General features: G+C 46.7%; 2 protein-coding genes across 2 annotated transcripts in view; both read right to left on the reverse strand.

Annotated features, from left to right (window-relative positions):
- LOC309551089 (perilipin-3-like) overlaps positions 1–6,151 on the reverse strand; it is an 18,791-nt gene extending 12,640 nt beyond the window's left edge. The window contains exons 1-2 of the mRNA XM_082251537.1: positions 6,065–6,151; positions 2,288–2,483 (exon numbers count right to left, since the gene is read on the reverse strand). Of these exons, the coding sequence (XP_082107663.1) occupies positions 2,288–2,483; positions 6,065–6,121 (253 nt within the window). The 5' untranslated portion in view covers positions 6,122–6,151. The remainder of the gene's footprint in view (positions 1–2,287; positions 2,484–6,064) is intronic.
- A 23,635-nt stretch (positions 6,152–29,786) lies between these two features.
- On the reverse strand, positions 29,787–53,777 carry LOC309551091 (perilipin-3-like). Its single transcript, XM_082251539.1, has 8 exons — positions 53,700–53,777; positions 48,053–48,248; positions 39,142–39,224; positions 37,209–37,506; positions 34,933–35,047; positions 32,874–32,958; positions 32,654–32,779; positions 29,787–30,154 (listed from the first exon to the last, which is right to left on the reverse strand). Exons 1-8 carry the CDS (start codon positions 53,754–53,756, stop codon positions 29,801–29,803), a joined length of 1,314 nt encoding a protein of 437 aa, XP_082107665.1. The 5' UTR covers positions 53,757–53,777; the 3' UTR covers positions 29,787–29,800.
- Positions 53,778–71,011: the final 17,234 nt, after the last annotated feature.

Consider the following 71,011-nt stretch of genomic DNA (forward strand, 5'->3'; position numbering starts at 1 on the left):
GAGTACCACTTTATCTCTGTACCACCAAATAAGGCAGACAGGACAGCGCCGCCAACGCAGACACTCTTGCAAGCAAAAGTAACAAACACCAGAAAGGCAACCTTCTGCAAGAAAGCAGAGAAATCTCCCAAGTATTCTAAAAGGGAGGCTTTTGAAGAACAGAAAAGGCAACGGGGATCTCCTCGGAGAAGCCAGATGACGAACCCCCTGAACAAAGGTGCGAATCAAGCCATTAGTAGCAGACAGATGTTGGAAGTGACTAGCCAAGGCCGACACTTGGCCCTTGATAGTGCCCAAAGCCAAATCGCTGCTCAATCCCTAGCTATAGCAAAGAAGCGAGGGTGCAGCTGCAGCGATTCACACCATGAAATGTACAATTTCCATGTAAGATGAAAGATCTTCCTGGCCTTCAAAAAAGTGTAGGAAAGGCCTCTATCCCTCAACAGCGATGCTGTTAAGCCAGCGACTGTAAAGCAGGATGGAAGATCGGTCTCTGAGACAGCAAGTCTGCATACCAAGACCGCTGGGGCCTGTCTGGTGCCACTGGAACGACCGGAATGCCTTCAGCCACTGTGCGAAGAAACTTCAGCAGGAGTATGAGCGAAGGGAAGGCATAGATAAGCCGATACTGGCTCCAAAGGAGCCACCAAAGCATCTGGAGTCAGCCAGAGGATCCCGAGGCCTGGCCACAAACCACTGAACTTTCCCGTTTAGGCGAGACGCAACAGATCCACCTCTGGAGTCCCCCACTGGACACAGGAAATTAAAATTCCGGATGAAAGGACCATTCCCCTTGATCCAACACCTGACTAAAGTAATCTGCCTGCCATCTCTCCACACCCAGAATGTGGACTGCGAAAAGAACCAGAACATAAACTTCCGCCCAAACCAGAATCTCAGCCACCTCTGTGGCCGCCAGGACACTTAGTGCCCCCTTGATTGATGTAAGCCATGGCATTGTCAATTGTATCTGAACCAGAGACGTGTAGCTAAATCGTCCAGTGAACAGGCAAGGCTTGATCGCTCAGCTCCAGAATATTGATTGGCAAGGAGACTGTCGACCAAGTCCCCTGGGCTCAGAGCTTCCCCAGCACCCCACCCCAGCCTGACACCTGGTGACCGTCCAGAACACTGGCAGGAAGGACTTGCCCCTGACACAAAGCTGGCGACTGGATCCACCAGGCTAGAGCAGACCTTGTAAGATGACTCAAATGATCTTCTGGATCAAATATTGTAGCTCTGCATTGAAATCCCTTACACTCAAGGACTTCTCTTGTGCTAATAGCTAGGATTGTTTTGGGAAGGAGGGCAATTTGATGGAATAGCAAAAACTATCCTATTTTCAAGATTTCTAACCAAATGCCTCTCCTGAAACATTTGTCCCCTTTTGCTGATTCTTACCCTTGCTAGTGTTTGGGGGATCATTAACAACCAAAAAAGGCTTGGCACAGCAGAGCCTGTAAAACCCTTTTCTGAGGGGGGTAGAACTGGCCCTCAGCTTTCCAGGGGGAGTTACAGGGACACAGAATCCAGGTCTGTTCGGACAACTCCAAGGTAGTCGTTTGTGTCAACTGACAAGGGGGAAAGAGGAGCAGTCCCCTGTGGGTGTTGGCAGAGAGGATCCTTCAGTGGGCCCAAGCCTAGGTTCTCTCCCTTTCAGCTGTTCACCTCTAAGAGTTGAACCAGTTGGCAGACTTCCTCAGCAGAACCGTAAGGGAGGGTGCCTGGACTCTAAATCAGTAGGTTTTCACTTGGATTACCCAAAAATGGGAATATAAATCATCACTCTTTGCCTCTCAGCAAAACAGTCGCCTCCATTCTTTTCCCTGAGCAGATGGGACGGAGCTCTTGTGGTAGACTCCCTCACACAAACAACGCTTTCTCCCATAAAAGAAAACCCTGCAATGATATATATCCAGGGTTACCTACAATAAAGGTTGTAGTACAGTTTGTTCGATGACCAGAAAAAAAATAAAAAAAAAAAGAAGTGCAGTCTGCCTGCACTGGATCACGTTACAAAAACCACCATGTTGATCCAGTTGCAGTACAGAGCCAAAAAAGGTGCATATACCTAAGAGCAAAGCAGTGTGATTTGAACCTATTCAGAATAAATGGGATCAAATTACACCACACTGATTACATGCGAGCTGCACAGAAATGCAATTCACATGAAGGTTACAGCAAGAACTGGGGTTTAATATTTAGACATTTTTCAATTCAGTTTTTTATGCTGGCTGTAAGTGTCCAGTAATGTTTACTTTGTATAACCAATGCAAATATCACTTACTTTGTGGCTCCAGCCTGCTTACAATGGGCTTTGATCCAGTGACTGCAGCCCCAGTTAAGGTCTTTGCTCCCATCTCAGCGACGTCGCACACGCTGCGGATGTAGGGATGACTGTCCTTGGTAGAGGTGTATACTCCACTGACCATACTGTAGGCTGAGCTCACTAGGGGTATATTGGCAACACGTTCCACCAAATTCTAGAGAGAAAAAAGTGACTACATGATCTATCCAAATCCAGCAACAAAACCCAAAGTCAAATCAGGTAAGTCTTAACAAAAAAAAAAAAAAAAAAAAGTGCTCAAGTAGGTGGTAACCCTTGAGTAAAATTTAAAGTTAAATACGCAGATTTACAGACACAAGCGAACTGTAGAAAACATTTTTGCAAACATAGTTCACACCAATGTTGCAGCATGGGAAAATTCTGCAGCTATCCCTTGCCAGCTCCAAGCCCAAGAACTGAGCAATTGCATGACTGCTGATCATTGAGTTCTCAGTCTGCTTGGAGAACAGCAGTGACTGTACTCACCCTGCCCCTCCAGTAATTACAGAGTGCCAGGAAGGGGAGCAGCTAGCTGCATGCTGAAAGGCAGAGCCAGCTGCTGATCAGGCATCTGGGTGGATCTGAACATGGTCAGGTTCCTTCCAGAGCCTAGAGTGGCTCCAACATAAGCTTGCTCTTTCAGGACCCAGAATCAGCTTAAGTGCATTCCTGTGATCCAGAAGGAGACATTTGACCACCCTTAAAATCAAATCCAGGCCTTCCACCTCCTGAGCTGCCAATGAGATTACAGAGAGTCATGGAGACTCTTTGACAAATAGACAAACTATTTGATAGTCATGGAGATAACGCTACAAATCATATTAAAAAAAGGGAACAAAATTGAGTTAATGGAGCCATCTGCATTTTTGTGATAGGTTCCACTAAAGGCAACCTCTGCCTAGGAATTCCTTCATTATGCTCACTTGCATTTAGGCATAACATGAAGGGCAGCCAATCAGCATGGGGCCAAGAAGCTAGTGGAGATCACTGAAGTAGCAGTGCAAATACAGTGAATCCAGACTCTAGATGGATCCCACAGGTATAGAGCATGCATAGATACACTGGTACAAGCTGGACTAATGTAAAAATATCCACACATGGAATACTTAGAGCGATTCTAAAGCCCAAACATTTACCTGAATGCATTTTGTGCATTAATGTAAAAGATTTAAGCATTTTGGCCTCTCGCCCCCTCTTATACTTACCTGAGCCCTCATTCAAACCTAGAGCTGTGCACGTCTGCAGCTCTTCTCCCCTCACTTCTGGGTCTCACTGGCTTAGCTGGGGCACCAGGACCATTGGCCAGGCCTGCCTACAATTATCAGATATCAGAGTTACTATTACCCCACCAGCCCTATAAAGTCAAACATGAAGGCCAAACCCGAGAGGATATGGTGAACCAAAGCAGCAGCTTGGACAAGCAGTGATGTCATCCCAACATAGAAGTTCAGTTGAATGTGACCAGCTACTAGCTATACCATGACCTGTATAAATGGGAACCTTCACACAATAGGAGGTGGAACACAAGGTGGAGGGGGAATAAATTACAGACAAGTCTCAGATTGTGACAGAGAAAACAGGGAAATAGTGCCCCATCAGTGGGAGGAATAGTACCTTAAATCATGGGGGGGGGGGGGGGGGGGGAATAGTGCCCAATCAGTGGGAGGAATAGTACCTTAAATCATGGGGGGGGGGGGGGGAATAGTGCCCAATCAGTGGGAGGAATAGTACCTTAAATCATGGGGGGGGGGGGGGGAATAGTGCCCAATCAGTGGGAGGAATAGTACCTTAAATCATGTGTGGGGGGGGGGGGGAATAGTGCCCCATCAGTGGGTGGAATAGTACCTTAAATCATGTGGAGGGGGGGGATAGTGCCCCATCAGTGGGTGGAATAGTACCTTAAATCATGGGGGGGGGGGGGAAATAGTGCCCCATCAGTGGGTGGAATAGTACCTTAAATCATGAGGGGGGGGGTAATAGTGCCCCATCAGTGGGAGGAATAGTACCTTAAATCATGAAGGGGGGTAATAGTGCCCCATCAGTGGGAGAAATAGTACCTTAAATCATGGGGGGGGGGGAATAGTGCCCCATCAGTTGGATGATTAGTACCCTAAATCATGGGGGGGGGGGGGATAGTGGCCCATCAGTGGGAGAAATAGTACCTTAAATCATGGAGGGGGGGGGGATAGTGCCCCATCAGTGGGAGAAATAGTACCTTAAATCATGGGAGGGGGGAATAGTGCCCCATCAGTTGGATGAATAGTACCCTAAATCAGGGGGGGGGGGGAATAGTGCCCCATCAGTGGGAGGAATAGTACCTTAAATCATGGAGGGGGGGGGGGGATAGTGGCCCATCAGTGGGAGAAATAGTACCTTAAATCATGGAGGGGGGGGGGGGGATAGTGCCCCATCAGTGGGAGAAATAGTACCTTAAATCATGGGAGGGGGGAATAGTGCCCCATCAGTTGGATGAATAGTACCCTAAATCAGGGGGGGGGGGGAATAGTGGCCCATCAGTGGGAGAAAAAGTACCTTAAATCATGGAGGGGGGGGGGAAATAGTGCCCCATCAGTGGGAGGAATAGTACCTTAAAACATGGGGGGGGGGGGAGGAGGAATAGTGCCCCATCATTGGGAGGAATAGTACCTTAAATGATGGAGGAGGGGGGTAGTACCCCATCAGTGGGAGGAATAGTACCTTAAATCATGGAGGGGGGGGGGTAGTACCCCATCAGTGGGAGGAATAGTACCTTAAATCATGGAGGGGGGGGGGGTAGTACCCCATCAGTGGGAGGAATAGTACCTTAAATCATGGAGGGGGGGGGGGGTAGTACCCCATCAGTGGGAGGAATAGTACCTTAAATCACGGGGGACCCACAAAGGCAGCATACATGCATATAAAGTGCCACAGTTGGAGGCCACTGCTCTAATATACAATAATGCAGTGGCGGCAGGTGCTCCATGGCCCAGGGGAGGGAGCAGCAGATGGACCACACCATACGACCGCCCCCCCCCCCCTTGTGGCCGGCTCACTCACCCTGGACATGAGGGCAGTCGGCAGCTTCCCCATCGGTCTCCTGTGTCTCCTCTCTCCTCGGCCAATGGCATGGCTTCTTTCGGCTAATTGGGAAACGAGTCTCAGGACCCACTTCCTGATTGGCCAGGAGGAGAATTCATGTGAAAATAAAAAATATTCATTCGCTATTGTCACACAACTGGGTGGGCTCAGGGCGCACTGCTCTGCTCCCGGAGCCCACCCTATTTTTTGAAGCCTAGTGGAGCCTCTGGCTCTAATCACGTGCTTCAAAAAGCAAAAAAAAAAACCCGACCATAGGAATCCATCCATGCATCCAGCACCCTGCATGGAGATTAGGGGGGGCCAGACGCAGGGATGGGGGGGGGGGGGGGGGGGAGGCAGCACCCCCAATGGACAGGTCACCCTGCAATAGAGGTGAATGGTTGCAATGTTACATACATTCATAGTTCCTGGGAACAGATCCTATTACTGTAATATAGAAATATCAGCTCCTGTGTAACATTGTAACAGTCATGTGTATTGAGGATCTGTCTATGGATGAACACATACATGATTCTTATCCCCAGGGGACAGATCCTGGAATACACAATACAGATGATTGGTTACAATGTTACACAGGATCGCTCCTGGAATGATAGAATACACAGCAGACAGTGGTGTCCGGGGGATACAATGTAACAGAGGGTTCCCCGGGCTCCTCACCTGTTGCTCGGGGCTCTGCTCGGTCAGATCGGAGGTGTCGGTACCGTTGGAAGCCATGTCGGAGTCTCCGGTGCAGAGTGATGACAGATATCCCGGTCGGTAGAGAGATCACACTACAAAGACAAGACAGCCAAAGGACATCAGCGCCACCTAAAAAGAAACTTCTCGCCCGCTAACAGCAGGTGTGATGACATCCCGCTGAGACTCCGCCCCCACCCTGAAAACTCACCAGCTCCTCCTTGCGATTCCTCTACCACCTCCCACACTCGCCTTATAAGAGTGGTGTGACGTCAGCGCTTGATTGGGTTCCTGCGAGTGAGGGGCGGGTCCTAGGAGAGAAGGGCGGGGAGTGTCCTGGCGGCTGTGATTGGGGTGGTCACGTGTCCCCTGTTGTACAAAGTGGGGCTGTCAGTGAGAAGTGAGAGAAAGTAATATTATATTATATGTAGCTGTATTCTCCTGTCTTCCTTTACCATAATCAGCCTCTGAAAGTTCGCTGTGTGGAGTCTCCGCCTATACAATGGTTGCTTTGACTTGCAGGAGCCACCCTCATAGTTGCCAACTGTCCCAATTTTCCCGGGACATTCACAGAATTCAGACCCATATCCCGGGAAGAATCGCGGAAAATTGGCTTTGTCCCTGGGCTGCCGCAGCTTCCATCAGTAACAACATGGCCGCGGGCCAACTTTCCAACTGCGCATGCGCTGCTCGGGCGGAGGGGGGCCATGCACAATGACATCATGCTGCCCAGGGGTCAAGTCATGGGAAAAAAGTGTGGGAACTCACCCAAGATCCCACCTCAAAAATAAAAAAAAGTGTGTATATATACCGTGTATATATACCGCCACTTTAGCGACTTGGTAACCAGTCATAAGCCATAATGAGTGGAGCGGGTAGATGACAGGTCAGCATATGCAGAGCAGACACAGAGACAGCCCACTCTACTCTTTGGGTCCTCCGATCCAATCTGCCCAGACAGGAGGGGACGGATCCTCTTCTGTTTTTTTAAGTGGATCCGATTGGAGATATGTCCGTTTACACCTACCACTCTATAGAGGTGAATGGAGGGTCTGATTGGGTCCACCTGAAACACAAACAGGCGGACCAGATCAGACCGATCGTGTGAAAGGGGCCTAAGGCTGCTTTCACATGGATGCACTGCGGTTTACCTGCACCTCAACTGACCTCAGTCTACACTTCTTCCTCAGGATTCCTAGAGGTATCTCTGGCTGATGTTGTCCCTCAGGCTGGTATGGCTGGTGGCTGCTGCTGGCTGTCTTCCAGGGCTGGTACTGCTGGATGATACTGCTGGTGGGTACAGCTGGCTGCTACTGCTGGCGGGTATTGCTGGTGTGTACTGCTGGCAGGTACTACTGGCTGGTACTACTAGTGGGTACTGCTGCCCTGAATAAGGGGGGCATGCCCTCCGAGACACTGGTGAATGGAACTACTGGGCTGTGAGCAGAGGAGTCCAGGGACTGACCTGACATGGCAGGACTGAAGATGATTATCACCCCATCTTCTCTGTACACCTCCTTATCTCTCTGTGCTATCAGCTGTGTCCTTAGTCTCTGACCGTCTCTTGTCCACAATCTCCAACCCCATCTCCTGTATCATGTCCAAACACTCTCTAACCATCTCATATGTCATGTCCAAACACTTTCTGACCATCTCCTGTATCATGTCCGCATACTCTCTGACCATCTCCTGATCATGTCCGCACACTCTCTGACCATCTCCTGTATCATGTCCGCACACTCTCTGACCATCTCCTGTATCATGTCCGCACACTCTCTGACCATCTCCTGTATCATGTCCGCACACTCTCTGATCATCTCCTGTATCATGTCCGCACACTCTCTGACCATCTCCTGTATCATGTCCGCACACTCTCTGACTATCTCCTGTATCATGTCCGCACACTCTCTGACCATCTCCTTTATCATGTCCGCACACTCTCTGACCATCTCCTGTATCATGTCCGCACACTCTCTGACCATCTCCTGTATCATGTCCCCACACTCTCTGACCATCTCCTGTATCATGTCCGCACACTCTCTGACCATCTCCTGTATCATGTCCGCACACTCTCTGACCATCTCCTGTATCATGTCCGCACACTCTCTGACTATCTCCTGTATCATGTCCGCACACTCTCTGACCATCTCCTGTATCATGTCCGCACATTCTCTAACCATCTCCACACACTCTCTGACCCTCTCCTGTATGATGTCCGCACACTCTCTAACCATCTCCTTTATCATGTCCGCACACTCTCTGACCATCTCCTTTATCATGTCCGCACACTCTCTGACCATCTCCTGTATGATGTCCGCACACTCTCTGACCATCTCCTTTATCATGTTCGAACACTCTCTGACCATCTCCTGTATCATGTCTGCACACTCTCTGACCATCTCCTGTATCATGTTCGCACACTTTCTGACCATTTCCTGTATCTTGTCCTCACACTCTCTGTTCATCTCCTGTAGCATGTCTGCACACTCTACACTGTTTCCACAGACAATCCTCCTCCGGCATTATGATGGGCCATGCAAAAATTTGACCAAACAGACCATTATGAGGAATCTGAAGACAAAGCTGTGGCAGAGATTCCACCACCGCACATCAGTGCAGGACCTGCAGTGCTCTTGAAGTGACATCAAAAGGCAAAGCCCACGAGCGCTGAAGAAGGCCATGGAGAGAATCTCGGATAAGTACTAATGGACGAACATCGGCCAGGGTGGTTAGCGAACGTTAGCCACAAAGTTTCTCAAATGTTCGCGAACCGCAAGTTCACATCGGGCCCCATTGACTTTAATGGGAGGCAAACTTTAAAAACCTTTAGGTCATATTTGCAGCCACAAAACACTTACTAGCTGTGCACAAATAGTCTCACCACATGGACAATGTCATAACAGAAGTATTGGTATTGGAAAAGTTGCCCTAAAAAAATTATTTTTACAGCAAAAAAATTTATTTTTTCCCAAATAAGCCAGAACTGACAGCAGTCGGTAAATACATGTCAAATACATATAGAGTCCATTCACACGTCTGTAAAATGGGTCCACATCCATTCCACAATTTGGCGGAACGTTTACAGACCTTTTGATTTTCAATTCCAAACTGAAAAATTAGGCATTCACAGGATACAGAAGTAAGTGTCGGCCAGTACAGGCCCCAAAAATCAGCCCACATGGGTTTACCTGACAGCTAAGAACGTTGTATTCTGTGGCTGAAGGTACATTAGGCATTCACAGGATACAGAAGTAAGTGTTGGCCAGTATAGGCCCCAAAAATTAGTCCACATGGGTTTAGCTGACAGCTAAGAACGTTGTATTCTGTGGATGCAGGTAAATTAGGCATTCACAGGATAAAAAAGTAAGTGTCGGCCAGTACAGGCCCCAAAAATTAGCCCACATGGGTTTACCTGACAGCTAAGAACGTTGTATTCTGTGGCTGGAGGTACATTAGGCAATCACAGGCTACAGAAGTAAGTGTCGGCCAGTATAGGCCCCAAAAATTAGTCCACATGGGTTTACCTGACAGCTAAGAATGTTGTATTCTGTGGCTGGAGGTACATTAGGCATTGACAGAAAAAATAATTGTGGGCCATGAAAGGCCCCAAAAATTAGGCATTCAATGGACATCAAATGCCTTTTATGCCGCTGTATTTACAGAAGAAAAGGACCATAAATTGTTGTGGGTGGATGGCGGTCTGGCGGATATTTGTGGCCTGTCATGAGGAATTGTAATCAAACATGGTCTACTGGTCACATGTGTTGAATTCCTCAGAGATCCATGCCTCATTCATTTTGGTATAAATGTGAGGTAGTCAACACTGTCATGAGCTAGGCGAGTGCGCTTATCGGTCACGATCCCCCCTGCTGCTCTGAACATCCTTTCAGACAGGATACTGGACGGGGGGCAAGCCAACAGTTCCATTGCAAATTGTGCAAGCTCTGGTCAGAGGTCAAGCCTTCCCACCCAGGAGTCCAGGGGTTCATCACTCCTCAGAGCGTCCACATCGGCCGTTAACCCGATGTAGTCGGACACCTGTCGGTCTAGGCATTCCCTGATGCTGGATCCGGAGTACAGCTGTCGATGGGTCGGCTGAAAGAAGGATCTCATATCTGAAGTGACCAACACATCTTCAAACCGCCCTCTTCTTGCAGGCACTGTTGGATTGCTACCCGCAACTGTTTCTCTGTGAGTGGAAATTCCTCCAGCCAGCACACGCAAAAGCAGAATGCAGCATTTCTCGCAGCAAGGCCTGGAAGTGCTGCATTCTGACCGCCCTCTGTGATGGCGGTAACATTTCCGCCATTTTTTGTTTGTACCGGGGGTCTAAGTACGTTGCCACCCAGTACTGGTCCTTGCCCCTTATGCTTTTTATACGGGGGGTCCACCTTAAAACACTGGAGCATGAAGGTCCCCATTCGCACTAAACTGGACGCGGTGTAGTGGCCTGGCTCCAGCTCATCATCCAGGATAATGTCGTCCTCATTCTCCTCCCCCCATCCACGGACAACACCAGGGATCCCAGAAAGGTTTAAAGCATGCTCTTCTTGCTCCTCCTCAAACGCCCCGGCGCCATCCTCCTCTGTCTCCTCTTCAGACTCCTGTTGTTGACTTGTCTCAGATGGAGTAGCACCCACTGGGAATTCATCCAACATTGCGACTTCCTCATCTTCCTGCTCCTCGACGGCTTGATCAATGACACAACGCAATGCACGCTCCAGAAAGAAGGCGTAAGGTACAATGTCACTGATGGCGCCCTGGCCGTGACTGACCAGTTTGGTCATCTCATCGAATGGCCGCAGAAGTCTGCATGAGTCCCGCATGAGCAGCCACTGGCGAGGTGAAAGAAAACCCAAGCTCCCCAGAACCTGTCCTGCCACAGAGTTCATACAGGTTAACTGCATGTTTCTGCTGGAGCAGCCTATCAAGCATATACAACGTTAAGTTCCATCACGTTGGGCAGTCACAAATAAGACTCCCGGTCGTCCCATCATTAGTGGCATTGACTTCCTTTGTTCTCGTATTGGAAAATACGTAGATGAATTCCTCCAACCACTAGTGTCACAAATGCCATCCTATCTTAAGGACACTACACATGTTCTTAATAGTATCAAAGATGCTACATGGAAGGAGGGTATGATCGTGGCCACGGCCGACGTAATGTCTTTGTACACTATCATTCCCCATCAATTGGGGATTGAGGCTGTACAACATTACTTAAACATCCTTAGTGGCCTTGACAAGGAACAAATAAGATTTATTTTAAACATCTTAAATTTTGCCATGACTCACAATTTTTTTGGGTTTAACAATATCTATTATTTGCAATGCTGTGGTGTGGCCATGGGGGCAAAGTTTGCCCCCAGCCTGGCCAATTTATTCATGGCCAGGTGGGAGGAGGTTGTCGTCTATAGGGACCGTCCGCCCCAGCTGGTGCTGTGGCGTAGGTACATAGACGACATTATCCTCCTTTGGGATGGAGATCAGGGCTCTCTTGATTCTTTTATGTCTACTCTCAACGTTAATGACAGAGGAATCAAACTGGACTGTACCAGTAGCACCACAAATATCAGTTCTTGGACTTAAATCTGATTGTTGATAGGGACAGGCTGGTTACATCTACTTATTTCAAAAAGACAGACCGTAACAGCTTTATCCCAGTGGACAGCTGTCACCACAAATCTTGGTTGCAGGCTGTCCCCAAGGGACAGTTTATGAGACTGCGACTAAACTGTACACACCTTGATGGTTTCCTTTCACAAGCCTCACAATTGAAGAATACGTTCTTGGATAGAGGTTACCAATCAGATTCTTTGGATAAAATCATTAGGGAGGTGGCTGATATGGAAAGATCAACCCTGTTGGCCCCACGTGTAAGAACCAATTGTGACAGTAAACCTTTTAAAAATTGTTTTGTTACATCATTCAGTACGCAACACTATGAGATTAAAAAAATTATGCAGAAGCATTGGGCTGTAATTAAAAATGACAGGATATTGGGCCCTGCTCTCCCTGAACGGCCCAATGTCATTTTTAGAGGAGCCCCCTCTTTGCGGCACCAGGTGGCCCACAATGTCATCGAAAGGCCTCGTAAACCCCTATTTTTCCCGGAATTGAAGGATTTTTATCCTTGTAAGAGATGTAACATCTGCTCTCTTAACGCTTTCAAAGGTAGAAAGATAGTAAAAATTAGGTCTCAAATTACTGGAAGAGAATACCCTATTAATTCTTTCATTACCTGCTCGACACCAAATGTTGTCTACATGCTCCAGTGTAAATGTGGAAAACAATACATTGGGCGCACTCTGCGTACCATGCAAATACGCATGGGGGAGCATGTAGCCAACATTCGAAAGGGCTTCCCTGGCCATAGTGTGTCGAAGCATTTCGATTTGTGCCATCATAAGGACCCTCGTAATACTCTATTTGTGGCATTTGACCATTTTGTTCCCAATTGGCGAGGAGCCAACGCTAAGAGAGAATTATCTCGTGCTGAAATTATAGGTCTGAATTATAGGTCTATCATTGTTTCCTGGCATTATTATTCTTTTAGTCCATTTTGGCTTGCGATCAATGAACACTATTTATAACTTTACTACTTCCGCCCTCATGGGCCGCGGTGCAGTTGCGTCACTTCCGCCCTCAGTAGATATTGATTGGTTGAGAGAGCGGAAGTGCTGGACATACAGGGGATTTATTGGCGTGACTGTGGTGCCCGGTAACCACCCCCCTGACGACGTCACATCTGACGAAACCGGTCGGGCGGTTCCGGACACCACGTTTGTCACGCCCCTCTTGACGCCGGCTCACTTCACTACCGCGGGACGCCACGATCTTACGATGTCTGCTTGTACTTGTTTTGTGTTATGTAAGTAGAACCTTTAATAAATTCGATTGAACATCTTTGCTGGATTACGCTATGGTTTCCTTCCTTCTTCCTTCCCATTTGGTTTACCATTAATACCGGAGCTACTCACAAGCTTCACCACGGCTGTGTGTTATACCTTGGAGAGCTAAGAAGTGGTTGGAGGTGATCCATGTCTTATTATGTGGAGGAAAGAGTCTATCCTGAGTGTTTTTGTCTCAAGCCTGAGTGGCCTGTCCATTAAGTTGGGGGCCCATTCCCTTTGGTAAGCAGCCACCTTTATCTATTCACCACGGGTGTTTTCCTCCTGCTCACCACACCTTGGGACCTCACCTTCTTTTTGGACTTTTTTCTCTCCACCTCAGATCCATGTCTGGGATTTGTGATTCTCATGGACTTTCATATGTTGGTTGTTGACTTCACTGGTTGTTTTGACTTCACTGCACCAATGATTTTTTGCAATATATTTATCATAGTTATTTTTTAGCGCTGCACTATTTGATACGCATTATTGTTTGGATTTCTATAGGTCCAGTGTTCTAGCTGCTAAACATTATTTGATCTTCTATTTTCATCATTATTTAGCACAGGATTCCCCCCTTGATTGTATTAGTCACAAATAAGACGCCTGACGGGCAGGTTGTGTCGCCGCTGAATGTCAGCAAGGCGGGCCATGGCTGTGTAAGATCTTCTGAATCTGGCCCGAGATTTTCCTGGCCTGCCGCAAGACGTCCTGGACCCAAGGGTATTTGGCAACGAATCGCTGCACGACCATGTTCAGGACGTGTGCCATGCATGGCACGTGTGTAATTTTGCCCTGTTTCAGAGCGCTCAGCAGATTGGCACCGTTGTCGCACACCACTTTACCAACTGTCAAATTGAGCTGTGTCAGCCACTGATCACCCTGTGAACGCAAAGCTAAAAGGAGTGCAGGACCAGTGTGGCTCTTGGCTTCCAGGCACAACAGACGCAGCACAGCATGGCAACGTCTCACCTGGCATGTGGAATAGGTTCTGGGGATCTGGGGCGGTGCAGCGGAACAGACGGTAGCAGCGGAAAAGGAGGAGTCAGCAGAGGAGGAGAGGGAGGATGGAGTAGGAGGAGGAGAAGAGGCAGGCCTGCATGTAATCCGTGGCGGTAAAACCAAATCTACACGGGTGCTACGGGTTACATGCTTGACGGCCGTCAGAAGGTTCACCCAGTGGGCAGTAAAAGTTATATACCTTCCCTGCCCGTGTTTGCTAGACCATGTGTTTGTGGTCATATGTATCTTGGCACCGACACTGTGTGCCAAAGATACATTCACTTGCCGCTGAACATGGCCATACAGTTCTGGAATGCCCTTCTGCGAGAAATTTCCTGCCTTTGTCCCATTGTGGTGTTCCAATGGCCACAAATTTCCGAAAGGCCTCCGAGTCCACCAGTTGATATGGCAGGAGGTGGCAGGCTATCAGTTCTGACAAGCCAGCAGTTAAACGTTGGGCAAGAGGGTTATCTGGCGTCATCATTTTTTTACGCTCCAACATTTGGGCCACGGAAGCCTGCCTTTATCCAGAACAACGTGAGGACGGCATGATGGAAGGTGGAGTGAAGGACAATTGTGAGGAGGAGGAGGAGAGGCTGGACGGTGAGAGCCTGGAGTGTGGCTTTATGGGTTCTGACGGTGTTGCTCCCACTGGGCTCGGTGATGGGAGTCCAGGTGCCTTCTTAAGGCAGTCCTCCCTAGGTGAGTGTTGGGCTTACAGCGACTTATGCGTTGACTGCAAAGGCTGCAGATGGCAATACTATTGTCAGCAGCAGACACATTAAAAAAAAGCCCACACTTCGGAGTCACGTGTCGGTGTCCTGGGAGCGCCAGATGTGACTGTACATGGTTGATGGCTCGCTCCTGATACATTTACAGTCTGCTTTGTCCCTCCTGTGCAATGCAAGTTCTGCCTGCTTCTCCTCCCTATCTGCTGGTCCGTCTCTCCCTCTGAACTCCCCTCCTCTTCCTCTCTGGTGGGCAACCATGTGATGTCCATAGACACGTCACCATCCCCACCACTAACATTCAAGATCTCGGAGTAGGCAGCAACAGCGGGGACCAACCTCCATGGGCTGATCTGGGTACTGTCGTCAGACTGCGGAGTGGCGGCTGTTGCTACCTCCTCTTCCTGATCCGATGTCAAGAATGGCTGCGCATTGCAAATGTTTTGGAAAAAATAATTCCAGTGACTCAAGCGGAGGGTATATGGTGGTGGTGGTGGCTTTGAGGGTGCACACAGCAGAGAATGAGGATGGTGCAGAAGAGGAAGGCTGGGTGAGCCACTCAACCAAATCTGGTGCGTCCTTTGACGTAACTGAACGCACCATTCTGCAACTTCACACTTTGGCTCCAGCCTGCTGCTCCTGCCCTACCACCCCTGCGTAAGGGCCTGCCTCTTCCTCTGCCTGTCATTTTTTAAATGTGCTCCCCCAAAGACACCACCACCTCCCCTCCGCTTGAGTCACTGGAATTATTTTCCGATCCATCACAAGACATTTGCGATACGCAGCCATTGTTGGCATCGGATCAGGAAGAGGAGGTAGCAACAGCCGCCACTCAGCAGTCTGACAACAGTACCTGGATCAGCCCAAGGAGGTTGGTCCCCGCTGCTGCTGCCTACTCCGAGATCTCGAAAGTTAGTGGTGGGGAAGGTGACATGGATGATGACGTGTCTACAGAGTTGTATAAAGTACTCGAAACCCATACTTGAGTAAAAATACAAGTGCTCGATCAAAAAGTGACTTGAGTAGAAGTGGAAGTGCTCGATCAAAAAGTGACTTGAGTAGAAGTACTAAAGTATTCAACATTTTTTGTACTTAAGTATTGCAAGTAGTTTTTTTAAAAATGTTGCTACTCAAGTACTGAAAGTAAAAGTACCAGTAGTTTAAAAAAAAATTGCTACTCAAGTACTGAAAGTAAAAGTACAAGTACTGTGTTATGTAGTTACTAAAGAAAGAAGTCAAGTTTGAACATCATATTGTTTTTTATTATTTCAAATGCAGCTTTTATTTATACATACAGTAGCATTTATTTTCATATGTGCTGATTTACACATGTTTTGAGCTTCATGAAACCTGCCATCTACTGTTCTGGCAGTGGTAATTTTTATAATTGTAACGAGTAACTATGCAGCACAAAAAAAATATATATCGGAGTAGAAGTATTGAAATCATTGAAAAAATGTAGTGAAGTAAAAGTAGAAGTAGGAGAAAAAAATTCTACTCTAAGAAAGTACAGATACCGCCTTTCGGTACTTAAGTACAGTAGTGAAGTAGTTCTACTTAGTTACTATACATCTCTGCGTGTCTATGGACGTCATGTGGGCAGCCAAAAGAGATGAAGAGGAGGGAAGATCTGAGGGAGAGATGGACCGGCAGATAGGGAGGAGAGGCAGGCAGAACTTGCATTGCACAAGAGGTACAAAGCAGAATGCCAATGTATCAGGAGCGAGCCATCAACCATGTACAGTCACATCTGGCGCTCCCAGGACGCCGGCACATGGCTCCGCAGTGTGGACTTTTTTAAATGTGTTTGTTGCTGACAACAGTGTTGCCATCTGCAGCCTTTGCAGTCAACGCATACGTTGCGGTAAGCCCAACACTCACCTAGGGACGACCTCTTCTCCTTCTCCTCACATTTGTCCTCCACTCCACCTTGTATGATGCCGTCATCACGTTGTTCTGAAAAAAGGCAGGCTTCTGTGGCCTAAATGTTGGAGCGTAAAAAAATGATGACACCGGATAACCCTCTTGCCCAACGTTTGACTGCTGGCTTGTCGGAACTGATAGCCCACCAACTACTGCCATATCAACTGGTAGACTCGGAGGCCTTTAGTAAATTTGTGGCCATTGGAACACCACAATGGAAGGTCCAAGGCAGGAAATATTTCTCGCAGAAGGGCATTCCAGAGCTGTATGGCCATGTTCAGCGGCAAGTGAATATACAGTGCCTTGCGAAAGTATGCTGCCCCCTTGAACTTTGCGACCTTTTGCCACATTTCAGGCTTTAAACATACAGATATAAAAACTGTAATTTTTTGTGAAGAATCAACAACAAGTGAGACACAATCATGAAGTGGAACGAAATTTATTGGATATTTCAAACTTTGTTAACAAATAAAAAACTGAAAAATTGGGTGTGCAAAATTATTTAGCCCCTTTACTTTCAGTGCAGCAAACTCTCTCCAGAAGTTCACTGAGGATCTCTGAATGATCCAATGTTGACCTAAATGACTAATGATGATAAATAGAATCCACCTGTGTATAATCAAGTCTCTGTATAAATGCACCTGCACTGTGATAGTCTCAGAGGTCCGTTTAAAGTGCAGAGAGCATCATGAAGAACAAGGAACACACCAGGCAGGTCCAAGATACTGTTGTGGAGAAGTTTAAAGCCGGATTTAGATACAAAAAGATGTCCCAAGCTTTAAACATCCCAAGGAGCACTGTGCAAGCGATAATATTGAAATGGAAGGAGTATCAGACCACTGCAAATCTACGAAGACCTGGCCGTCCCTCTAAACTTTCAGCTCATACAAGGAGAAGACTGATGCAGTCAAGAGGCCCATGATCACTCTGGATGAACTGCAGAGATCTACAGCTGAGGTGGGAGACTCTGTCCATAGGACAACAATGGAAGAGTGGCAAGAAGAAAGACATTTCTTAAAGATATCCATAAAAAGTGTCGTTTAAAGTTTGCCACAAGCCACCTGGGAGACACACCAAACATGTGGAAGAAGGTGCTCTGGTCAGATGAAACCAAAATCGAACTTTTTGGCAACAATGCAAAAACGTTATGTTTGGCGTAAAAGCAACACAGCTCATCACCCTGAACACACCATCCCCACTGTCAAACATGGTGGGGGCAGCATCATGGTTTGGGCCTGCTTTTCTTCAGCAGGGACAGGGAAGATGGTTAAAATTGATAGGAAGATGGATGGAGCCAAATACAGGACCATTCTGGAAGAAAACCTGATGGAGTCTGCAAAAGACCTGAGACTGGGACGGAGATTTGTCTTCCAACAAGACAATGATTCAAAACATAAAGCAAAATTTACAATGGAATGGTTCACAAATAAATATATCCAGGTGTTAGAATGGCCAAGTCAAAGTCCAGACCTGAATCCAATCGAGAATCTGTGGAAAGAACTGAAAACTGCTGTTCACAAACGCACTCCATCCAACCTCACTGAGCTCGAGCTGTTTTGCAAGGAGTAATGGGCAAAAATTTCAGTCTCTCGATGTGCAAAACTGATAGAGACATACCCCAAGCGACTTACAGCTGTAATCGCAGCAAAAGGTGGCGCTACAAAGTATTAACTTAAGGGGCTGAATAATTTTGCACGCCCAATTATTCAGTTTATTATTTGTTAAAAAAGTTTGAAATATCCAATAAATTTCGTTCCACTTCATGATTGTGTCCCACTTGTTGATTCTTCACAAAAAATTACAGTTTTATATCTTTATCTTTGCAGCCTGAAATGTGGCAAAAGGTCGAAAAGTTCAAGGGGGCCAAATACTTTCACAAGGCACTGTATCTCTGGCACACAGTGTTGGTGCCAAGGTGCATCTGACCAGACACATGGTCTAGCAAACACAGGCAGGGAAGGTATATCAGTTTTACTGCCCACTGGGCAGGGAAGGTATATCACTTTTACTGCCCACTGGGTGAACCTTCTGACGGCCGTCAAGCATGTAACCCGTGGCACCCGTGTAGATTTGCTTGTACCGCCACAGATTGTATGCAGGCCTGCCTCTTCTTCTCCTCCATCCTTCCTCCCCTCCTTGGCTGACTCCTCCTTTTCCGCTGCTACCGTCTCTTCCGCTGCGCCGCCAAAGATCCCCAGAACTTATTCCACATGCCAGGTGAGATGTTGCCATGCTGTGCTGTATCTGTTGTGCCTGGAAGCCAAGAGCCACACTGGTCCTGCACTCCTTTCAGCTTTGCGTTCACAGACAGATCAGTGGCTGACACCGCTGAATTTGACAGTTGGTAAAGTGGTGTGCGACAACGGTGCCAATCTGCTGAGCGCGCTGAAACAGGGCAAAATGGCACACGTCCTAAACTTGGTCGTGCAGCGATTCGTTGCCAAATACCCTGGGGTCCAGGACATCTTGCGGCAGGCCAGGAAAATCTCGGGCCAGATTCAGAAGATCTTACACAGCCATGGCTTGCCTTGCTGACATTCAGCGGCGACCCAACCTGCCCGTCAGGTGTCTTATTTGTGACTGCCCAACGTGATGGAACTCAACGTTGCATATGCTTGATAACTGCACGTTTCTGCTGGAGCAGCCTAACGACTACCCGTATGAATTCTGCGGCAGGACAGGTTCTGGGGAGCTTGGGTTTTTTTCACCTCGCCAGTGGCTGCTCATGCGGGACGCATGCAGACATCTGTGGCCATTCGATGAGATCACCAAACTGGTCAGTCACGGCCAGGCCGCCATCAGTGACATCATACCTTACGCCTTCTTTCTGGAGTGTGCATTCCATCGTGTCATTGATCAAGCTGTCGAGGAGCAGGAGCAGGAGCAGGAAGATGAGGAAGTCGCAATGTTGGATGAATTCCCAGTGGGTGCTACTCCATCTCAGACTAGTCAACAGCAGGAGTCTGAAGAGGAGTCAGAGGAGGATGGTGCCGGGGGGGGGGGGGGATGAGAACGAGCAAGAAGAGCATGCTTTAAACCTTTCTGGGATCCCTGGTGTTATCTGTGGATGGAGGGAGGACGACATTATCCTGAATGATGAGCAGGAAGCAGGCCACTACACCGCTTCCAGTTTAGTGCGAATGGGGGGCCTTCATGCTCCAGTGTTTGATGGGGAACCCCGTATAAAAAAACATAAAGGCCAAGGACCAGTACTGGGTGGCAACGTACTTAGACCCTGGTACAAACAAAAAATGGCGGAAATGTTACCACAACCACAGAGGGCAGTCAGAATGCAGCACTTCCAGGCCTTGCTGCGGGAAATGCTGCATTCTGCTTTTGCGTGCGCTGGCAGAGGAATTTCCAGTCACAGAGAGACAGTTGCGGGTAGCAATCCAACAGCGCCTGCAGAAGCGGGCGGATTGAAGATGTCTTGGTCACTTCAGATATGAAATCCTTCTTTCAGCCGAACCCTTGACAGCTGTACTCCGGATCCAGCGGATCGCCTAGACCGACAGGTGTCCAACTACATCGGGTTAACGGCCGATGTGGACGCTCTGAGGAATGATGAACACCTGGACTACTGGGTGGGCAGGCTTGACCTCTGGCCAGAGCTTGCACAATTTGCAATGGAAATGTTGGCTTGCCCCCCCCCCCCCATCCAGTGTCCTGTCCAAAAGGACGTTCAGCGCAGCAGGGGGAATCACGACCGATAAGCGCACTTTCCTAGCTCATGACAATGTAGACTACCTCACATTTATAAAAATGAATGAGGCATGGATCTCTGAGGAATTTAACACATGTGACCAGTAGCCCATATTTCATTGAAATTCCTCATGCCAGGCCACAAATATCCGCCAGACCGCCATGCATCCACAACAATTCCTGGTACTTGTCTTCTCTAAATACAGCGGCATAAAAGGCATTTCATGTCCATTGAATGCCAAATTTTTGCAGCCTTATTTTTTTCTGTGAATGCCTAATGTAACTTCAGCCACAGAATACAACGTTCTTAGCTGTCAGGTAAACACATGTGGGCTAATGTTTGGGGCCTGGAATGGCCGACACTTACTTCTTTATCCTGTGAATGCCTATTTTTTTCAGACTGGAATTGAAAATCAATAGGTCTATAAAGGCCCGTACACACGTAGCGATTGTCGGCCGTAAATATTCGGCCACCGTCCGATCGGTCGATTGTCGGCTTGTTAGTATGATGCTTCCGACAACCGACTGCGACTTTTCGGCCAAACAGAATCTGGCGTGCAGACTTTAAAATTTTTGTTGGCCGTCACCAGAATGGCCGATTGTTCGCCAGTCAGTACAGAATTCAGCCGACAAACAGCAGATTTGCAAGAGTGGGCATGCTCAGAAAAGAAAAAAGACACGGAAAGTTAACCATCACATGACATCACTTCTGCAGTCGGCTGTTGTTGGCCGACAAAATTCGTGTGCAGTCTTTAGCACTTTTCAGCCGACAGGACAGCACCGGACAAAAGACGGCCGATCGTTCGGCCGACAATAGCTACATGTGTACGGGGCTTAAAGGTTCCTCCCAAATTGATGCGGACCCATTTTACAGATGTATGAATGGACCCTATATGTACAGTATTTGACATGTATTTACCGGCTGCTGTGAGTTCTGGCTGATTTATGAAAAAAAATTTAAAAAAAATTTTTGCTGTAAAAAAAACAAAAAAAAATAAAAAATATTTAGGGCAACTTTTCCAATTGCAATTCTTCTGTTATGACATTGTCCATGTGCTGGGACTATTTGAGCACAGCTAGTAAGTCTTTTGTGGCTGCAAATATGACCTAAAGGTCTTAAAGTTTGCTTACCAGTAAAGTCAATGGGGCCCGCCGCGAACTTGCGGTTCGCAGACTTTTGAGAAAATTTGCGGCTGACGTTCGCGAACCGCCCCGGCCAATGTTTATCCATCACTATTGGGGGACCACTGGTCTATCACACCAGTTGTACAAAAAATTGGCCAGTAAGTTTGGCACTGTGTGTAGCAGAGTTAACACAGCAAAAGAGGCAATATTTTTGCAGGACACAAATACACTTATAAAAGTATACTCAGATAACACCCCACTTCAATCTGTGGTATTGGGGGGCCACTGGTCTATCACACCAATTATAATACTTTAAAAGTGCTTTCGTCACTGTTTGTAGTATTGCTGCAGAAACACTAACTACACCAGTCACAATGCTGCACAGTGCACAATACAAATCTACTATAATATTTCTATATTAGAAAGTATATTATAAGTGTATTACACCCCTATAAAGTGCACTGCACACCAAAGAATAGTACACCTATACCAATCCTTAAAAGGACTTTTGTGGACCTTAACAAAGCGATTTTTTTCTCACTGACAATCTGTCCCTAGTGCACACAGCCAACCTCTCCCTACACTGACAAAAAGCAGAATGTGAAATGGCTGTCAGGTCAGGTCTATTTATAGGGTAGGGGGCATGTCTATGTGCTGAAATGTCTTAATTGGCTGTCCCATTTCACCTGACGGCTGTGTCATGGGTCAAAGTTCTCCCCAATGTAAACTAATATGGCCGCCGCAAACAACGCCATATGTTCACAAAATCGGCAGACTGAGAAAGAGCAAAGTTTGCAGCGAACCGACCGCCAGGCCATCCCTACTGATAAGTACATGTAGCCTGGTCGCAAGGCTGGTGTTGTTCAAACTGTTCGTTCTGTTAAAGTTTCTTCAAAATACTGACTTATGGGAGATGAATCATGGATTGTCTGTGTGATGGAACTATACTCCCAGGGAGCAGTGGGACTCGCAGGGGCAGTTGGGAGTGTCTTTATAAAGGGGGCAGGACCAAGGTTCGCTCTCTTGCCTCGAGCACAGCGCGCTGTGAGGAGGAAGAGAGCTGATGCGGAGTGCAGAGAAGGATAGGCCGAAGGCCTAGAGGGCAGACACCAGAGACAGAGAGAGCGGTGTGCGGAAGGATCTCGGTGGTTGCTTGAGCGGAGGGACGCCCTGAGAGGCTGCGAGTGTTGCTGACGGTGTAGACTGTGGGACACAGAGCTCATCACACTGGGTGAGAGATCCAATTTGAAGTATTTACTGTACTACAAGACTAAGCCAGGGCAGGTCTGCAGAGCAGTTCTAGCAGAAGGCCACACTAGCTTTAACAGTCGCCACAGGACACTGCAGCATTGATTAGTGCATGGCAGACCAGAAAGCCTTGCCCCTCTTTTCAGTTTTAGATTAGCTACCAGCTGTGGAGTACAGGAACCTATCTTCTCCCTTTCTGTTTGGATTACAGTTAATGGTTATTCCTGTGGTGGATTACAGTTAATCACCTTTACCGTGGATTACAAATACATTCCCTGGATTGGTTAAGGACTCCTTTGCCGGCGAAGACTAGCAAGGACTTGATCATCCAGGAGACTCTTGCAATCGAATGTAAAGGGGGTCCCCTATAGAATCCAGAGTGCACTCTGATAGATAGGGGGAGAAGGAAGGAATGAGCGCACAGAAAATTTTTGGGTAGTAAAAAATTAAAAAGGCTTTGACTCAATAGTAATTTAAACAGGGATGCAGCCAAACACCATAGCAAAGCTATATGGATATAGGGTAAGGATTAAAATTAGCACAACCACTGTGAGTGTAAAATTACTATTAGAAGTGTGTTATAATTCAAAATATGAATACGAGTTAATATAAGTTAAAAATATATATAAATTGAAAATTAATTGATTAAAGTACTGATGTGACTATATAAATTATGATCAATGGAGTGTGAAAAGCTCAAACCAAAATTAATAAATCATCAAAATTACATCAAATAAAGTGCATACATCAAAGGAAAGTGCTTATATAGTGCCATGCTTCTTATCAATCAATATAAGTGAAAACACAAAGTTCATCAATAAAAGTCCTTGTTATAATCTTCCAGTGACAAAAGTGAAAGTAGTGCTGATCATCCAATTATAAAGTGCTTTTCAGTGCTGTGCTTGAGTGAAAGTTCTTCCACCACAGTATTCATATAACTTCCCTGGGTAAACTCACCAGAAGTTGAGCTGGTTAAATTATAAACCAGAAAAACACACCTGAGCAGCAAATCGGTTGTAATATAGAAACCTCTCTCCTTACACTTCACCCAATCCCTTCAGGATGGATCTCATCTCACGGACAGCCACATAGAAAAAAAGAGGAAGGGATGCCACACATAACGTGATACTGTGTATTACTTTTTTACCACCACTAATATTGTTTTATTAAACAACTCACATTTGTTGGTGTCTGCACCTATACAATCCTCCCGCTGCTCGGATCACATCACGAGCAGGGATACAAAATTGCAGTGTATATCAGAGCCTTTAGCAGTGACACAATCTGTGCGGAGGACGCCTCCTTACCCAGACAAGTTGGCATCCGTGGTGATGACCATCCAGTACAGGGGAAGAAAAGATTTTTCCCTGACAAAGTGCTGAAACAACTAAGCCACCAAACCAGGTACCCTCTCATACTCCGACTCAACGGGGTCAGATTGTCTAGAGACTGAGGATTCTTGTTCCATTTTACCAGGATCTCTTTTTTTGTAGAGATCTTGCGTGGAACTGAGCAAACAGAACCACCTCAAAAAAAGGTAGACACCATCAGGCCCAGCAACCACGTGCCATTACATAAAGATGACTGTCTGCTGGACAGCAGAAGCTGAATTTCCTCCTGCAATTTCTGGAATTTTTCCAGAGGAAAAAACCACTGCGCCGAGTCCAGAGTCAGATCCAGATAGTCCAGACGGTGGACGGAACAAGAGCAGACTTCCGAAGATTCATAATCCAACCAAACTCCCACAGATTAATTTCCAAATTATCCAGAAGAGCAGTAGGAGACTCTTGCTTGCAAAAGCATATCATAGATGTACCCCAGTGCCACAACAATGGGGGCCAAAACTTTTATGAAGACCCGAGAAGCAGAGGCAAGACCAAAGGGTAACATCACAAACTGATAATGCTCCTCACCCATGTGAAGGAAGGCATCCTTGATGTCGATGGAAGCAAGGAAAACTCCCTGGTGTAGAGTCACCACTACCATGCAAATGAACTCCAATCAGAACTTCTGTACCCGCACAAAGCAGTTTAGTGGCTTGAGGTACAGAATTGGAAGTACCTTGCCTTCCTTCCTGGGAACTGTAGACAGGTTTGAATAAAAGCCCAAAGAGATACCCTAAACGATCTGGGGACACGCGCAGGTAGGAAGGGAAAAATAATTCCAGAAGATCGAAACTCGATCTTGTAGCCGGAGTGAATGACTTAAACACAAAGAAAGCAACACCAGCTTAGTGAAGCATAAGGTTTATTGATACAAAACACACGTAGCAACTTACTCTTAAGTAAAGGCTGGTAGGTAAATGGGACCGCCTAATGGAGCACGGATGCTCCGAAAGCTTGCAACGCCCATCTTTCCCTCCGCCTCACCGGAATTGATGTCGGGCTGACAGGAAATGGAGCCCCACTGAGAGTCTTCCACCAGACATGCTGCCAGACAACAGCCTCCATGCACCACCAGCACCCCGCACTCCTTTCCACAACAGTATCCAGGAGAAGATTGATGATCATTCACCTACCGTACCGGCCTCTACTTACCCAAGAGTAAGTCACAATGTTTTTTGTATCAATAAACCTTATGCTTCACTAAGCTGGTGCTGCTTTCTTTCTGTCCTCAGAGCCTCTCCTTGCTCCAGCCACTTTTCAAGCCCCCCCCCCCCTTCCACCTCATCCTTTTATATATTTTTTTTACTTTCTATATTTTTACCTTTTTCCCCCTCATGGTGTGCCACCCACCAACATCAGACAGTGCCATGTAATCATTGACTTTAGGAGTGAATGACTTCGTAGACCCACTTGTTCTGTATCAGGGAGTTTCCACGGATCCAGAAACCATGAAAGGCGTTCCTGAACCACCCCCCCAACCCAGATACAGGTAACGGCTCCCCCTTCATGCAGAGGAAACCTTGTCCGCAGATGGAGGCCTTAGAACCCTTGTGTTGAGACCCTGAGGGATGAAAAGGCCGCTTGTGAGCTAAAAAGAAAAAGGTCCCAATCTTCTTCCACAGGCTTTCAAGGGAAAGGAACCCCGTTGCAGAGTACTCTTTCCCTCTGTGAGGCCTTTGATGATGTCATTCAAGGAAGCTCCAAACAGGCAATCCCCCACAAATGGAAGCTCGGATAAGGCCTTCTTAAAAGCATGGTCCGCAGACCATCATTTCAGCTAGATATTACGCAGCAGGACCACTACTGAGGCAGACAGTCTAGAAAACAAGGGAGCCGCATCCAAAGAGGCGTCAAACTGTAGCCCTTGGACCAACTGATCCACCCAGCTCCGCAAAGGCGCAGGGGGAGCTTTTCCCCTTTCAGGTCCCAGTGTAGAAGTTTTGCCCACTCAGTCATAGCTTGCGACACCAGGACAATAGTAAACACCGGCCTAAGTGCCAAACCAGGGATCGCAAAGGTGCATTTTGGGCACCCTCACTGTTTTGGGACAATATTGTGAATGAAAGTAGGAAGGGGGGGGGGGGACCTTTGCCACCTTGGAGGACCTGCGATTGCCAAAAGGTGACCCGTGCCTCCAATGCTGCGTTAGTAGCATCCTTCTTTAGGGTTTCCCAGACTGATACAATCAGCGCATCCACTAGCACCTTTTCATTTGCGGCAAGAAGAGCAGAGGAATCATCCTATCTGAGCATGCAGACCCAGAAAGGTAACTCGCACCTGCAGTGGCCGAATCAGATTAAGAAATTCACCATCAATCAGGCACTTACAGCACAGAGGTGCACACCATGCAGAGTTTAGGAAGAGAAATAGTGAGGGATCAGCACTAGGGTCTGAGGAGGGGCTCCCAACGCTGATCACCACCCATCCGGCTTCAAAAACATGGCCGTCACCATTTGCATTCGGAAACCACAAAAAAATGGCCACCGAGGCTACACAAACATGGCCACTGAATGGGAGCATAAAAGGCTACAAGAAAATGGCAGCCCCACGTGGCTCCCAGAAGGGATCCTAGGAGTTAAAAATGATCCAACAGGAAGGTGGGCCCTGATGGTGCCCCCACCAGGCCCAGCCCCCTCCCAAAGTTTTGTTGTCCCAGCTCTGGTGGCATACCCCCCACCCACCCCCAACACCCTAGACTGACCTACAACAGTAGGACCACCCAAAGGGGGCAGATAAGGGGGGACCAAGGCCTGCAGAAGACTGAGAAGGGGGGAGAAGGGGGGATTCTGTAGAGAAGGAGGGAAACCCGGGGGGGGGTCAGACCATCCCAGAAGGGGCCCACATTCCCCCCCAAAACCCTCCAAGGGTAGAAGAGGGGGGACAGCTGCTTACCACACCAGAACAGGATGGGCACCACTCCAGACAGACCACAACTCTATCGTAATGTAGGTGCTGTCGGCCAAGAGGAATGCCGCGACTAAGGGCGAAGCCAGGTCGTATGCACCCTTGCGAGAAGTTTAACCTGCGACCCCCCCCCATCCAGTTGAGCTGCGATTGTAGATTCTCAACCTGGAACAAAAGGAAAAAATTCCATAAAAAAAAACTGCCATTTGTACCCGAAGAGTATTGCCCGCCATACCCTTCTCTACCCAATCTTGTAGGAAATCTAAGATTACGGGGACAGAGGTAGAAGAAACCTGCTTCTGCCTACGCCAAGTACAAAATGTTTTCCAAACCTTAGAGTCTCTTGCTCGTTACTGGTTTCCCCACTCAGGAGTGTGACTCACTGTCTGAGCAACACTTCAATCTAAGGATCTAGCGCTCACTAACCAGGCCGTCAGCTGGAAGAACTCCGGCCTAGGGTGCAATACTGGACCCCGAGAGAATAGGTCTGGGAGCTTTCAAGAAGGCGCCACTCATATGGCCTTCAAAGCCGCGAACCACCCCCTCCTTGGCCACCAAAATGCAATGAGGCCCAAGGAACGACTGAGTTTCTGTATGACTCGAGTGATTAGAGAAAGGCATAAGCTAACGCAAACTGCCAGAGCATCCGGGCCCTCCAACTCTTTCCAAGGGGGAAGAAGAAATCTCCTTGCCTTCTTGTTATTGAAGCTGGCAAATTTCTGAGCAGCCAAGTTTCTGGACTGGTGTCCGAAAGCTTCCAAATCTGCTCACATTCCCTGTCTTATTGGTTGATGGCTGAGGAAATCCGCTCCCCAATTGCTTCCCCTTTTATGTGAATTGCCGACAGACCAGATCTCCTTGGCTAGGTCCAGGAGGGGTCTGGACCTGGTACCTCCTTGGCACTTCAGGTAAGCTACTGCCATAGAGTTTCAGACCTGAATCTCATTGCATGAAATGGAAGGCAAAGGCCTTTAGAGCTTGTGGCTCCCTGCTCCGAGCCTGGGCTACTTCCTTGTTCCAGGTGCCCTGGCTTCCTCTAGGTGGGCCCCCCTCCCCAGGTGCTTGCGTCTATGGTGACTTTCATAGGACCCCACTAACCCAAGGGCCTGCCCTGCTCCAGATGGCTGGGTACTGACCATTTTAGGGAATATTTTACCTGAGCGGGTAAGGATTAAACTTAGTCCAGGGACTCAACCCTTTTTGTCCCAGGAAGAAAAGGTGGAAGCATTGAAGGTCTGAGTGCAGCTGTGCCCAAACTGCTGGCTGATATGAGCCCCAGAAAGCTCAGGATCCCTCTCCTGAAGCAAGGGACTCCCATTAGCCATTTTAACAATGAGATAACTTTCTCCACATTTTCCCTTGGCAGGAAGAGTTTTGTACCTGCAAGTCTATCCTGTAACCTAAATAGGTCTGAACCTGGCCTGGAACCAGGGATTACCTTTCCATGCTGACCAACCAGCCTAGCATCTGCAGGACTGTTATCACCTGGGTGTCTCTCACCTGGATTGCTGAAGAGCCAAAGATTAGTAGATCATCCAGGTAAGGAATTCAAGCCTTTTCACTGCTGGAGATTAAGATAAGCTACCTGCCAGATCTTTGTGAAAATACTTGGACTAGCTGCTAAACCAAATGGGAGTGCCCTGAACTGCCAATGAGACCCCATTCTGGGTTACGACCACACATCTCAGGAAAGCCTGGTTTTCCAGATTATTCTTAACATGCAAGTAGGCATCCCTTAGATCCAGAGTAGTCATAAAATACTCAGACACGTCAGTCATGAATACCTCAGATAATTTAACACACACACAAACACACACACACACACTGCATAAATACCTTCCATGGAAAACTTTTAGTTTAAAGGAACTTCTTAAAACAGTCTGAGGTTTATGATAAGATGACATTTCCAAGGGTTTGGGTACCACAAACATGGGAGTAAAAAGCCTTGGTAAAGCTAAACTTCCGGCACTACCACTTACTGTTCCACCAACACCAATTTCTGGATTCCTTTTAATAGGACATATCCCAGGTGGGGAGGAGATGTTACTGCAATTTTTTTTTTGTGTGGTGGTTTGGACTGGACGAGAACCTCTAGGTTGTAGCCTTCATAGATTTTCTCTTCTCAATCAAGGACTGACTGAGATTTCGTCCCACTGGGAAATTAAGTGAGACAGTCTGCCTCTGGCATCACTTTGCATCTTTCATACTTGAAACAGAATGGGGGCGGGGGAGCAAATTCTTCTTTGCCTACCTCTACCAAAACGCCACTTTCTCTTGGGTTCCTTTCTGTTTTTTGCCCGGGGGGGGGGGGGATTTGATCGGTTCTTTCTCCAGGCCAGGGCCAAACCGCAAGAACCCTCAAAAAAAATAAAATAAAAAAGCTTTCACCTCTGTTTAATACAAATGAAACCCACTTTCCTTTAAATTTCACAAAGCGCACAAGAAACCAGCTTCAGATCATGTTAGTGTATTTTGACAATCATACAAAGCACTTTACAAAGTGCTAGTTTACAAAGTGCTAGTTTACAAAGTGCTAGTTTACAAAGTGCTAGTTTACAAAGTGCTAGTTTACAAAGTGCTAGTTTACAAAGTGCTAGTTTACAAAGTGCTAGTTTACAAAGTGCTAGTTTACAAAGTGCTAGTTTACAAAGTGCTAGTTTACAAAGTGCTAGTTTACAAAGTGCTAGTTTACAAAAAAAGTGCAGCAGAGGAGATTCAGTGCAGTTACATTGTGTTTAACCTTTGTTTTAAGAATCATATCTCCCCCCTCCAACTCCCTTTACAAAAGCAAAGAGCAGAGCATCCAGTCACTTATTCTTTGAGGTCTTCTGGAGTTTCTGGACGCTCAACAATCTGAGGGGCAAATGGTCCCGCCACCCAAGTCAACGGGGTGTTTGCCATTACATAGCTGAAAAGCTCATTGACGTGTTCATGAACCTGAGTGGCTTTTGCACGGCTCTGTGCCAGAATTCCAGCCGAAAGATCACCAAGTGAGCGATCGGAGGCAAATGAGGTGTGCAGTTCTTGTACGTTCTGTCGCAGGTGCTGCATGCGCTCCTGGATGTTGGCTTGAAGCCCTTGTGCCCCAGATATTAAGGTGAAGCATGTGGTCTGAAGCTGTTTAGTCATCATTTGGGTCATGCCGAGTACTCTGGAGTCAAGTGCCTGTAGAAGACAAGTCTATTACTCACAATGTAAAGTCTTATGACAGCAGAAATGTCCAGTGGGACAGAAAAGACAAGTTAGAAGGTGCACCAAAATGGAAATTGCAGTGCCAAAAAATAAAAATGCACTTGGCCAAAAACTGAAAGATAACAGTATTATATAGCTATATAGTTTGACTTAAAGTCATGCACTTAAAATATGAAGGTTAAGAAAAATATTCTATGTAGGTCTTCACACTGGTTCATTGCGCTTCTGTTGTATTAGCTCCGGTTTACACTAGAATTGGTGCAAATTTACTGCGGATTCCACACTGCATCAAAATCGCAACCCACTCATGCAAACCGATTGCAGAGTATCAAGTTATTGACGCCCTGAAAAAAAAAACGGTTTGCAAGTTGAAGGGTGATTTGCAGAAATCACCAATTCTGGTGCAGACAACCCCCCAAAATGCAATAGTCATTAAAGATGGTCTATATCGGGCATCACTAAATGGCGGCCCGCGGGCCGTCTCCGGCCCGCGCTGCTGCTCCATCAGGACCGCCGCCATCAGCTGCTGGATTTCTTCCCTGTCTCTGCTGCTGTCATTAGCAGAGCAGGGCGGATGGCAGGAGGCGGGACTGAGACTGGGGGCGGGACCGGCATTGAATGGAGGAAGGCAGCTGCCTGAATTAGCATTTCAGGCTGGAGGTGATTGGCTGCTGGGAGGCGGAAGGTGATTGGCTGCTGGGAGGCGATTGGCTGCTGGGAGGCACACAGTCGGCTGCCTCTATGCATGCAGCGCTGCTGTTCCTCTGTCTTCCTCGAGATTGTCCCGCCTCCTGCTCTCCGCTCTGTGTAAGGTAGGAGAGTGAAGGGAGGACAGGGCTGTGAAGTTTGATTGGGGAGCAGGGGTCATGTGCAGGGGGGGGGTAGTGTGGTGTTTCATGTAAAGGGGAGCAATGCTGTGGGGGTGATATGTTAAGAGGGTAGTGGTCTGTGTTGATGTAAAGGGGGGCAGTGCTATGGGGGTGTGTGTTAACAGGGCAGTGCTGTGTATGTGTGTGAGGGTGATGCAAAGGGGCAGGTCTGTGGGGGTGATATAAGGGGGCAGTGGTGTGTGTGTGTGTGTGTGGGGGGGGTGATGTAAAGAGAGACAGTGCTGTTGGGGGGATATGCAAGAGGGACAGTGCTGTTGGGGGGAATATATGAAGGGGATGTGAAGGGGGACAGTGCTGTGTGTGTGGGGGGGGGGGGGACAGTGGTGATGTGAAGGGGGACAGTGTTGTGTGTGGGGGGGGGGGGGGGGGACAGTGGTGATGTAAAGGGGGATAAGCAGCTGCACAGAAAACGTGCAGGGTACAATTGACTCTTAAATGCAATGAAATACAAGGTGCGGTTTCCCACACATGGAAATTGCATGGTACATACGCGCCATGCAGTTTCAATGCGACAGCGTTTTTAAAAAGGTGCCAGGGCCTTTTCCCAGCAGAAAACACAGACACAACAGCCCATTCAAATGAATGGGCTGTCGTGCCTGCACACCTGGGCTGTGATGTAAAGAATCCGAGTCATCACGCAAAAATGCAATCTGGACCTCTGCTGGAAGAAAATTTTGCTAATCGGACCTCCATGAATTTTAATTCAATACCCCTGGTCTATATGCATGCACGTACTTTTGATGTGCAAATTGTCTTGAATACACAACGTAATATTTATGGACACTTTCTCCTATGCCTGGGAGGAATTTACATGAACCATGTTTTACCCAAGTTCAACCACACATGCAGAGAGCCATAGGTACTGTGAATGGAAAACCTGGGAACACCACTCCCCATGTACAATAAATGGATGCATGGTACTCCAAGATGGAAGCTGGGGGATCATGGTTGTATTCTTCACACTTTAAACTATCAAGAGGGCAATTGGCATTCCTCCATTACAGGGACTTCTATAGCACCAACAATGTGGCACAAATATTAATGCATAGTCTGCAAGCTCAGTAAGGGACTGATGTGAATGTACAATATATAAGGCTCCCCAACTCACATACTAGGGCCAATTAACCTACCAGCAGACTTTATATCTGGAGTAAACCAACACAGGCAGAACATGCAAATTCCAGGCAGGTAGTGCCATGGTTAGGATTTGAACCAATGACTCTGCTGCTGTCAGGCGATCTGTTACCACAGTCATTGCGCTTATGTCCTCTATACCAAAAGCCATATTCTGAATCGGGGCAATCACTACATAATACATACAAGTCCATTGTACTTCCTGTAAACTCTTAGCTGACTATTCCAATATCTGGCCAGGGGAGGAGTCACAGCCGCTTGGGTGATGTGGCCTCACAATTTTTAACTTAGTTGGTTTTCATATTAAAGGAAAATTAAGTGGTGCTGGCTTTTTGGTTTTATGAAAAAGGTATTTTTATTCAATTGAGATGTACATTAGTATTTGGAAGGAATCAAATTTACCACATTCATAAATCTAATACAGACCACATTTCTCATAATCCATTACCTGATCCCCACATCCATTTTCACCAGCAGCAGAGGTTTCTGCTTTTGGCTGCTGTTTGCTCCAATCAACCCATAGCTGGTGCAGCTTCTCTTTTCGTCCCTGAACACTCTGATTGAAAGACTCCACCTTGAAATAATGTGAGGAGGGGACAAAAAGCAGACAATGACTACTTTCAATTGTGCTGGACAGTTCACACGCATTAATGTACAATAACTCCTACCAGATCAAAAGTTTGGTGCAGTTGTGACAGAACCTCTGCAGTGCTCATTTGGGCGCTCCTCACCTTGCCCAATGAGTGCTGGTATGCGCTGTCGGGATTATAAAAATGGATTTAAAGAGCCATGTATATTCAGTCTCATATAGATTCTGAACAACATAGTTTCCATTTTGTTTGAAGGTGAAGGAAAGTTCATATATGTCCTCTTGCAAAAGGTCTTACAAGAGAGTAGAATTTCAACAGAGGTCTTTGTATTTCTTTTAAGATCGTAAATAAGGTGATACATTGACATCTCTATCAGATAAGACTCAGTCAGCCTGACGCTATACCAGATGTAAGGGGGGGTGATATCCCCTTAATTGTCTGTATTCTAAAGATGAATAGGTTCATTTAGAACATATATTTTTAAGATACATTGTGTGTGAGAAGATATTAGCCATAATTATGTCATTATGTAAGGCATATACATATATATTTAGAAATGGTTTGTCTACCATATGTTAGGTTTATATTCTTGCTAAATAACAAATCTTACTTAGGTAAAAGTAATTCCACTTAAATTACTTCATTTTAAAGGCATGTGGTAGGAGTGTTTATATAAGAATTGCTTTAGAATAGACTAAGTAATAGATCTTCCAATCCAAGTCCAAATGTCTGACAGAATTCAAATAATTAATGGACTTTCACTAGCAAGAGGTCAAAAAGGTCATCAGATAAGGATTTGTTCTAATTATTTTAAACACAAAATCTAATGAACGGTACAATACTGCCCTCTTTGGACGAAATACCAAATGCAGTCTTGGGGTAATTTAGATATTTCCCAATATAGAAATATTATATTATATAAATATTATTGAAATGGCATCACTTGCCAGGGTGAATGATGGAGATTAGATGGACATTTATGTATGTACTGAGTGTATGGACAAAGTTTTATGTTGTGTTTTATAGTTAGTCTTGAACATAGAGAAATCATCCTTTAATTTTGTTATACAAGTATTGGGTTAATTAGGAGAGGTTTGACTATGACCTCACCACTTAAGGTATAGACTATCCCAACCAATGGGGATAATGTTCCTCCCTCTGGGTTTAACTTATGGTAATTTTAATAGTCCTTTGTTCAATAACAAAAAAAGAGAGAACCCAGATGTGAGACAGGACACATTACATTGCCCAACATACAATACACATACATCACACACTACTACATCCCATTTATAGACTCATCCAGACATACTCCCATCTTGCTCCATCATTCATCTGAAACTTTGAGGGACGTCAAAAGAAACTCCTCCCTCACTGTCCACCATCTTAAGAAAGGCGTCCATCTTAGGATTCTGGTAACGACCATTTGAAGCTAGCAGCCATCTTAAGTGTGGTAAATATGCCTTGCTGTGTTATTTGATTTTATTCAATATTGTTTGTTTATTTCTTTCCTTATATGTTTTATATTGCATATTTAAGGGTAATAAGATTACAATCCCAGCCGTATAAACCATAGTAGATTTTTATCTAAAAAGCTGATTTGTTTATACATTTTTATTAATATCAGATTTAGCGCATTATTGCGAATTTAGTCTTCCGTTTTGCATGGCTTATTCTCGCTCCATCTGCAGTGAAACGACTTTCGGCTATGCAATTCGCAGACAATTGTGGTCCGTTTATATAGAACACTTATGGTTTATGCTATACCTGGAGAAATGGTAATCTTGCTTTCACTTAGTTTCACTTTCATTATTGAGCTAAACATCACATTGCATTGATTGTTTGAAGTTAGTATTTTCTGTAGAGTTATTTGTGTCATTTCTTGTTTGATCATATATTGTGAATAAATATTTTTATATATTCCATACTGTAGACTGTACTTACTAAGATTAGTATATGCTTTTAAAAAGAAAAAATTAAAAAGAATTTGCTACATATTGATTTGTGGAAATAAGTGGAGATTCTCCTTCACAGATCTTTGCTTATTGACACAAATAGACACTGTTATATTCAGAGCAGTATAAATATTCTGACATAATGGAAGTACGAGCGTGAGATATTATTAAATATTCTTACAGCACGGTGACGAATTCGTGAAGACAAGGAGCCCAGGCGCACATAGTAAGTCTGCTGATCTCTTTGCTGCTGCAATGGTGCAACCTCAAAACCCTCCACAGTGGATGCAAGCTGGGCTGTATAAAAAAAAAATAAAAAATTCCGACAATACATTACAGTACAGTACAAACATTTACATAACTCAACAGGAAACAAGCTCTCAAATCTCAAGTGTTTGCCTTCAGCCAGGTAACAAGATGTTTTATAGTGTCAAGAATAGTCTTTGAATATTTGTAATGTTGGCCTCAAGATTTGGTAAAGAGCTCTTATCCCAGTCATGAACACTCAAGTGAACCTGTGCCCAGGACTATGCCCATTAAGTATTTACATAGTCTAAAACAGTGTTTCTCAACTCCGGTCCTCAGGGCACACTAAAAGGCCAGATTTGCAAGAAAACTGAAATACATCACAAGTGATATTTGCTGCTCAGTGATTGCAGTATTCTAGTCTGCATCTCCCCAAGGTAATACCTAAAATATGGCCTGCTAGTGTGCCCTGAGGACCGGAGTTGAGAAACACTGGTCTAAAACATCCTCATTACTGGTCTAAAACATCCTCATTAAACCTTTATAGCTATAGAAATGTGAAGGTCAGGGGGCAAAACCCCTACATAGTACACCGCTGCAATATATGCAGATTTAAGATTCATCCCTTTAAAGAGAACCCCCTTTCGCCTGCAAGAACTGACAACACATTGTACGCTTGCTTAAATCCACACTGCTTCTCTGCAGCCAGTGTGCTCCCACACCACCATTTTGAAAAGGTTTTGTCCTCCTATTCAGAGGTGCATGCTGAAGCTGATGGGAATTTTACTAAAAGGGAAGGTCTGCTTAAATAACCCTGGACCCAGGATACTTCCCTCGCCCACTCTTCATAAAAGATTAAAGTTTTCTGTAGTTCAGCAAGGGAGAACTGGGCAGGGCAAACACTACTCGGGATTTTGGTGCAGCCACCTTGTTGGCTCATTACAGATGCTATGAGCATGATGGGTTTCTGGTTGGATCAACTGTGTCAAGTACGAACTGCTTTACCATGCCTCCCATAAAGTGTACCCGTTACTTGGCTAGCGTGGGTGAATGACAGACCTGGACTAAGTCTTTAGTCTAGTATGCTTTTTACAACCTAGACTAGGTCAGTTTATGACCCCCATTACTATATGTTCTAAAGCATTGCCTAAAATGGTACACATGGTGTTCCAAGAGACTGGCTCTACTACGATGGATCAAAAGGAGTTTAGTTGGTTTTGCACTCCTGTGACCCATTATCAGCAGACAGAGGTGGTCCAGGCACTAAGATCCAGACCATATGGTTAAGATCTGCCTAGAAGCCTGGACCAACAGCTCAGCCTCTTAGTGATCCACTAAGATCCTAAACCAGCCACCCGGTCCCTTCCAGGGCTCAGCGCTCTAGTGAGTGCTGGAGGGGCAGAGAGTGGTGACTGGCAGTCTCTGCAGACTGAGGACAGCAGAGTGATCAGTGCTTGATCTCTCAGTTTTCAGTCTAGAGATGGGGCATTAAACCCAAAAGCAAACATTGCGGCATACCATTTTAGATGCGATGGCTGCATTGGTTTTGTGACTATTCACCTGGTGATCTGGCCAGTAAGTCTGGAAAAACAAAAAAACCCACAAACTTCTACAGTTGTATCCATTTACAGGGACCACTGACAGGGGTTCTTACAATCGGATGTTAACACCCCCCCCCACCCAAAAGTAAACCACCTGCTCGCTGTAACTGCTTGTACATATTAGCTGGCGTTTAGCTTTAATTTTGTTAGCCTATTTAAACCTGCTCTAGTACATTTACACCCTCCAACTGACAAAGCTGCTGTCCAAGGTGCCCTTCATCCAGAGTGGGGACATGCCAGGTGGTGTTACTGGCCAAACCACCAGCTGGAGAGGGAAAAAACCCATAAGAAAAACAAATGCAGACACCATCTCTAATGATTGTTGAGCAGCAACATCTTTGGTTTTGGGTTCAATAAACTGCAAAAAGATTAAACTCGTGCAAGGTGGAAGTAGTTAAAATCTCCCAGAGAACTTACATTTCTGTCAGTGCTAAAGGCACAAAGCTCTGATACACAGACCTCTGGCAATTCACTATCACTTAAAGGGCTTGACCCTTCTGAGTGGACAGGAAGGGAGAAGCAGCACATGACCATTGCAACACAACCTCTTAGTTTGTGGAGTTTTACTAACTACAACCCAACTATTACATATGGCTGCATTAGCTACTTACATAGTTCTTCATCTGTCATGGGAAGGTAGTGATCAACCCATTCCTCAGTTTTCCCCAAAACAGTGTCCACACCGCTGGTCACAAACTGTCCCACATGAGACTCCATAACTGTGGGAACTGCAGATCGAGTGGCATTGATGCTGCCCTGAATGGCTCCTGTTGCCAGGCCCATGACACCGGACACAGCACCAGACACCACACCAGTTACAGTATCCCGAGCACCTGTCACAGTGCCTGTAACTGCACCAACAACTGCATCACGCGCTCCTGTCACCAGAGACTTGGCATCAGATACCACCTGCAGGGGGGAAGAAAAAAGGTCACTCAAATGGTCAAAGTATTCAGGTGTCTTGGCAGGACCAAGACTATTTTGTTCATCCCACTGTAGGCTCCCCCTTGGCTTTGGTAGAACCAACACTTTGTATTCTTGTAAAATTGTATTTATTCCTATTTAATATGAATTATATAACCTGCTACATGTCCCTTCTGTGTGTCCTTATAGGTTGTACATGTGATTCATACAATAAAATGTATTTGTCTAGTTGACCTCATTTAAAGTTCCACATCTTGGGCTTTGTTCATGTACATATTTAAGGATGGAGGCAACTAGACATGCAAGGTGGCAGATCACATTCTGTTTGCTCTGACTTTATATTCTTACACAACTGCATATTTCCCAGCCGTGACTATGTTAGGAACAAGTCTTATTTTGTTTCGCCCACTGTAGGTTTTCTTGCTGTGGCTTGACAAGTGAGACTATGCAAAGTTGGTTTACTTGTGTCAATCAGCCCCCACTCATTTCAGTGAATTAGAACATGCCCTCTTGCAGAAGATTTACTAATCAGCTCAGGGTTCAGAAAAGAGCTGATCAATCAGAAAATTAAAGTCTAAGGTTTATCATGCAACAAAGATTTCATACACACCACTGCTGCAAGAAATGCAGTAGCAGGACTGTTGCCCCCCAATCTAGCATGCAAGGAACTGCTGCAAGAAGTACATCTGGAACCACACAAAGCAATCCACTCATACCCACCTTTGGGAAGCTGCAGAGTGGGAGAGTGATGGGAGTCAGTGTTACATGAAGTGACAAATGTTTTGACTATTATGAAATTTAATGAGTTATGAAATGTAATGAGTGCCATAAACAGTTCATAAAAAAAAAAAAAAAAAAACACTTATTGGATATTTTAAACAAATGGGTGTAACAGGGTTATTATAGTACACTTAGCCATCTGAGGGGCTTCTGATGTCCTCTGCACCCACTGACATCTCAGTGTGGGATCGGGTAATCGGCAAAAAAAGTTATGTATACAGATTTCTTCTTCACAGATAGTGTTAAGATTGTTGATGTCTGTAGATGCCGGGATTTTAGTGTTGGACTTATTCTGCAAGTTCACACTTGCCAAGCTTAAAGTAAGTCCCGACTATAATTTACAAACAGGACCCCTTTTAAAATTACCCAATATGTCAAATTTGCTCAATCAAAACTATGCAACCCCCCCCAACACTACCTTTACATACACCCACCTTATAACCAACACCTGTAGGTGCCTACACACTGCTGTTGGTTTCTGTAATTGCTACACAAATGCAGAAAAAGTACCATAGGCAATCTACCTCTCAAGCCGCCCCATCTGCATCCATTGACAGGGCAGCTCTGCCCCACTCTTGTCCGATTTTGACTGACAGCAGCGAGAGCCAAAGACTCCCACTGCTTTCAGACCAGTAACGAAGAACAAAGCCAAGAGCACTCACACTGCTGGATCGAGATCGGCCCAGGCAAGTATAATTGGAGGCCTGGGAGTTCTGATAAACGAAAAGGTTTACCTTTATGCAGAGGATACATTAAGATTCATTTGGCAGATCCAAGTCAGGTGACCACCAAAGAAAAGTTTGTAAGAGCATTTCAAACCACTATGTAGTTGGCACTTACCTTTTTAGCTGGTTGCTGGAGAATAGGTAGAGAGGATTCCAGTTTATCCAGACCTTTGCAAGCCAGGTCGTTAGCGGCTGCAACTGAAATAAGTTAATACAGTATATCAATCCATGCAGAACTGGCGACCCGCTTTCTTTGAGCCCTACATAAGTCACAACACTTAATATGGGGTTCTAAAGGCTTGAGGTCTGGCATTGCTGCTACTCTGACAAAGGAGCAGAACCCTGAATTACACAAGTGGCAGATTTCATTGGCAGATTGTGGTAGAGATTCATCTTACTAGATGCAGATTAGGCAACCCCCCCAAATCTTTTGGATAGAGCAAGGAAAGGTTATAACCCCTGTATTTTTGCTGTGTCTCACTACAAGGATTTCTTCACTCCATGTTCCATAACCAAACAGAAAGTGGGGGCAGATTCCTGAAAGGAAAGCCCTTGGGGACACCTAGGTCACCAGAACTAGTGTTCCAATTGGATAATTTTACCCTCCAAGTAAGGTGCTTGCTAGTGCTACTATAAAAACTGTAGTAGGATACCAGTGATCCAGAACTGACTGGGTGACAGCAAAGGTGGATAAATACAAAAAAAAAAAAAAAAAAAAAAAAAGAGGAGACCTTACTCTGATTTTATCTACAGCACCTGTACCATCTTGTTTTATGATAAATTGGTTAATATCACTCTAGTTTTACTTCATCCATTAGCGTCACCTAAATATTGTAGGACTGGCACTGCAGTCACATTATAATATTTGCAAAAGCACCACATAAGGAGACCCTGTTTACAGCATTGAAGTCTATTACTTCGTGTATATCACCATAATCCTACTATACCTGTGTAATACATACACCATTTATTGACCTACTGTTCTATGTATTGGATGATTGCAGCTTCACTATTGTATTGTTAGTGTAAAAATAAGGCAAGAAAAAAAAATTAAAGCACCCCGCCAAGCTTGTGCGCAGAAGCAGAAGCATATGCAAGTGTTCAAACCACACATGAGGCATCGCTGCAATTGTTAGAGCAAGAGCAAAGACCTCCCAACTCTAACTGGTAACCCATGAAATTGTTAAAGCGTTGCATATGGAGTTTTAAGTACCAAGGTTTGTTGTGCAATTTTGAAGCATGACATGTTATGTAAAAATGTTATGCCAAGCAAATTGATACCCAAGGAAAAAAAAAAAAAAAAAAAAAAATAGTTCTTGTTCTAACTAAACGGAAAACAAAACCATTCACCCATGGGGCTGTCCCCATAGGCATAACACCACACCCTCTGCTCCAGCAAACCAGTTTGTTGTAAGCAGCGAGATACAAAAACCCATCCCTATATCAGAGGGGCGGGTGCTGCGTCTTTTCAATGGACTTTAGAAAAGGATTTTACGGTTAAGTTCTTAGAGAACTGGATTTGTATCATTCATTGACAGGCGCAGCTTTCATACTTATCCCATTGGGATGTCCCAAAACAGTATAGGCATGGGGGGGGGGGGGGGGGGGGTGGGAAGAACGCAACCAGATCGTAATGTAAACTCCAAAGGCTAAACTGGGTAACATGAAGCTCAGAGCAACAGGAGCTAACTCAGGAGAAAAAAAAAACCCTAAAGAGAAATAAAGATTCTCTTACGAAACTGCAGCCTGCAAAACCTTGCGGCCAAAAGGAAGCATATGAAGATGCCAACAAATCAACCTTGTAGAATTTTGTTAGTGCACAGACGACCAAGTCGCTGCTTTAACTTTCACTACTAAGGACTGAACCACATCCAGAGTGCAAGGCAATTTCCTTGGGATGCTTAGGCCTAGGACATAAGGCAGCCAACACAATGTCTTAATTGAGATGAAGCCAACACAGGCACCTAAGGAAAAGTCAGATTAGGTCAGAGTACCACTTTATCTCTGGACCACCAAATAAGGCAGACAGGACAGCGCCACCAACACAGACACTCTTGCAAGCAGAAGTAACAAACACCAGAAAGGCAACCTTCGGTAAGAAAAGCAGAGAAATCTCCCTAATATTCTAAAAGGGAGGCTTTTAAAGAACAGAAAAGGCAACAGGGATCTCCTCGGAGAAGCCAGATGACGAGGCCCCTGAACAAAGGTGCGAATCAAGCCATCAGTAGCAGACAGATGTTGGAAGTGAATAGCCAAGGCAGACACTTGGCCCTTGATAGTGCCCAAAGCCAATCGCTGCTCAACCCCTTAAGCCAAAACCCTAGCTATAGCAAAGGTGCAGCTGCAGCGATTCACACCATGAAAATGTACAATTTCCACTTGCGATGATAGATCTTCCTGGCCTTCAAAAGTATAGGAATCCCCGAGTCAAAGGGCTATCCCTTAACACCTTGCTTTCAATAGCCACACTGTTAAGTCAGCGACTGTAAAGCAGGATGGAAGATCGGTCCCTGAGACAGCAAGTCTGCATACCAAGACTGCCGGGGCCAGTCTGGTGCCACTGGAATGACCAAAATGCCTTCAGCCACCCCTTGAACAAACCTCGGCAGGAGTACGAGCAGAGGAAAGGTATAGATCAGCCAACACTGGCTCCAAAAGAACCAAAGCGCCTGGAGTCGGCCAGAGGATCCCGAGACCTGGCCACAAACACATCTGAACTTTCCCCGTTTAGTGAGACGCAACAGATCCACCTCTGGAGTCCCCACTGGACACAGGAGATTAAAATTCCGGATGAAGGGACCATTCCCCTTGATCCAACACCTGACTCGGGTAATCTGCCTGCCAATTCTCCACGCCTGGAGTGTGGACTGCGGAAAGAGCCAGAACATGAACTTCTGCCCAAACCAGAATCTCAGCCACCTCCATGGCCGCCAGAACACTCTTGGTGCCCCCTTGATTGATGTAAGCCATGGCTGTGGCATTGTCCGATTGTATCTGAACCGGAGACCCATGTAGCTGACTCGTCCAGTGGAACAGGCAAGGCTTGATCGCTCTGAGCTCCAGAATATTGATCAGCAAGGAAGACTGTTTACCAAGTCCCCTGGGCACAGCTTCCCAAGCACTCAACCCCAGCCCGACAGGCTGGTGTCTGGTGATCACCGTCCAGAACAGTGGCAGGAAGGACTTTCCCCCGACAAAGCTGGTGACTGGATCCACCAGGATAGAGCTGACCTTGTGAGATGGCTCAAACAAATCTTCTGGTCCCAACGACCGAGGGTCCCTGTTCCCATTTTGCAAGAACTTTTTTGCAGAGGTCTCGAGTGAGGGAAAAAAAAAAAAAAAACACAGGACCGCCTCAAAGGTTGATAATATCAGACCCAGGGCCCTCATGCAAGTCTGTAGGGAAGACCGATCGGTTTCCAGCAGCAACCTGATCACCCTTTGCAACTTCTGAAGCTTTTCCAAAGGGAAGAAAAAACGCTAGCCAGGGCAGAGGCAAGAGTCAGCCCCAGGTGTGACCCATACAGATGGAGTCAGCAGTTTTTAACTTTATCTTCCCTCTGAATTCCTGAAGGGTCTGAACTGTAATTGATATGTTCCCAAAGATCCAAATGAGTCTGCTCACAACAGGAGATCATCCAGCTATCCCAAAATGCAATTCCTCCTGACGTAACAAGGCCAGCACTGGGGCCAGGACCTTGGTAAAAACCTCTGGAAGCGGGACCAAGGTTAACCCCACAAGTGCTCCTCTGTCACCGCAAAGTGGAGATTTGATGTCCCTGGAATATGGGGGGGGGGGGGGGGGGGAGAACATACAAATATGCATCTTTGACATCAATGGAGGCCATAAAACCCAGATTCAAAGATGTCACCACCGACCGAATGGACTCCGTTCAAAACTTCTGCACCCACACAAAGTGGTTAAGAGCCTTGAGATCCAGGATTGGATGCACCTTGCACTCTGGGCACTGAACAGGTTTGAATAGAAACCTTGAAAGCATTCCTGCAGAGGAACCAGCACAACCACTCCTTGAGCCAGGAGATCCTGCACAGCCTCCCAGGGATCTTTCAAACGATCCGGAGACAGGTGAAAAAACCTGTCCACCGGCCGGGACCAAAATTCAATCTTGTACCCAGAATAAAATCAGTTTGTGAACCCATTTGTCTTGAATGAAGGAAGTCCAGGGTTCCTGAAAGTGCAGATGCCCCCCCCCACCCCAGAAGCAGGTGAGGGCGCCCCTTCATGCTGAAGAGCACTTGTCCGCAGAACCGGGCTGACTGGTCTTGGGCTTGCCCCAGTGCTTCCTAGTCCCTCCAGAAGCTCTGAACCAGAACCTTTTCCTTGCAACCCAGAGGCACGAGAAAAAAAAAAAAAAAAAAAAGTCTACGAAAGTAAAGCACCCTGTACTAAGCAGGGGCCTTCCTTTACTGCTCAGAGGATTGAGGAAGAGTACTCTTTCCCCACCAGTCAGACCCTTGATCAACTCATCCAGCGAGTAGAAAAATAAGTTACTTACGGGTAATGTCTTTTCCAGTAGTCTTTTCAGGACAGGCACCTTTGAGAGAACCTAAACCTTTGGGTGTGTAACGGTGCTGTCCTGAAAGACTACTGGAAAAACACATTACCCATAAGTAACTATTTTTCCCTTATTGTCTTTCAGGACAGGCACCTTTGAGAGGATAAGCGAGTACTTTCTTAGGGTGGGACAACCACCTGAAGGACCTTTCGCCCAAAGGCCTGATCTTTAGTGTACAGTAGGTCCAGTCTGTAGTGCTTGGTAACAGTTGTATAACCAGGTTGCTGCCCGACAGATCTGCTCCAGGGTAGCCCCAGCTCTTTCCACCTGAGAAGCTGCCATAGCTCTAGTGGAATGTGCCTTGATAGGCACCTCCTTCCCAGAAAAACTATAGGGCTGACTAATGGCTAGTCTAAAGCCCCGTACACACGCAGATCGTCGTCATACAAACGTCGGACGAAAGATCTGCCGATTGTATGCGTGTTAGTATGGTGCCTCCGACAGATGTCTGCACACAATCCGCGGACAAGAGTCTTTCTTGCAGACATGAAAATTTTTGTCTGCAGACACCAGAACGGACGATTGTTCGCCTGTCAGTACAGAAATCAGCCGACAGACCGCAGATTTGCAAGACTGGGCATGCTCAGAAAATAAAAAAAACAACAGGGAAAGTTAACCATTACATGACATCACTTCTGCAGTCAGCTGAAGTCTGCAGACAAAATTCTTGTGCTGTCCTTGCACTTTTCAACAGACATCGACATCCCGGGGAGAAAAGACGAACATTTGTATGACGACAATCTGCGTGTGTGTACGGGGCTTTAGCCATCTGGCTAATGAACGTCTAGATGCTTTAGCACCCTTATTCGTGCCAGCAAAAGAATTTGATTTCCTTAACTCTTTGTGATGGCTATGTATTGAAGAAAACATCCAATGTCCAACCTATTGAAGTTTACTTCCTGTTCCTTCACCGGATTTGAACAAAAGTTAACCCATTTCCTGGTCTCTATGAAACTTTTGTGAGACCACTTTAGGAAAAGCCGGATCAATTTTAAAAATAGAGCACTTTCTGCAGATATTTTCGGATCGCATTAACAGTAAAGGGCTTCGAGCTAACCCTTCTGGCGGTAGGGATTGCCACTGAGAAAAAAAAAAAAACAAAAAAACCCTTCAGGGTTAAAAATTTCACCGTACAAGATGCTATAGGTTCAAATGGTTCTTTCAGGAGAGCCTGTAAGACCACAGATTAATACCACATAGGAAAGGGGAGATTTCCTGCCGGTCTTTGCATGTTTAAGGCTCTAAAGAACCAAATCACACAGGGATCCTTTGCCAAAGATGTCTCCAAGACGACTATAGCCAAAACTTAGCGTTTCAGGGTGCTGACAGCTAGACCCTTGTTTGCCCCCTCTTGCAGAAATTGGAGTACTGTCTCTGGGCTACCTACATCTAAGGAGCTTCTTGCGCACCAAAGCTTATTCCCAGTTATTCGGTAAATGCTCCCCATTTCCTTCTTTCTGCTTTTTACGCATTTCCTTCTTTTTAGCAAAGTTGTCACCAGTTGGTCTGAAAATCCTTTACTTAATAGTTCTTCCTTAGAAGCCAGGCTGCAAGGTTCCAAAGTTGCGCCTGTGGACATAGTACTGGGCCCTGATCGAGAACATCCTCCCAAACTGGTAGAATCCACTGCTAGAATTTAGGACCGAGAACCATGGTCTCCTCGGCCAGTGTGGTGCTATGAGAATCAGTAGTATTTTCTCCTGAAATTCTCAGGACTGCGATATCAGTGCCGGCAGAGGGAACGCATAACATTTGGGAAAGAGCCATGTTTGTGCGAGGGCGTCTACTCCAAGAGCTCCGTCCCATCTGCTCAGGGAAAAGGCGACAGTTTTGCTGAGAGGCAAAGATCAACGCTTTGTATTCCCCATTTTTGGGTTACCCAACTGAAAACCTCCTGATTTAGAGTCCAGTCGCCCTCCTTTACGGTTCTTCTGCTGAGGAAGTCTGCCAACTGGTTCAACTCTGAGGTGAACAGCTGAAAAGGGAGAGAACCTGGGCTTCGGCCACTGAAGGATCCTCTCTGCCAACACCCACAGGGCACTGCTCCTCGTTCCCCTTGTCGGTTGACACAAGTCACTACCGTGAAGTTGTCCAAATGGACCTGGATTCTGTGTGCCGGTAACTCCCCCGGGAAAGCTCTGGGCCAGTTCTGCTGCTCTGTTCCCTCCAGTTTGAGGATTGCTTCGCCTCTTTGGGCCCCCCAAGACCCATGCACTATCTTGGACCCCCAGATGGGCCCCCCAGCCTGTGCCACTTGCATCCATGGTGACAATGCTGGAAGCATCCGTGGCAACAATGCTGTAAGCTGTCTGGACCCATGGGAGGCCCTGAGATAGATTTGAGGCCTTCACACCACCACAGCAATCTTTTCACCTGTGCTGGGATGTGAATTAACAAAATCGAGAGAGCCCCGAGTGTGGTCCCAGGCCTCTAGGATTAACAGCTGTAGGGGACGGAAATGTAGACCCGCCCACTGTACTGCTGGGATAGCGGCTGTAAGCAACCGCAGTGTCGACATGGCTTGTCTTACTGAGATTGCTTGATTGTTTTGCAACAGGCCCACCACTCTATTTTTGTTTGTTGAGAGGCATAAAGACCTTTTGAATAGTGGAGTCTCCTCGTAGCCTAGGAACACGATCCTTTGTGTCGGCACTAGGGTGGATTTTTCTAAATTCAGCCACCATCCTAGGCTTTCCAAAACACGCCTTGCCTTTTGGAAATCCCTGTACAACTATTCCTGAGAAGGAGCAAACAGCAGCAGGTCATCTAGGTAAGCGATGACTGACAAACCTTGAAGGTGCATGAATGCCAAGGTCTCTGCCATGACCTTGATAAACATGCAGGGGGTGGGTAAGAGGTTAGCCCGAATGGGAGGGCCTGAAATTGCCAACATTAGGAATTTTTGGCCCTTTTCTGCAATGGGAATGTGCAGTTAGGCGTCTGAGGTCCCATTAAGGCCATGATAATTGGGGGGGGGGGGGGGGGAATAGTTATTGAATAGATCGAATCCATCCTGAACTTTGTTAACAACTGAATGATTCAGGGGCTTTAGTTTCAAGAGCAGTCTAACTGCCCAAGGTTTTTGTACCACAAAGACGTGGGTGTAAAACCCCCCTCCTACCTCCCTCAGTGTTACCTTCAGCTTTGAGGGAGGAGTGTATGGCCGAGGCCTTTTTCCTGCATTTTGGTAATGGTAATGAGCATTCTGCGAGGAAGGGCTTGAAAATTCCGGTTTAAGATTTCCCCAAGGATGAGTCCCGCGCTTTTTTCATGGAGTCTGCTCTTTTGTCCATGGGATCAGGAAGCAAACCCATATCCTCAAAGGCTAGGTCTGTATGTCTAGAGACCCGAGAAAAAGCTGCGTCCAGTTTTGGTGACTTGTTCCAGACCACAAAGTTGGAAAAAGGAAACCTTTAGAGCCCTGGAAGAGAAAGGCTCTTTCTGGATCCCACCATTCTTCCTTAACAGCATTTATCAGGACCTCATGTACTGGGAAAACTAGGTTTGCCTAAACCCACATACATCTGATCATTGAGGGACAAGGTCTTTTCCTCCTGAATTCCCAATGAAGTGTGGATAGCCCCCAGAAGGCCCCCACCTCTTCCAGGGTCAGTTTGTAGCTAGAGGTTCTGGTGGATTCCCCATCCAAACCCTCCGCTTCGGATTCCCGCTTCCTCCCATGAGGGTGGAAGACAATGCCAGGCCGGAGCCTCCCCATCTCCTGGTTTACACACCACAGGAGACCTGGGACGAGCACCCGAACAGGCACCGCTGGAACTCTGCATCTGAGGACCGGGTAAGGCCCCACCAGACAAACTAAAGGGAGAGGGGGTCCCTCCCTCTTTCTTCCCCCCCCCCTCCCCACTCCTGCCACCCAGCACGGAACCTGACCGCACCCACTTCTGAGTGATCCCTGTCGGGGGGGGGGGGGGGGGGGGAGGTGTGGAATCTGCCTCTCACCTGTATTTAAACTAATATGTATCGCGTTTCATGTGCTAGGTGGGAGGAGCCTATATCTCAATTAAGCTGTCCTGGAAGAGGACTTGGGAAAAATATTTTCCATTGCCCACACTAAAGATGGCAGCGCGGTCGACATGCATGTGGTCAGGGACCCCCAATATGAAGGCCTTAAGATCTACAACCAGACCCAGCAGGAGAGAGAAAAAAAAAAAAAAGCCACCCCCCCAGGACACCAAATGCCCCAACTATCAAATATAAAAAAAAGATGCCTATACTTCGAGAGCAAAGCAGTGCGATTTGAACCCATTCAGAATAAATGGGCTCAAATTGCACCACACCTATTTGCATGAAATGCAATTCACATGAAGGTTATAGCAAGAACTGGGGTTTAATATTATACATTTTTCGGTTCAGTTTTTTATGCTGGCTGTATTAAGTGTCCAGTAATGTTTACTTTCTATAACCAATGCAATTGCAATCACCACTTACTTTGTGGCTCCAGCCTGCTTACAATGGGCTTTGATCCAGTGACTGCAGCCCCAGTTAAGGTCTTTGCTCCCATCTCAGCGACGTCGCACACGCTGCGGATGTAGGGATGACTGTCCTTTGTAGAGGTGTATACGCCACTGACCATACTGCAGGCTGAGCTCACTAGGGGTATATTGGCAACACGTTCCACCAAATTCTAGAGAAAGAAAAAAAAAAAAAAAAAAAAAGACTACATGATCTATCCAAATCCAGCAACAAAACCAAAGTCAAATCAGGTAAGTTTTTTTTTGTTAAAGAAAGTGCTCAAGTAGGTGGTAACCCTTGAGCAAAATTTAAAGTTAAATAAGCAGATTTACAGAACAGACAAGCGAACTGTAGAGAAAAGTTTTGCAAACAGTTCACACCAATGTTGCAGCATGGGAAAATTCTGCAGATGTCCCTTGCCAGCTCTAAGCCCAAGAAATGAGCAATTGCATGACTGCTGATCGTTCAGTTCTGACCCTGTTGGAGAACAGAGCAGTGACAATTCACCCTGCCCCTCCAGTAATTACAGAGTGCCAGGAAGGGGAACAGCTAGCTACATGCTGAAAGGCCGAGCCAGCTGCTGATCAGGCATCTGGGTGGATCTGAACATGGTCAGGTTCCTTCCAGAGCCTAGAGTGGCTCCAACATAAGCTTGCTCTTTCAGGACCCAGAATCAGCTTAAGTGCACTCCTGTGATCCAGAAGGAGACATTTGACCACCCTTAAAATCAAATCCAGGCCTTCCACCTCCTGAGCTGCCAATGAGATCACACTGGAGTCATGGAGATGAGGCTACAAACCATAAAAAAAAAAAAAAGTTCAGTTAAAAATGGAGCCTGGAGCCATCTACATTTTTTGAGAGGTTCCATGCAACCTCTGCCTAGGAATTCCTTCATTATGCTCACTTGCATTTAGGCTTAACATAAAGGGCAGCCAATCAGCATGGGGCCAAGTAGTAAGTGGAGATCACTGGAGTAGCAATGCATAATACAGTGAATCCAAACTCTAGATGGATCCCACAGGTATAGAGCATGCATAGATACACTGGTACAAGCTGGACTAATGTAAAAATATCCACACATGGAATACTTAAGAGCGATGCTAAAGCCCAAATTTTACCTGAATGCATTTTGTACATTATTAATGTAAAAAGATTTAAAGTGGAGTTCCTGCCATGAAAAAATGTTTTCAATAAAAATACCCCCAGGACAGTCAGGGTTAGTACATTCCACAATGGATAGCGTCTGTACTGTCCTGGGTCACACTTACCTGCAAGAAGAAATACTTACCTTTAAAAATTTCTTCTCCAGCGCTGCCATCTCAGATGTGGGCAGCTGAAGCCAGCACGATCCTCTTCTGTGTCCTCTTCTCCCAGAATGCACCTGCCCCGCTCGTCACTTGCGGCGCTGCATTCCTCCACAGCTTCTGGGCATGCCCAGAAGCTGTTTAGCAGGGAATGCGGCTCCGCACCGGAAGTGACGAGCGGGGTCGGTGCCGTCGCATTGATTCCTGGGAGCGATGACGTTCAGCTCCCAGGAATCATTGCAAACTGGAAGTGACGGCACAAGGGAGGAAGTGAAGAAAAGAGTATATTTCTACAACAAGTAAAAAACGCAACTATCCATTTCCTTTTCAGGTGACGAAAAGCAAGCGGATGGCCACAAAATCGATTATGTCGATTTTGTGGCCGGAACTCCGCTTTAAGCATTTTGGCCTCTCGCCCCCTCTTATACCTGAGCCCTCATTCAAGCCAGCGCTGTGCACGTCTGCAGCTCTTCTCCCCTCACTTCTGGGTCTCACTGGCTTTGCTGGGGCACCCGGAGCCATTGGCCAGGCCTGCCTACAGTTATCAGATATCAGTATTACTATAACCCCACCTGTCCTACAAAGTCAAACATGAAGGCCAAACCTGAGAGGATATTGTGAACTAAAGCAGCAGCTTGGACAAGTATGACAACATAGAAGTCCAGTTGAATGACCAGCTAGTAGCTATACCATGACCTGTATAAATGGGCACCTTCACACAATAGGAGGTGGAACACAAGGTGGAGGGGGAACAGGAACATGACTTCAGGTGGATAGAAACAGCCAGATACCATGGCAGGATGATCTGGCTGTTGGGAGTGCCTAGGACAGAAGAAGCCATGGGCTGGTTCAGCAAAACAAGCACCACCAAAAACACATTGTATTACTTGCCCCCTATGCCTTTCAACTCATCTCCCCTCCCCCCACAAAATGAAAATCGATTCACCAGTATGATGCCATCTTTTGGACACCTTCCAGGCACTGGGTCTGAACCAGGGTGGCAGTTGTGTAGGAATTACTGCCGACTGGCTCAGACAGGTTGAGAGTACAAATAGTCAGATGGTTTCTGCTGGGACATACAGATAGCAAGGAGTTTACATGGATTTCTACAGCATCCACCAACCACCAATAGAAGCTCATGGTGGACTGACCCCATTACATCCATCAAAACACTGATTTCTGTTCAAGGTGCATCATACCTTTAACTCATGGTTAAAGTACCTTCTAGTTCCCTACCTGAAAGATTCTAAAGGCTGTTTTTTTAACATACATGTTATACTTACCTGCTTTGTGCAATGGTTTTTGCACAGGAGCAGTCCCAATCCTATTTTTGGGTTCCCTGCCAATGGACTGGCTCCTCCTGCTTAGTGCCCCCCCCCCCTCCCATAGCAAGCTTACTAATTGGGGGTACTCGCAGAGACAAACCTCAATAGACTTTCCGTTTGCCCACACAGCCAATGGCTCCTACTGCTGTGTGAGCCAATGAGGGAGAGACCCAGGAGAGCGGCTACTCTCGCACATTGCTGGATTTAGATGATGGGGGGGGGGAAATCAGGTGTGAGTGTAAGGGGGGAGCTGCTCCCAGAGGTTTACCTTGATGCATAGAATACATTAAGGTAAAAACCGACCTTTAGATCCACTTTAAAGCCTTGAAAAAAGGATAAAGAGTCGATGCAGCCCTAAAGAAGCTGCTGCTCAAAGCCCTGACAGTGAATCACATGACCATGCTGAAGCACTGGCTTCCACCAAACAGATCAGCGTTAGGGGGCGTGTCACCCCTTGGCAGAACCTAAACACGAGAAATCTAGAACAGTTGTTCCAGAGCAGGAACGCAAGACATAAGCCAAGACAATTTCTCTTGGGGGGGGGGGGGGGGATACAATTTGTCTCAATGTCCCTTTAGGTCCCATGCACCCTGATGTTTAGGCCCAATGCATGGAGCTCAGGCTTTTAGCTGCAGGAGGTGTCTGTCCAGACCGACTGCCAGCAGCCTGACAACCTGTCAGCTGACAGGGCAGTTGGAAACCAAATTTAGGGCAGTATGCACCAAGACACTGCCATCAATTCAGGCAGTTCTTACTAAACACTTTAAGAATCCATTACCAAGGCAATGACATTCTTAAAATTACGGACACTTCTCAGATTGTGACAGGGAAAATAGTGCCCCATCAGTGGGAGGAATAGTACCTTAAATCATGGAGGGGGGGGGGGAATAGTGCCCCATCAGTGGGAGGAATAGTACCTTAAATCATGGAGGGGGGAGGGAATAGTGCCCCATCAGTGGGAGGAATAGTACCTTAAATCATGGGGGGGAAATAGTGGCCCATCAGTGGGAGGAATAGTACCTTAAATCATGGAGGGGGGGAGGGAATAGTGCCCCATCAGTGGGAGGAATAGTACCTTAAATCATGGAGGGGGGGGAGGGAATAGTGCCCCATCAGTGGGAGGAATAGTACCTTCAATCATGGAGGGGGGGAGGGGGGGAATAGTGCCCCATCAGTGGGAGGAATAGTACCTTAAATCATGGAGGGGGGGGGGGGAATACTGCCCCATCAGTGGGAGGAATAGTACCTTAAATCATGGGGGGGGGGGGAATAGTGCCCCATCAGTGGGAGGAATAGTACCTTAAATCATGGAGGGGGGGGGGGGAATAGTGCCCCACCAGTGGGAGGAATAGTACCTTAAATCATGGAGGGGGGGGGGGGAGGGAATAGTGCCCCATCAGTGGGAGGAATAGTACCTTAAATCATGGAGGGGGGGGGAGGGAATAGTGCCCCATCAGTGGGAGGAATAGTACCTTAAACCATTGGGGGGGGGGGGGGTGGAGGAATAGTACCTTAAAGTGGAGTTCCACCCTAAAATGATACTTTCCTCCATCTTCTCGTTCCAGGTCACCTGAAAAACAAATGGATAATTTTTTTTTTTTTTTTTTTTTTTTTTTTTTTTTTTTTTAAACTTACCTCGTACAGAAGAAAATATACTTCCTTCTTCCTCCCCTCGGAGGCCACGGCGAGTCGTCACTTCCTGGCTTTGCATGCCCAGAAGCTGTGGAGGGATGACACGCGTGCACCGGAAGTGACGGCGGGGGCGGGGCAGTGCATCGTGGGACCGAAGAAGACGACGCAGAAGAGGATCACGCTGGCTTCAAGCTGCCCACACCTGAGATGGCAGCGCTGGACAATACTTTTTCAAGGCAAGTATTCGTCCTGAAAGGTAAGTGCAACACGGGACAGATCAGAGGCTAGTCATAGTGGAATGTACTAGCCCTGACTGTCCCAGGGTATTTTTATTAAAAAAAAAGTATTCCAGGGTGGAACTCCGCTTTAAATCATGGAGGGGAGGGAGGGAAAGTGCCCCATCAGTGGGAGGAATAGTACCTTAAATCATGGGGGGGGGGGGGGGGGAATAGTACCCCATCAGTGGGAGGAATAGTACCTTAAATCATGGGGGACCCACAAAGGCAGCATACATGCATATAAAGTGCCACAGTTGGAGGCCACTGCTCTAATATACAATAATGCAGTGGCGGCTGGTGCTCCATGGCCCAGGGGAGGGAGCAGCAGATGGACCACACCATACACAACCACCCCCCCCTTGTGGCCGGCTCACTCACCCTGGACATGAGGGCAGTCGGCAGCTTCCCCATCGGTCTCCTGCGTCTCCTCTCTCCTCGGCCAATGGCATGGCTTCTTTCGGCTAATTGGGAAACGAGTCTCAGGACCCACTTCCTGATTGGCCAGGAGGAGAATTCATGTGAAAATAAAAAATATTCATTCGCTATTGTCACACAACTGGGTGGGCTCAGGGCGCACTGCTCTGCTCCCGGAGCCCACCCTATTTTTTGAAGCCTAGTGGAGCCTCTGGCTCTAATCACGTGCTTCAAAAAGAAAAAAAAACCCGACCATAGGAATCCATCCATGCATCCAGCACCCTGCATGGAGATTAGGGGGGGCCAGACGCATGGATGGGGGGGGGCAGCACCAATGCACCCCCAATGGACAGGTCACCCCTGCAATAGAGATGATTGGTTGCAATGTTACATACATTCATAGTTCCTGGGAACAGATCCTATTACTGTAACAATATAGAAATATCAGCTCCTGTGTAACATTGTAACAGTCATGTGTATTGGAGGATCTGTCTATGGGAATGGATGGAACACAGACATGATTCTTATCCCCAGGGGACAGATCCTGGAATACACAATACAGATGATTGGTTACAATGTTACACAGGATCGGTCCTGGAATGATAGAATACACAGCAGACAGTGGTGTCCGGGGGATACAATGTAACAGAGGGTTCCCCGGGCTCCTCACCTGTTGCTCGGGGCTCTGCTCGGTCAGATCGGAGGTGTCGGTACCGTTGGAAGCCATGTCGGAGTCTCCGGTGCAGAGTGATGACATATCCCGGTCGGTAGAGAGATCACACTACAAAGACAAGACAGCCAAAGGACATCAGCGCCACCTAAAAAGAAACTTCTCGCCCGCTAACAGCAGGTGTGATGACATCCCGCTGAGACTCCGCCCCCCACCCTGAAAACTCACCAGCTCCTCCTTGCGATTCCTCTACCGCCTCCCACACTCGCCTTATAAGAGCGGTGTGACGTCAGCGCTTGATTGGGTTCCTGCGAGTGAGGGGCGGGTCCTATGAGAGAAGGGCGGGGAGTGTCCTGGCTGCTGTGATTGGGGTGGTCACGTGTCCCCTGTTGTACAAAAAGTGGGGCTGTCAGTGACAGTGAGAGAAAGTAATATTATATTATATGTAGCTGTATTCTCGTGTCTTCCTTTACCATAATCAGCCTCTGAAAGTTCGCTGTGTGGAGTCTCCGCCTATACAATGGTTGCTTTGACTTGCAGGAGCCACCCTCATAGTTGCCAACTGTCCCAATTTTCCCGGGACGTTCACAGAATTTAGACCCATATCCCGGGAAGAATCGCGGAAAATTTGCTTTGTCCCTGGGCTGCCGCAGCTTCCATCAGTAAAAACATGGCCGCGGGCCAACTTTCCAACTGCGCATGCGCTGCTCGGGCGGAGGGGGGCCATGCACAATGACATCATGCTGCCCAGGGGTCAAGTCATGGGAAAAAAGTGTGGGAACTCACCCAAGATCCCACCTCAAAAATAAAAAAAGTGTGTATATATACCGTGTATATATACCGCCACTTTAGCGACTTGGTAACTAGTCATAAGCCATAATGAGTGGAGCGGGTAGATGACAGGTCAGCATATGCAGAGCAGACACAGAGACAGCCCACTCTACTCTTTGGGTCCTCCGATCCATTCTGCCCAGACAGGAGGGGACGGATCCTCTTCTGTTTTTTTAAGTGGATCCGATTGGAGATATGTCCGTTTACACCTACCACTCTATAGAGGTGAATGGAGGGTCTGATTGGGTCCACCTGAAACACAAACAGGCGGACCAGATCAGACCGATCGTGTGAAAGGGGCCTAAGGCTGCTTTCACATGGATGCACTGCGGTTTACCTGCACCTCAACTGACCTCAGTCTACACTTCTTCCTCAGGATTCCTAGAGGTATCTCTGGCTGATGTTGTCCCTCAGGCTGGTATGGCTGGTGGCTGCTGCTGGCTGTCTTCCAGGGCTGGTACTGCTGGATGATACTGCTGGTGGGTACAGCTGGCTGCTACTGCTGGCGGGTATTGCTGGTGTGTACTGCTGACAGGTACTACTGGCTGGTACTACTAGTGGGTACTGCTGCCCTGAATAAGGGGGGCATGCCCTCCGAGCCACTGGTGAATGGAGCTACTGGGCTGTGAGCAGAGGAGTCCAGGGACTGACCTGACATGGCAGGACTGAAGATGATTATCACCCCATCTTCTCTGTACACCTCCTTATCTCTCTGTGCTATCAGCTGTGTCCTTAGTCTCTGACCGTCTCTTGTCCACAATCTCCAACCCCATCTCCTGTATCATGTCCATGTCATGTATCATGTCCAAACACTCTCTAACCATCTCATATGTCATGTCCAAACACTTTCTGACCATCTCCTGTATCATGTCCGCATACTCTCTGACCATCTCCTGTATCATGTCCGCATACTCTCTGACCATCTCCTGTATCATGTCCGCACACTCTCTGACCATCTCCTGTATCATGTCCGCACACTCTCTGACCATCTCCTGTATCATGTCCGCACACTCTCTGACCATCTCCTGTATCATGTCCGCACACTCTCTGACCATCTCCTGTATTATGTCCGCACACTCTCTGACCATCTCCTGTATCATGTCCGCACACTCTCTGACCATCTCCTGTATCATGTCCGCACACTCTCTGACCATCTCCTGTATCATGTCCGCACACTCTCTGACCATCTCCTGTATCATGTCCGCACATTCTCAAACCATCTCTACACACTCTCTGACCATCTCCTGTATGATGTCCGCACACTCTCTAACCATCTCCTTTATCATGTCCGCACACTCTCTGACCGTCTCCTTTATCATGTCCGCACACTCTCTGACCATCTCCTGTATGATGTCCGCACACTCTCTGACCATCTCCTTTATCATGTTCGAACACTCTCTGACCATCTCCTGTATCATGTCTGCACACTCTCTGACCATCTCCTGTATCATGTTCGCACACTTTCTGACCATTTCCTGTATCTTGTCCTCACACTCTCTGTTCATCTCCTGTAGCATGTCTGCACACTCTACACTGTTTCCACAGACAATCCTCCTCCGGCATTATGATGGGCCATGCAAAAATTTGACCAAACAGACCATTATGAGGAATCTGAAGACAAAGCTGTGGCAGAGATTCCACCACCGCACATCAGTGCAGGACCTGCAGTGCTCTTGAAGTGACATCAAAAGGCAAAGCCCACGAGCGCTGAAGAAGGCCATGGAGAGAATCTCGGATAAGTAGTAATGGACGAACATCGGCCAGGGTGGTTAGCGAACGTTAGCCACAAAGTTTCTCAAATGTTCGCGAACCGCAAGTTCACATCGGGCCCCATTGACTTTAATGGGAGGCAAACTTTAAAAACCTGTAGGTCATATTTGCAGCCACAAAACACTTACTAGCTGTGCACAAATAGTCTCACCACATGGACAATGTCATAACAGAAGTATTGGTATTGGAAACGTTGCCCTAAAAAATTATTTTTACAGCAAAAAAATTTATTTTTTCCTAAATAAGCCAGAACTGACAGCAGTCGGTAAATACATGTCAAATACATATAGAGTCCATTCACACGTCTGTAAAATGGGTCCACATCCATTCCACAATTTGGCGGAACGTTTACAGACCTTTTGATTTTCAATTCCAAACTGAAAAATTAGGCATTCACAGGATACAGAAGTAAGTGTCGGCCAGTACAGGCCCCAAAAATTAGCCCACATGGGTTTACCTGACAGCTAAGAACATTGTATTCTGTGGCTGAAGGTACATTAGGCATTCACAGGATACAGAAGTAAGTGTCGGCCAGTATAGGCCCCAAAAATTAGTCCACATGGGTTTAGCTGACAGCTAAGAACGTTGTATTCTGTGGATGAAGGTAAATTAGGCATTCACAGGATAAAGAAGTAAGTGTCGGCCAGTACAGGCCCCAAAAATTAGCCCACATGGGTTTACCTGACAGCTAAGAACGTTGTATTCTGTGGCTGAAGGTACATTAGGCGTTCACAGGATACAGAAGTAAGTGTCGGCCAGTATAGGCCCCAAAAATTAGTCCACATGGGTTTACCTGACAGCTAAGAACGTTGTATTCTGTGGATGAAGGTAAATTAGGCATTCACAGGATAAAGAAGTAAGTGTCGTCCAGTACAGGCCCCAAAAATTAGCCCACATGGGTTTACCTGACAGCTAAGAACGTTGTATTCTGTGGCTGGAGGTACATTAGGCAATCACAGGTTACAGAAGTAAGTGTCGGCCAGTATAGGCCCCAAAAATTAGTCCACGTGGGTTTACCTGACAGCTAAGAATGTTGTATTCTGTGGCTGGAGGTACATTAGGCATTGACAGAAAAAATAATTGTGGACCATGAAAGGCCCCAAAAATTAGGCATTCAATGGACATGAAATGCCTTTTATGCCGCTGTATTTACAGAAGAAAAGGACCATAAATTGTTGTGGGTGGATGGCGGTCTGGCGGATATTTGTGGCCTGTCATGAGGAATTGTAATCAAACATGGTCTACTGGTCACATGTGTTGAATTCCTCAGAGATCCATGCCTCATTCATTTTGGTATAAATGTGAGGTAGTCAACACTGTCATGAGCTAGGCGAGTGCGCTTATCGGTCACGATCCCCCCTGCTGCTCTGAACATCCTTTCAGACAGGATACTGGACGGGGGGCAAGCCAACAGTTCCATTGCAAATTGTGCAAGCTCTGGTCAGAGGTCAAGCCTTCCCACCCAGGAGTCCATCACTCCTCAGAGCGTCCACATCGGCCGTTAACCCGATGTAGTCGGACACCTGTCGGTCTAGGCATTCCCTGATGCTGGATCCGGAGTACAGCTGTCGATGGGTCGGCTGAAAGAAGGATCTCATATCTGAAGTGACCAACACATCTTCAAACCGCCCTCTTCTTGCAGGCACTGTTGGATTGCTACCCGCAACTGTTTCTCTGTGAGTGGAAATTCCTCCAGCCAGCGCACGCAAAAGCAGAATGCAGCATTTCTCGCAGCAAGGCCTGGAAGTGCTGCATTCTGACCGCCCTCTGTGATGGCGGTAACATTTCCGCCATTTTTTGTTTGTACCGGGGGTCTAAGTACGTTGCCACCCAGTACTGGTCCTTGCCCCTTATGCTTTTTATACGGGGGGTCCCCCTTAAAACACTGGAGCATGAAGGTCCCCATTCGCACTAAACTGGACGCGGTGTAGTGGCCTGGCTCCAGCTCATCATCCAGGATAATGTCGTCCTCATTCTCCTCCCCCCATCCACGGACAACACCAGGGATCCCAGAAAGGTTTAAAGCATGCTCTTCTTGCTCCTCCTCAAACGCCCCGGCGCCATCCTCCTCTGTCTCCTCTTCAGACTCCTGTTGTTGACTTGTCTCAGATGGAGTAGGACCCACTGGGAATTCATCCAACATTGCGACTTCCTCATATTCCTGCTCCTCGACGGCTTGATCAATGACACAACGCAAAGCACGCTCCAGAAAGAAGGCGTAAGGTACAATGTCACTGATGGCGCCCTGGCCGTGACTGACCAGTTTGGTCATCTCATCGAATGGCCGCAGAAGTCTGCATGCGTCCCGCATGAGCAGCCACTGGCGAGGTGAAAGAAAACCCAAGCTCCCCAGAACCTGTCCTGCCACAGAGTTCATACAGGTTAACTGCATGTTTCTGCTGGAGCAGCCTATCAAGCATATACAACGTTAAGTTCCATCACGTTGGGCAGTCACAAATAAGACTGCCGGTCGTCCCATCATTAGTGGGATTGACTCCCTTTGTTCTCGTATTGAAAAATACGTAGATGAATTCCTCCAACCACTAGTGTCACAAATGCCATCCTATCTTAAGGACACTACACATGTTCTTAATAGTATCAAAGATGCTACATGGAAGGAGGGTATGATCGTGGCCACGGCCGACGTAATATCTTTGTACACTATCATTCCCCATCAATTGGGGATTGAGGCTGTACAACATTACTTAAACATCCTTAGTGGCCTTGACAAGGAACAAATAAGATTTATTTTAAACATCTTAAATTTTGCCATGACTCACAATTTTTTTGGGTTTAACAATATCTATTATTTGCAATGCCGTGGTGTGGCCATGGGGGCAAAGTTTGCCCCCAGCCTGGCCAATTTATTCATGGCCAGGTGGGAGGAGGTTGACGTCTATAGGGACCGTCCGCCCCAGCTGGTGCTGTGGCGTAGGTACATAGACGACATTATCCTCCTTTGGGATGGAGATCAGGGCTCTCTTGATTCTTTTATGTCTACTCTCAACGTTAATGACAGAGGAATCAAACTGGACTGTACCAGTAGCACCACAAATATCAGTTCTTGGACTTAAAGCGGAGTTCCACCCAAAAGTGGAACTTCCGCTTTAGGGATTCCTGACCCCCCGACATGCCACATTTGGCATGTCATTTTTTGGGGGGGGGAGCGGGTACCTAGTTTTGACAGGTACCCGCTCCCACTTCCGCTCGGAGCGCCGCAGCGCCCTGAGCGGAAGTTCTCCTCTCCCCCTCCCTCCCTGCAATCTTCTGGGACACGTCAGAGGTCCCAGAAGATTGCCGGCCAATCACGGCGCGCAGCGCGACTCGCGCATGCGCAGTGGGTACCCGGCTGTGAAGCCGCAAACTGTAACAGCCGGGTGCCCACAGCAGTGATGCCGGCGCCGAGGGAGAGGATCGAGGCTTCTGGCGGCCGCATCGCTGGACCGTTGGACAGGTGAGTAAATGGCTGGAACTCCGCTTTAAATCTGATTGTTGATGGGGACAGGCTGGTTACATCTACTTATTTCAAAAAGACAGACCGTAACAGCTTTATCCCAGTGGACAGCTGTCACCACAAATCTTGGTTGCAGGCTGTCCCCAAGGGACAGTTTATGAGACTGCGACTAAACTGTACACACCTTGATGGTTTCCTTTCACAAGCCTCACAATTGAAGAATACGTTCTTGGATAGAGGTTACCAATCAGATTCTTTGGATAAAATCATTAGGGAGGTGGCTGATATGGAAAGATCAACCCTGTTGGCCCCACGTGTAAGAACCAATTGTGACAGTAAACCTTTTAAAAATTGTTTTGTTACATCATTCAGTACGCAACACTATGAGATTAAAAAAATTATGCAGAAGCATTGGGCTGTAATTAAAAATGACAGGATATTGGGCCCTGCTCTCCCTGAACGGCCCAATGTCATTTTTAGAGGAGCCCCCTCTTTGCGGCACCAGGTGGCCCACAATATCATCGAAAGGCCTCATAAACCCCTATTTTTCCCGGAATTGAAGGGTTTTTATCCTTGTAAGAGATGTAACATCTGCTCTCTTAACGCTTTCAAAGGTAGAAAGATAGTAAAAATGAGGTCTCAAATTACTGGAAGAGAATACCCTATTAATTCTTTCATTACCTGCTCGACACCAAATGTTGTCTACATGCTCCAGTGTAAATGTGGAAAACAATACATTGAGCGCACTCTGCGTACCATGCAAATACGCATGGGGGAGCATGTAGCCAACATTCGAAAGGGCTTCCCTGGCCATAGTGTGTCGAAGCATTTCGATTTGTGCCATCATAAGGACCCTCGTAATACTCTATTTGTGGCATTTGACCATTTTGTTCCCAATTGGCGAGGAGCCAACGCTAAGAGAGAATTATCTCGTGCTGAAATTATAGGTCTGAATTATAGGTCTATCATTGATTCCTGGCATTATTATTCTTTTAGTCCATTTTGGCTTGTGATCAATGAACACTATTTATAAAACTTTACTACTTCCGCCCTCATGGGCCGCGGTGCAGTTGCGTCACTTCCGCCCTCAGTAGATATTGATTGGTTGAGAGAGCGGAAGTGCTGGACATACAGGGGATTTATTGGCGTGACTGTGGTGCACGGTAACCACCCCCCTGACGACGTCACATCTGACGAAACCGGTCGGGCGGTTCCGGACACCACGTTTGTCACGCCCCCTCTTGACGCCGGCTCACTTCACTACCGCGGGACGCCGCGATCTTACGATGTCTGCTTGTACTTGTTTTTTGTTATGTAAGTAGAACCTTTAATAAATTCGATTGAACATCTTTGCTGGATTACGCTATGGTTTCCTTCCTTCTTCCTTCCCATTTGGTTTACCATTAATACCGGAGCTACTCACAAGCTTCACCACGGCTGTGTGTTATACCTTGGAGAGCTAAGAAGTGGAGGTGATCCATGTCTATTTATGTGGAGGAAAGAGTCTATCCTGAGTGTTTTTGTCTCAAGCCTGAGTGGCCTGTCCATTAAGTTGGGGGCCCATTCCCTTTGGTAAGCAGCCACCTTTATCTATTCACCACGGGTGTTTTCCTCCTGCTCACCACACCTTGGGACCTCACCTTCTTTTTGGACTTTTTTCTCTCCACCTCAGATCCATGTCTGGGATTTGTGATTCTCATGGACTTTCATATGTTGGTTGTTGACTTCACTGGTTGTTTTGACTTCACTGCACCAATGATTTTTTGCAATATATTTATCATAGTTATTTTTTAGCGCTGCACTATTTGATACGCATTATTGTTTGGATTTCTATAGGTCCAGTGTTCTAGCTGCTAAACATTATTTGATCTTCTATTTTCATCATTATTTAGCACAGGATTCCCCCCTTGATTGTATTAGTCACAAATAAGACGCCTGACGGGCAGGTTGTGTCGCCGCTGAATGTCAGCAAGGCAGGCCATGGCTGTGTAAGATCTTCTGAATCTGGCCCGAGATTTTCCTGGCCTGCCGCAAGATGTCCTGGACCCAAGGGTATTTGGCAACGAATCGCTGCACGACCAAGTTCAGGACGTGTGCCATGCATGGCCCGTGTGTAATTTTGCCCTGTTTCAGAGAGCTCAGCAGATTGGCACCGTTGTCACACACCACTTTACCAACTGTCAAATTGAGCTGTGTCAGCCACTGATCACCCTGTGAACGCAAAGCTAAAAGGAGTGCAGGACCAGTGTGGCTCTTGGCTTCCAGGCACAACAGACGCAGCACAGCATGGCAACGTCTCACCTGGCATGTGGAATAGGTTCTGGGGATCTGGGGCGGTGCAGCGGAACAGACGGTAGCAGCGGAAAAGGAGGAGTCAGCAGAGGAGGAGAGGGAGGATGGAGTAGGAGGAGGAGAAGAGGCAGGCCTGCATGTAATCCGTGGCGGTAAAACCAAATCTACACAGGTGCTACGGGTTACATGCTTGACGGCCGTCAGAAGGTTCACCCAGTGGGCAGTAAAAGTTATATACCTTCCCTGCCCGTGTTTGCTAGACCATGTGTTTGTGGTCATATGTATCTTGGCACCGACACTGTGTGCCAAAGATACATTCACTTGCCGCTGAACATGGCCATACAGTTCTGGAATGCCCTTCTGCGAGAAATTTCCTGCCTTTGTCCCATTGTGGTGTTCCAATGGCCACAAATTTCCGAAAGGCCTCCGAGTCCACCAGTTGATATGGCAGGAGGTGGCAGGCTATCAGTTCCGACAAGCCAGCAGTTAAACGTTGGGCAAGAGGGTTATCTGGCGTCATCATTTTTTTACGCTCCAACATTTGGGCCACGGAAGCCTGCCTTTATCCAGAACAACGTGAGGACGGCATGATGGAAGGTGGAGTGAAGGACAATTGTGAGGAGGAGGAGGAGAGGCTGGACGGTGAGAGCCTGGAGTGTGGCTTTATGGGTTCTGACGGCGTTGCTCCCACTGGGCTCGGTGATGGGAGTCCAGGTGCCTTCTTAAGGCAGTCCTCCCTAGGTGAGTGTTGGGCTTACAGCGACTTATGCGTTGACTGCAAAGGCTGCAGATGGCAATACTATTGTCAGCAGCAGACACATTAAAAAAAGCCCACACTTCGGAGCCATGTGCCGGCGTCCTGGGAGCGCCAGATGTGACTGTACATGGTTGATGGCTCGCTCCTGATACATTTACAGTCTGCTTTGTCCCTCCTGTGCAATGCAAGTTCCGCCTGCTTCTCCTCCCTATCTGCTGGTCCATCTCTCCCTCTGAACTCCCCTCCTCTTCCTCTCTTGTGGGCAACCATGTGATGTCCATAGACACGTCACCATCCCCACCACTAACATTCCAGATCTCGGAGTAGGCAGCAACAGCGGGGACCAACCTCCATGGGCTGATCTGGGTACTGTCGTCAGACTGCGGAGTGGCGGCTGTTGCTACCTCCTCTTCCTGATCCGATGTCAAGAATGGCTGCGCATTGCAAATGTTTTGGAAAAATAATTCCAGTGACTCAAGCGGAGGGTATATGGTGGTGGTGGCTTTGAGGGTGCACACAGCAGAGAATGAGGATGGTGCAGAAGAGGAAGGCTGGGTGAGCCACTCAACCAAATCTGGTGCGTCCTTTGACGTAACTGAACGCACCATTCTGCAACTTCACACTTTGGCTCCAGCCTGCTGCTCCTGCCCTACCACCCCTGCGTAAGGGCCTGCCTCACTCTGCCTGTCATTTTTTAAATGTGCTCCCCCAAAGATACCACCACCTCCCCTCCGCTTGAGTCACTGGAATTATTTTCCGATCCATCACAAGACATTTGCGATACGCAGCCATTGTTGGCATCGGATCAGGAAGAGGAGGTAGCAACAGCCGCCACTGAGCAGTCTGACGACAGTACCTGGATCAGCCCAAGGAGGTTGGTCCCCGCTGCTGCTGCCTACTCCGAGATCTCGAAAGTTAGTGGTGGGGAAGGTGACATGGATGATGACGTGTCTACAGAGTTGTATAAAGTACTCGAAACCCATACTTGAGTAAAAATACAAGTGCTCGATCAAAAAGTGACTTGAGTAGAAGTGGAAGTGCTCGATCAAAAAGTGACTTGAGTAGAAGTACTAAAGTATTCAACATTTTTTGTACTTAAGTATTGCAAGTAGTTTTTTTAAAAATGTTGCTACTCAAGTACTGAAAGTAAAAGTACCAGTAGTTTAAAAAAAAATTGCTACTCAAGTTCTGAAAGTAAAAGTACAAGTACTGTGTTATGTAGTTACTAAAGAAAGAAGTCAAGTTTGAACATCATATTGTTTTTTATTATTTCAAATGCAGCTTTTATTTATACATACAGTAGCATTTATTTTCGTATGTGCTGATTTACACATGTTTTGAGCTTCATGAAACCTGCCATCTACTGTTCTGGCAGTGGTAATTTTTAAAATTGTAACGAGTAACTATGCAGCACAAAAAAAATATATCGGAGTAGAAGTATTGAAATCATTGAAAAAATGTAGTGAAGTAAAAGTAGAAGTAGGAGAAAAAAATTCTACTCTAAGAAAGTACAGATACCGCCTTTCGGTACTTAAGTACAGTAGTGAAGTAGTTCTACTTAGTTACTATACATCTCTGCGTGTCTATGGACGTCATGTGGGCAGCCAAAAGAGATGAAGAGGAGGGGAGATCTGAGGGAGAGATGGACCGGCAGATAGGGAGGAGAGGCAGGCAGAACTTGCATTGCACAAGAGGTACAAAGCAGAATGCCAATGTATCAGGAGCGAGCCATCAACCATGTACAGTCACATCTGGCGCTCCCAGGACGCCGGCACATGGCTCCACAGTGTGGACTTTTTTAAATGTGTTTGTTGCTGACAACAGTGTTGCCACCTGCAGCCTTTGCAGTCAACGCATACGTCGCGGTAAGCCCAACACTCACCTAGGGACGACCTCTTCTCCTTCTCCTCACATTTGTCCTCCACTCCACCTTGCATGATGCCGTCATCACATTGTTCTGAAAAAAGGCAGGCTTCTGTGGCCCAAATGTTGGAGCGTAAAAAAATGATGACACCGGATAACCCTCTTGCCCAACGTTTGACTGCTGGCTTGTTGGAACTGATAGCCCACCAACTACTGCCATATCAACTGGTAGACTCGGAGGCCTTTAGTAAATTTGTGGCCATTGGAACACCACAATGGAAGGTCCAAGGCAGGAAATATTTCTCACAGAAGGGCATTCCAGAGCTGTATGGCCATGTTCAGCGGCAAGTGAATATACAGTGCCTTGCGAAAGTATGCTGCCCCCTTGAACTTTGCGACCTTTTGCCACATTTCAGGCTTTAAACATACAGATATAAAAACTGTAATTTTTTGTGAAGAATCAACAAGTGAGACACAATCATGAAGTGGAACGAAATTTATTGGATATTTCAAACTTTGTTAACAAATAAAAAAATGAAAAATTGGGTGTGCAAAATTATTCAGCCCCTTTACTTTCAGTGCAGCAAACTCTCTCCAGAAGTTCACTGAGGATCTCTGAATGATCCAATGTTGACCTAAATGACTAATGATGATAAATAGAATCCACCTGTGTATAATAAAGTCTCTGTATAAATGCACCTGCACTGTGATAGTCTCAGAGGTCCGTTTAAAGTGCAGAGAGCATCATGAAGAACAAGGAACACACCAGGCAGGTCCAAGATACTGTTGTGGAGAAGTTTAAAGCCGGATTTAGATACAAAAAGATGTTCCAAGCTTTAAACATCCCAAGGAGCACTGTGCAAGGGATAATTTTGAAATGGAAGGAGTATCAGACCACTGCAAATCTACGAAGACCTGGCCGTCCCTCTAAACTTTCAGCTCATACAAGGAGAAGACTGATGCAGTCAAGAGGCCCATGATCACTCTGGATGAACTGCAGAGATCTACAGCTGAGGTGGGAGACTCTGTCCATAGGACAACAATGGAAGAGTGGCAAGAAGAAAGCCATTTCTTAAAGATATCCATAAAAAGTGTCGTTTAAAGTTTGCCACAAGCCACCTGGGAGACACACCAAACATGTGGAAGAAGGTGCTCTGGTCAGATGAAACCAAAATCAAACTTTTTTGGCAACAATGCAAAAACGTTATGTTTGGCGTAAAAGCAACACAGCTCATCACCCTGAACACACCATCCCCACTGTCAAACATGGTGGGGGCAGCATCATGGTTTGGGCCTGCTTTTCTTCAGCAGGGACAGGGAAGATGGTTAAAATTGATGGGAAGATGGATGGAGCCAAATACAGGACCATTCCGGAAGAAAACCTGATGGAGTCTGCAAAAGACCTGAGACTGGGACGGAGATTTGTCTTCCAACAAGACAATGATTCAAAACATAAAGCAAAATTTACAATGGAATGGTTCACAAATAAATATATCCAGGTGTTAGAATGGCCAAGTCAAAGTCCAGACCTGAATCCAATCGAGAATCTGGAGTGCGTTTGTGAAAACTGCTACGCACTCCATCCAACCTCACTGAGCTCGAGCTGTTTTGCAAGGAGTAATGGGCAAAAATTTCAGTCTCTCGATGTGCAAAACTGATAGAGACATACCCCAAGTGACTTACAGCTGTAATCGCAGCAAAAGGTGGCGCTACAAAGTATTAACTTAAGGGGCTGAATAATTTTGCATGCCCAATTATTCAGTTTATTATTTGTTAAAAAAGTTTGAAATATCCAATAAATTTCGTTCCACTTCATGATTGTGTCCCACTTGTTGTTGATTCTTCACAAAAAATTACAGTTTTATATCTTTATCTTTGCAGCCTGAAATGTGGCAAAAGGTCGAAAAGTTCAAGGGGGCCAAATACTTTCGCAAGGCACTGTATCTCTGGCACACAGTGTTGGTGCCAAGGTGCATCTGACCAGACACATGGTCTAGCAAACACGGGCAGGGAAGGTATATCAGTTTTACTGCCCACTGGGCAGGGAAGGTATATCAGTTTTACTGCCCACTGGGTTATATCACTTTTACTGCCCACTGGGTGAACCTTCTGACGGCCGTCAAGCATGTAACCCGTGGCACCCGTGTAGATTTGCTTGTACCGCCACAGATTGTATGCAGGCCTGCCTCTTCTTCTCCTCCATCCTTCCTCCCCTCCTTGGCTGACTCCTCCTTTTCCGCTGCTACCGTCTCTTCCGCTGCGCCGCCAAAGATCCCCAGAACTTATTCCACATGCCAGGTGAGATGTTGCCATGCTGTGCTGTATCTGTTGTGCCTGGAAGCCAAGAGCCACACTGGTCCTGCACTCCTTTCAGCTTTGCGTTCACAGACAGATCAGTGGCTGACACCGCTGAATTTGACAGTTGGTAAAGTGGTGCGCGACAACGGTGCCAATCTGCTGAGCGCGCTGAAACAGGGCAAAATGGCACACGTCCTAAACTTGGTCGTGCAGCGATTCGTTGCCAAATACCCTGGGGTCCAGGACATCTTGCGGCAGGCCAGGAAAATCTCGGGCCAGATTCAGAAGATCTTACACAGCCATGGCTTGCCTTGCTGACATTCAGCGGCGACCCAACCTGCCCGTCAGGCGTCTTATTTGTGACTGCCCAACGTGATGGAACTCAACATTGCATATGCTTGATAACTGCACGTTTCTGCTGGAGCAGCCTAACGACTACCCGTATGAATTCTGCGTCAGGACAGGTTCTGGGGAGCTTGGGTTTTTTTCACCTCGCCAGTGGCTGCTCATGCGGGACGCATGCAGACTTCTGTGGCCATTCAAAGAGATCACCAAACTGGTCAGTCACGGCCAGGCCGCCATCAGTGACATCATACCTTATGCCTTCTTTCTGAAGTGTGCATTCCATCGTGTCATTGATCAAGCTGACGAGGAGCAGGAGCAGGAAGATGAGGAAGTCGCAATGTTGGATGAATTCCCAGTGGGTGCTACTCCATCTCAGACTAGTCAACAGCAGGAGTCTGAAGAGGAGTCAGAGGAGGATGGTGCCGGGGGGGGGGGGATGAGAAGGAGCAAGAAGAGCATGCTTTAAACCTTTCTGGGATCCCTGGTGTTATCTGTGGATGGAGGGAGGACGACATTATCCTGAATGATGAGCAGGAAGCAGGCCACTACACCGCTTCCAGTTTAGTGCGAATGGGGGGCCTTCATGCTCCAGTGTTTGATGGGGAACCCCGTATAAAAAAAACCATAAAGGCCAAGGACCAGTACTGGGTGGCAACGTACTTAGACCCTGGTACAAACAAAAAATGGCGGAAATGTTACCACAACCACAGAGGGCAGTCAGAATGCAGCACTTCCAGGCCTTGCTGCGGGAAATGCTGCATTCTGCTTTTGCGTGCGCTGGCAGAGGAATTTCCAGTCACAGAGAGACAGTTGCGGGTAGCAATCCAACAGCGCCTGCAGAAGCGGGCGGATTGAAGATGTCTTGGTCACTTCAGATATGAAATCCTTCTTTCAGCCGAACCCTTGACAGCTGTACTCCGGATCCAGCATCAGGGAACGCCTAGACCGACAGGTGTCCAACTACATCGGGTTAACGGCCGATGTGGACGCTCTGAGGAATGATGAACCCCTGGACTACTGGGTGGGCAGGCTTGACCTCTGGCCAGAGCTTGCACAATTTGCAATGGAAATGTTGGCTTGCCCCCCCCCCATCCAGTGTCCTGTCCGAAAGGACGTTCAGCGCAGCAGGGGGGATCACGACCGATAAGCGCACTCGCCTAGCTCATGACAATGTAGACTACCTCACATTTATAAAAATGAATGAGGCATGGATCTCTGAGGAATTTAACACGTGACCAGTAGCCCATATTTCATTGAAATTCCTCATGCCAGGCCACAAATATCCGCCAGACCGCCATGCATCCACAACAATTCCTGGTACTTGTCTTCTCTAAATACAGCGGCATAAAAGGCATTTCATGTCCATTGAATGCCAAATTTTTGCAGCCTTATTTTTTTCTGTGAATGCCTAATGTACCTTCAGCCACAGAATACAACGTTCTTAGCTGTCAGGTAAACACATGTGGGCTAATGTTTGGGGCCTGGAATGGCCGACACTTACTTTATCCTGTGAATACCTATTTTTTTCAGACTGGAATTTAAAATCAATAGGTCTATAAAGGCCCGTACACACGTAGCGATTGTCGGCCCGTAAATATTCAGCCACCGTCCGATCGGTCGATTGTCGGCTTGTTAGTATGATGCTTCTGACAACCGACTGCGACTTTTCGGCCAAACAGAATCTGGCGTGCAGACTTTAAAATTTTTGTTGGCCGTCACCAGAACGGCCGATTGTTCGCCAGTCAGTACAGAATTCGGCCGACAAACAGCAGATTTGCAAGACTGGGCATGCTCAGAAAAGAAAAAAGACACGGAAAGTTAACCATCACATGACATCACTTCTGCAGTCGGCTGTTGGCCGACAAAATTCGTGTGCAGTCTTTAGCACTTTTCAGCCGACAGGACAGCACCGGACAAAAGACGGCCAATCGTTCGGCCGACAATAGCTACATGTGTACGGGGCTTAAAGGTTCCTCCCAAATTGATGCGGACCCATTTTACAGATGTATGAATGGACCCTATATGTACAGTATTTGACATGTATTTACCGACTGCTGTGAGTTCTGGCTGATTTATGAAAAAAAATTTAAAAAATATTTTTGCTGTAAAAAAAAAAAAAAATATTTAGGGCAACTTTTCCAATTGCAATACTTCTGTTATGACATTGTCCATGTGCTGGGACTATTTTAGCACAGCTAGTAAGTCTTTTGTGGCTGCAAATATGACCTAAAGGTTTTAAAGTTTGTCTCCCAGTAAAGTCAATGGGGCCCGCCCCGGCCAAAGTTTATCCATCACTATTGGGGGGCCACTGGTCTATCACACCAGTTGTACAAAAAATTGGCCAGTAAGTTTGGCACTGTGTGTAGCAGAGTTAACACAGCAAAAGAGGCAATATTTTTGCAGGACACAAATACACTTATAAAAGTATACTCAGATAACACCCCACTTCAATCTGTGGTATTGGGGGGCCACTGGTCTATCACACCAATTAGAATACTTTAAAAGTGCTTTCGTCACTGTTTGTAGTATTGCTGCAGAAACACTAACTACACCAGTCACAATGCTGCACAGTGCACAATACAAATCTACTATAATATTTCTATATTAGAAAGTATATTATAAGTGTATTACACCCCTATAAAGTGCACTGCACACCAAAGAATAGTACACCTATACCAATCCTTAAAAGGACTTTTGTGGACCTTAACAAAGCGATTTTTTTCTCACTGACAATCTGTCCCTAGTGCACACAGCCAACCTCTCCCTACACTGACAAAAAGCAGAATGTGAAATGGCTGTCAGGTCAGGTCTATTTATAGGGTAGGGGGGCATGTCCATGTGCTGAAATGTCTTAATTGGCTGTCCCATTTCACCTGACGGCTGTGTCATGGGTCAAAGTTCTCCCCAATGTAAACTAATATGGCCGCCGCGAACAACGCCATATGTTCGCGAAATCGGCAGACTGAGAACAAGCAAAGTTTGCAGCGAACCGACCGCCAGGCAAACCGCAAGGCCATCCCTACTGATAAGTACATGTAGCCTGGTCGCAAGGCTGGTGTTGTTCAAACTGTTCGTTCTGTTAAAGTTTCTTCAAAATACTGACTTATGGGAGATGTATCATGGATTGTCTGTGTGATGGAACTATACTCCCAGGGAGCAGTGGGACTCGCAGGGGCAGTTGGGAGTGTCTTTATAAAGGGGGCAGGACCAAGGTTCGCTCTCTTGCCTCGAGCACAGCGCGCTGTGAGGAGGAAGAGACGGCGAAGACTAGCAAGGACTTGATCATCCAGGAGACTCTTGCAATCGAATGTAAAGGGGGAATCCCTATAGAATCCACAGTGCACTCTGATAGATAGGGGGAGAAGGAAGGAATGAGCGCACAGAAAATTTTTGGGTAGTAAAAAATTAAAAAGGCTTTGACTCAATAGTAATTTAAACAGGGATGCAGCCAAACACCATAGCAAAGCTATATAGATATAGGGTAAGGATTAAAATTAGCACAACCACTGTGAGTGTAAAATTACTATTAGAAGTGTGTTATAATTCAAAATATGAATAAGAGTTAATATAAGTTAAAAATATATATAAATTGAAAATTAATTGATTAAAGTACTGATGTGACTATATAATTATGATCAATGGAGTGTGAAAAGCTCAAACCAAAATCATCAAAATTACATCAAATAAAGTGCATACATCAAA

Source organism: Pelophylax lessonae (genome assembly GCF_965119305.1).
Source record: "Pelophylax lessonae genome assembly, chromosome: 3".
Lineage (NCBI taxonomy): Eukaryota > Metazoa > Chordata > Amphibia > Anura > Ranidae > Pelophylax > Pelophylax lessonae.

What these genes read in the sequence shown, in the direction of transcription:
- LOC309551091 (XM_082251539.1), bottom strand. Translation starts at nt 53,756, where the DNA reads ATGGCTTCCAACGGTACCGACACCTCCGATCTGACCGAGCAGAGCCCC. An exon ending in TCCAGCAACCAGCTAAAAAG is followed by an intron (nt 37,507 to 39,141) that starts GTAAGTGCCAAC and finishes TCCCCCCTGCAG; the next exon opens with GTGGTATCTGATGCCAAGTC. An exon ending in AAAATGGATGTGGGGATCAG is followed by an intron (nt 30,155 to 32,653) that starts GTAATGGATTAT and finishes TGTCTTCTACAG; the next exon opens with GCACTTGACTCCAGAGTACT.